General features: G+C 42.1%; 1 protein-coding gene across 1 annotated transcript; it reads left to right on the top strand.

Annotated features, from left to right (window-relative positions):
• Positions 1-32,843: 32,843 nt before the first annotated feature.
• On the top strand, positions 32,844-63,024 carry TNFAIP2 (TNF alpha induced protein 2). The gene is made up of 13 exons (XM_043981579.1): positions 32,844-32,899; positions 40,208-40,556; positions 42,916-43,567; positions 49,563-49,677; positions 51,846-51,968; positions 53,052-53,152; positions 53,381-53,479; positions 55,132-55,258; positions 56,579-56,701; positions 57,502-57,657; positions 57,834-57,955; positions 61,424-61,556; positions 62,429-63,024. The coding sequence occupies exons 2-13, from the start codon at positions 40,223-40,225 to the stop codon at positions 62,540-62,542; spliced, it is 2,199 nt and encodes a 732-aa protein (XP_043837514.1). The 5' UTR covers positions 32,844-32,899; positions 40,208-40,222; the 3' UTR covers positions 62,543-63,024.
• Positions 63,025-72,089: the final 9,065 nt, after the last annotated feature.

The raw sequence follows: 72,089 nt of genomic DNA, 5'->3' as shown, positions 1-72,089 counted from the left end.
ACTGGTTCCCCAATTCTCTGCATGCCAAAGTGGCAGGGGTTTCTGAATCATCATTGATTCTTCTAATGCTGTCATAATGACTGTTATGGTAGAAAATATGGAGTTCTTTAGCGTTGGCTTTTTCTGTGTGTAACGATTGGAATGACGCCACCTACTGGAGACTTGCTGTGGAGAGCTCCACCATGAGGAAAATGCCTCAGAGGCATTGTGGCTTTTCCTTGGCGTCAGGAAATGACGTTTGCTCATGGGTGCTGTCTATCAAGTCTACCAGCCAATCAACTGGAGGAGCCTCCTATGGTCTGGGAGGAGACAGGAAGGAGGAAAGGGAGCCTGCGCAGAGAGCGCTGGCCTTTTGGCTTCCAGACTTGATGGTGGTGGCGGCAGAGGACTTCACAGGAAATTTGAGGAAAGATAGGAATGCCAGGCTGTTAGAATTCTGTTCTCAATCTTTTTCTTTCTATTTTCCAATAAACCCTTAAAAACCTAAACTCGTTTTATCAGTGATTTTTAGTCAGTTTCCCCCAAACTGGGGGAACAGATTAGAATCCACATTTAGAATCTTAAATTACACATGTGCCACAAATTTGCCATAGAGGTTCATTGACTGGTGAATGATTACATTCAGTTGGTTATGTTTGGCAAAGGTTACAATGGTGTCATTCCCAGCACAAGTACCAGCTTTTTTCAAATCAGCAACATATTCTTCAAAGGGAATATCTGTTTCTATAAAAGACCCAAAGTCTTCTTTATGACTGAGCATATAATTAGCAGTTTCTTGTCTGTGTTTGAGATTGTTTCTCAAATGACCTAACTGGTCTCCGAGGGCTCTGAAAAGACAATTTCCATCTCCTGATACCTTATGGAGTTTGAGTCCCAGGGTTTGCACTTGAGTGATAATGCTTGCAAATTGGAACTGTCTATTACCCCTGGGCTCCATTCAGTTTTTTTTCTCTTTAGCAGCTGGTTGAGTTTTATCTGAAATTACTTTACCCACAAATGGTGCAGGCTTTATGTGGGAACAATGAATCCAAGATTCTTTTTCTCCAATTTTAATAGCAGTAGGAGTTGTCAATAATACCTGAAAAGGTCCCTCCCAAGTCGGCTGGGTCCCACCGATCCGCTGAAAATTCTTAATATATACATTGTCTCCAGGACTTAAATCATGCAAGGAGAAATCTAAAGGACCGGCTTGTACAGCAACTCCTGCTTCATGGAGTTCACATAGCCTAGTTTGTAGTTCATGTACATAGGTAACAACAGAAGTATCACCTCCCACCAGTGATGTATAAACTGGGGAAAAAGTTTTAGCTTGGATAGGAGGGTGACCAAAAAGCATCTCATAAAGAGATATGTGGAATTCACCTCTTGGTCTACTGCACAGATAGAATAATGCCAAGAGTAGAACATCAGGCCATTTCAAATGGGTTTCAATACATAATTTCCCAATAATGCTCTTAAGCTCTTTATTCATACGTTCAACTGGGCCTGAGCTTTGAGGGTGGTAAGGAATATGAAATCTAGGAGTTACTCCCAAGAAAGAATAAATCTGGGAGAGAATTGAATCTGTAAAATGTGTACCTCTATCAGAGTCAATGTATGCTGGTGGTCCAAAGCAAGGGTCACACAGCTAGTAAGTGTCAAGTGTCTGAGGTTGGATTTGAACTCAGGTACTCCTGAATGCAAGACTGGTGCTTTATCCACTGCATCACCTAGCTTCCCCTAGGAACAATCTCTTTAAGGAGAGCTTTGGCCACAAAGCCAGCAGTTGCTCGTGGGGCAGGAAAAGCCTCCACCCATCGAGTGAGCTGGTCAACAATAACAAGGCAAAATTTATATTGTCCTGCTTTGGGCATAGAAATAAAGTCAATTTGCAGATGTTCAAAAGGTGTATATGCCAAAGGGCGCCCTCCATATGCTTTAGTAAGATTGACATGTGGAGCAGCCTGAGCAGATTCGAGATGCTATGTTAGTTATACCTGGTGCTAACCAGGTCCTTCTAACTGAGTTCATAATGCCTTGTGTGCCAAAATGGCTTTTCTTGTGAATAGAGAGGCATACCTGGTGATAGAATTTCCGGAGGAGAAGTGGTTTTCCCTCTGAAGACATCCAGACTCCATTGATCTGTTTAGCCTTGAATCTCTTTTTCCACCTTTCTACTTCAGAATCATCATAAGTTAGGTGGAGAGAAACATCCTCAGAAGGTGAGAGGTTAAATACATGTTCAGGGACTTCTAAAGCAGCGAGCTTAGCTGCTGAATCAGCTCATGCATTCCCCTTTGAAACAGGATCACTATTCCCTGTGTGGGCAGGGCAATGTACAATTGCTAGAGCAGAGGGAAGTTTCAGGGCAGATAGGAGGTCCTTGATAAGGTCTCCATTAGCAATAGCTTTGCCAGAGGATGTTAGAAAGCCCCTCTGTAGCCAAAGCATGCCTACAGCATGGCATACACCGAAGGCATATCTGGAGTCACTATAAATGGTAGCGCTCTTCCCTTTGGCTATGTCACAGGCTTGTGTAAAAGCCACAAGTTCAGCAGCTTGTGCACTAAAATGTGAAGGCAGAGAAGCTGCCCAGATAATATCATAATCAGAAACTACAGCAGCCCCAGTAAAATGGGTGCCATCTTTCATAAACGAAGAACCATCCATATAGAGGACAATATCAGGGTCTCTAAAGGTGTATCCAAAAGGTCATCACAGAGTTTCTCAGCCATATCAACTAAAGAGGACAGTCATGCAATGGCTCCCCCAAGAGTGGTAAGTTAGGGAGCAGTGTTGCTGGGTTAAGGACTGTACAGTGTTTTAAAGTGATATTTTCATGACCTAGCAGGGTTACTTCATACTTAGCCTCTGATCTGAAAAGGCTTGTGTTCTATGGCATAGTAAGAGGGCCTCTACTTCGTGGGGACATTGTATTGTAAGAGGATTACCTAGGACCAAATCAGAGGCTTTTTCTACCAAAAGGGCTGTAGCCTCCACTGCCCTGAGGCAGGGTGGCACCCCAGAGGCCACAGAATCTAGTTAGATGGAATAATTGGCTATTGGATGCTGGACAGATCCTAATGATTGAGTCAGTGCCCCAGAAGCCACTCCCTTCTGTTCATGCACAAAAAGAGTAAAAGGCTTACTGTAATCTGGGAGTCCTAGTGCAGGTGCTGATAACAATGCCCACTTCAATTCTGTTATAGCTGAGAGATGCAACTGTAAAGGTTCTGGGACAGAATTTTTGGGTTAGAGCTATAAGAGGCTTAGTAATTTCACCAAAAGAGGGTATCCATTGTCTACAATACCCAGCTGCTCCGAGAATGGCCCTTAACTGCTTCTTAGTAGAGGGAGCAGCGAGTTATTGAATAGCCTGGACTCACTTAGGAGAGATAGAGCGAGTTCCAACAGCCAGAATGAAGCCCAAATATTCTACCTGAGGTAAGCACCATTGCACCTTTGACTTAGAGACCTTGTGGCCTCTCTTGTATAGTTCTAATAATAAATGGAGGCTGTCTTCCTGACAGGTGTCAGCATCAGGGGAGGCTAAAAGTAAATCAACATACTGCACTACAGTGGAAGCTTTAAAAGTAATAGAGGCCAGATCCTGTTGTAAATTTTGAGAAAATAATGTAGGACTGTCCACAAATCCCTGTGGGAGTCTAGTCCAGGTCCACTGTGTATTTTTCCAGGTAAAGACAAATAAATACTGGAAGTCTTCATGCACTGGTATAGAGAAAAAGGCAGAGCAAGGGTCTACCACTGTGAAGCATGTAGCCTCACATGGGATTGAAGAAAGTATGGTGGAAGGAATAGGGACTATAACATGTCTAGGAATAACATAATTGTTAATAGCTCTAAGATCTTGTACAAAATGATAAACAGGTTTGCCATCTGGGCCAGGCTTAGGTTTTTTAACTGGCAAAATGGAAGTATTACATGGAGAATGATGCCATGGGACAATAATACTCTGACTTTTCAGAGCCTCAATTATAGGGGTGATCCATTCTATAGCTTCTTTAGACAATGGATACTGTGGAATGGATGGAGGTGGTCCCCCTTTAACTTTAATAGTAACAGGCATAGCATATTTAAGGAGCCCCACTTCAGTAGAAGATGAGGCCCACAGGGACTCAGGAATGTCAGAGGGGATTTTGGATGTATCCCCTACTGCTTCTTGAGCGTCTGCAATCAAAATTGGTGATAAATGAACAGTATCCTCTGGCAACTGCAGAGAGACAGCCCCATCTGGAGCACAAGATATGGTTGCTCTAAGTTTACAAAGGAGATCATGACCTAATAAATTTACAGCAGCATTGGGCATAAGTAAAAATGAATGTTCTACAGTTAAAGGCCCTATAGATACCATGCAAGGGGTTAATTCTGCCACTCTTTGGGCCTTCCTGAGACTCCTACCACATTTAAAGATCCAATAGCATTGGATCCAGGGTCTGGTTTACACACTGACTGATTTAGAGGCTCCTGTATCTAACAGACAATCATAATATGTGTCCCCAACTTTGAGAGTCACATGGGGTTTGTTACTCTGGGGAGGTGAATGGATTGGTACAAGATGGTTCAAAAATTCAGGGTCTGGAAAAGTAAAGCTTTCTGTATTTATTTTCCACTCCTCCCCTGGACACTGGGAGTCCTGTGTCTCCCTCTGAGGGATTCTAGAGTTACCCCACTTCTGATTCTGTCCTTCTGTACCTCCCTGATAAGGTCTACGATTATACTGATTCTGGTTGTAATAAGGTCTGTAATTATCTTGGTTGTTTCCTTTCTGGTAAAAATTTCCATAATTATTCTGGTTTCTCCAGAAAAAATATTCCAGACCCTCAGTTACTGCCCACCTGAGTTCTTGCTTTCTAATTCTACATTCTCTCAATGAGTGTCCTTGTTTTTCACCATACCGACACACCTTAGGGGTTTTGTCCTGACCTTCAAATGCCTGACCTGAAAGTGCTGGTGCCAGAATGCTTTGCTTAGCCATATTGTCTTCATTCACCTCAAAGATATAGGTGGCAATTTCTTTAAGCCTGTCTACAGCCATATCTTTTCAGTCTGGACACTGTGTCATAAAAAATTTACGGATTTCTGGCAATGATTGATATACAAATGTATTACATACAATATAGGAGTCTTTTGAGTCTAGTGGGTCCAGTCTTGTAAATTGCCTAGCAGCTTCACAAAGTCTATCATAAAATCTATTAGGGTGTTCATTAGGTTCCTGAGTGAGTTTAAAAAAATTTTGCCAGTTGTCAGATTTCTTAGAACAGGATTCCATTCCTTTCAGTAGCGTTTCCCTAGCATTTTTTAATTCTTGGAATTGCCGTGGATCATTATAATCCCAGTTTGGCTCCTGGAGAGGCCACTCTGTTAATGCTTCCCCAGAGGCCACCAAAGAATTTCCTGCTGTGACAATATCTGCAATTTCACTTGGGGACAGTATAATTTCCATAAGACAAGTGACATCAGCCCAAGTGGGTTGATATGTATTAAATATAGACCTTAACTGCAAAATTACTGACTTCAGATTCTGATCAAACCTAGGTATAAGTTTCTTCCATGCACTCAGATCCTTTGGACTGAATGGGCTATATATTTTACGCTGTGCTCCTCTGCGGGCTGTAACATTCTATAGCTGGAGCAGTTTCTGTTGATCTGATTCTAAAGACTGGTCTAAATCTGTTTCTGAACTCAGGTCATCTTCAATAGAGGGACCCGTTCTGGTTTCCCTCTGAACACATGGTCTACTATGGTCATATTCCTTCCTCTCTTTATAGCTTTTTTGGAAAAAATATCACATTGCAATAATGACAATAATGTGAATAAAATGTATAACCATTTGAGCTATAATGATAGTAGTATAGTAAAGTTCGAATTTAGTTGTGATGTTTCCAGTAATATTGTATATGTGCTCAGTGGGAAAGATAAACTCTCCCATACCATTGTTCCAAAGATTTTTTACTGTGTTTGTGAGGAGGAAACCAGCAATGCCATGAATAAGTTTAGAGCAGGCTAATAGTTTAAATCAGGACAATTTGCTGTCCCAAAATATGTCAATTAGAATATACAAGGGGGGAGCCAAATATTCAATCATGGTGCAGTTCAAAATGAACCGGCCTTTCTCTGACCAGCAAGATAAACACTAAAATTTTTTAAGAGCAAGGGAGAATGGGGGCAGCTAGGTGGCACAGTGGATAAAGCACCGGCCCTGGATTCAGGAGTACCTGAGTTCAAATCTGGCCTCAGATACTTGACACTTACTAGCTGTGTGACCCTGGGCAAGTCACTTAATCCCCATTGCCCTGCAAAAAAAACAACAACAACAACAACAACAAGAGCAAGGGAGATTGCCTAAGGCGGCAGTGGGGGAGGGACAAGAAGGTCCCCCAGGTTAGTTGGCTCATGGCCAAATAAGGGGGAGGTGGGGTGAGTTAAAGAAATTCACTGGGTTAATCAACTCCTGGTTAACTCACCAAAAACTGTAGGGACCAATTTTTAATTGGGGAGTGCTAGCTAAGCAGCTCGCCACAATATTGGGGCAAGGAAGGAGACCGGCAGCCTCCCTCAAAACAGAACAGGATTTATTTTAACAAGAATGAATTTTTAAAAAACCACACAAACAGGATCAGTAGGATCAAGGGAAAGGAAATACAATGGGGAAAGGGAAATTATACAACCTGAAAAATACCACCACCCAGGAATCAGCGGAGAATACACAGCAGAGCTCCTGTTGCTTTCCAGCTTCCAGCTAGAATGGCGAATTCTTCCCATTCCCAGAAACCCCACACAGCCCCCCACTAATTGTCTGGCTGCTCTGACAGTCACATGACTGCCCTCACTAGGCTTCCAATCATTATAATTTGGCCAGGCCCATGTAGGTGCTGGCGAGTGGTGATGACGTGAGGTGCCAGTGCCATGGCAATGGCTACAACCAGTGGGTGGAGCACTGTGAGGTTTGCGGAGCCCCGAGGCATAAAAACCTGAAATAACAATTAATTCTTTACAATTGTTTCTTATGGAGCAGTAACATTCCACTACACTCATGTGCTACAATTTACTTAATTTCTAGTTCTTTGTTACCATAAAAAAAAGTGCCACTATATTTTGGTGTGTAAGGGAACTTTTCTTCTTTCTTTGGTCTCTTTGAGGTACTTGCCTAGTGGTGGTGTCTTGGGTTATTTTAGTTACTTTCTTTTTTTTAGTTATACACGAGTAGTCATGCAAAACATCTCCACATTAGCCAGGTTGTGAAAGAAAACAGACAAAAAGAAAACTTCAGATTAAGGAGCTATAAAAAAAAATTAAGCTTCAATCTGTTTTCAGATACCATCAGTTCTTTCTCTGTAGATGGATTGCAACTTTCATTAGTCCTTCAGAGTGATATTGGATCATTGCACTGCTGAAAATAACCAAGTCCTTCACAGCAGATCATTTTACATTATTGCTGTTATTTTATATACATTACATTTTACTCTGCTTCAGTTCCTATAGGTCTTTCCAGGCTTTTCTGATAACATCCTTTTCTTCATATTTTTTGTTTGTTTCCTATAAAGTAACTAACAAAAAAGAATTATGTTGATGAGCAGGAGGAATTCAGAGAAACCTGGAGGGTCTTGCGTGAGCTGATGATGAGTGAGATGAGCAGAACCAGAACATTGTACACAGTATCATCAACATTGAGTGTTGATCTACTGTGATGGACTATATTCTTCTCACCAATGCAATGGTACAGAAGAGTTCCAGGGAACTCATGATAGAAGAGGATCTCCAAATCCAAGAAAAAAAAAAAAAAAGAACTGCGGAGTATAGATGCTGAATAAACCATACTATTTCTTTTGGTTTTGGTGCTGTTGTTTTTCTCTATTTTGAGGTTTTTCATCATTTCTCTGATTTTTTCTCTTATAATATGACTAATGCAGAAATAGGATTAATGTTATTATGTGTATATATATGTATATATGTGTATATGTGTGTGTGTGTATATATATATATATATATATATATATATATAACCTATATCAGATTACCTGCTGTCTAGGGGAGGGGGGAGGGAAGGGAGGGAGGGAGAAAAATCTGAAATTGTAAAGCTTGTATAAACTAAAGTTGAGAACTATCTTTACATGTAATGGAAAAAAATACTTTATTAATTTTTTTAAAATCAATTCAGTCCAAAAAAAAAAGAATTATGTTTCAATATGTATTCAAATACCATCAATCCTTTCTCTGTAGATGGACTGCATTTTTCATAAATCCTTCAGAGTTGTCTTGGATCATTGCGTTGCTAAAAATAACCGAGTCGTTCACAGCAGATCATCTCACAATAATACTGTTCTTTTGTATACAGTAGATTTCACTTTGCATCATCTCATGCAGATCCCTCCACGTATTTTTGATAGTATCCTGCTCATCATTTTTTTATAGTAAACTACAATTATATAGTACTTTAAAGAGAGATTTCCTTACAATGAACCCATGAGGTTGATTATTGAAACAACAGTAACAGATGACTTTTATATAGTACCTTAAACTTGACAAAGAATTTTCTTCACAATAGGCCAGCAAAATAAGTACCATACATTTTGCCATTATCATCAATCAATCATTAATCAATTATCATAACTGTTTCCCTCCAGCCTATTCCCTTCCCATATTTACTCTACTTTCTATCTTCCTTTACTCTATTCCTCCTCAAAAGTGTTTTGCTTCTGACTTCCCCCTCCCCCACTCTGCCCTCCTTTCTTTTACTGTTTTCTCCTTATCCCCTTCCCCTCCTACTTTCCTACAGGGTTAGGTCGCTTACTCCACCCAATTGGATGTGTATGTTATTCCCTCCTTGAGCCAACTCTGATGATATTAAGGTCTTTGAGCTAATTCTGATGTGTGTAAGGCTCTTTTACTTCCCCACTCTTCCCCCTCTCAATCCCCGCACTCCATATGCCCTTTCCTGTTTCTTTCATGTGAGATCTCACCCCATTTTACCACTCCCCTGTCCCCTCCCCCAGTGCTCCCTCAAGTTTACCCCAAAGATGCCATCATGGGGCAGCTAGGTGACACAGTGGACAAAGCACCCACCTTGGACCCAGGAGGACCCAAACCCAAATAAGGCCTCAGATGCAAGACACTCATCAAGCCCAAGCACCCCCCCCACCAAAAAAAGGGAAACAAAAAAATGCTTTATAGGTATCATCCCATCATAATCAATTCACATCTGTGCCCTCTGTCTAAATTTATTCCTATCATCTGCCCTAATACTCAGAAGACTTTTATGATTTAGACATAAAATCTTCCCATGTAGGAATGTAAACACTTTAATCTTTTAAAAATCTCTTATGATTTCTTTTTCCTGTTTATCTTTTTATGCTTCTCTAGGGTCTTGCATTTGAAAGTCAAATTTTCTATTTAGTTCAGGTCTTTTCATCACAAATGCCTGAAAGTCTTCTTTTTCATTGAAGTTGTATTTTTTCCCTGAAAGATCATACTCAGTTTTGCTGGGTAGGTGATTCTTGGTTGTAAACCCAATTCCTTTGCCCTCCAGAATATCATATTTCATGCCCTCTGATCCTTTAATGTAGAAGCTGCTAGATCCTGTGCTATCCTTACCATGGCTCCACAGTATTTGAATTGCTTTTTTCTGGCTGCTTGCAATATTTTCTCCTTGACCTGGGAGCTCTGGAATTTGCCTATAATATCCCTGGAAGTTTTCCTTTTGGGATCCCTTTCAGGGGGTGACTGGTGGATTCTTTCAATTTCTATTTTACCTTCTGCTTCTAGAATATCAGGGAAATTTTCCCTGACAGTCTCTTGGAAGATGATGTCTAAGCTCTTATTTTGATCATGGTTTTCAGGTAGACCAATAATTTTCAAATTATCTCTCCTGGATCTATTTCCAGGTCAGTAGTTTTTCCAAGAAGATATTTCACATTGACCTCTATTTTTTTTTATTCATTTGGATTTGCTTTATTGTGTCTTGATTTCTCATAAGGTCACAAGATTCCATTTGTTCAATATTAATTCTTAGGCAATTATTTTCATCAGAGAGCTTTTGTATCTCCTTTCCCATTTGGTTTTTCAAGCTGTTGACTTTTTTCTCATGACTTTCCTGCATCACCCTCATTTCTCCTTCCATTTTTTCCTCTACCTCTCTAACTTTATCTTCAAAGTCCTTTTGAGTACCTCTATAGCCTAAGACCAATTCATACTTTTCTTGGAAGCTTTAGATGTAGGGGCCCTGATGTTGCTATCCTCTTCTGAGGATGCACCTTGATCTTCTTTGTCATTAAAGAAGCTTTCTATGGTTCACAACTTTCTCTGCCTGCTCTTCTTTCCCATCTTTTACTTGACTTTTAACTCCTTCTTAGTGTGGGGCCCTGCTTCCAGGTTATACTGTCCCAAGTTTCAGGGGGTTCCAGGTGTTATGATTTAATGAGGGGCAGTTTCTTCACTTGCCTGGCCTTTTCTCTGGTCCATATATAACCCCAGGCCGACTTGCTAATTAACCAAGCAGCAAAACTTTGTTTGCTATTGGTTGTTAGCTCCAATGAGCCTGCACCTCTCCCTGACCTGGGCAGCCACCACTCAAGTTTTCTTCCTGATTCCCTGCTGGGGTAGGACATCCAAATCCCTCCTTAGCTCCTACATATACCCCCACAGACCCCCCCCCCCCCCGCCCCAGCCAGGCATTCAGCCCTCTCACCAGACTGTGAGCTTAGTTCTAGAAGATGCTGGCACTGCAGCTGATTCAGAGGCTGGAGGTAAGTTTCTCTGGTGCAGCCTGCCTGGGGTTAGATCTGTATTGGTGCTATCATGGGACTGGACTCCACTACCAGCCTAGCTTCCCCTCCTGCCAAATTTCCAAGCTGTCTTTGGCTGGAAAATAATCTCAGTCATCTTTTTATGGGTTCTGCTGCTCCAGGAGTTGTTTTATGGCTGTTTGGAGGGTTGGAGTTTTTTTGGAGTAATTTTGTCAGGAAGTCTGAGCATTTACTGCCTTTCTTCCTCCATCTTGGCTCCACCCCCCAGCATGAAAATCTTTAGTCACTTTCTTAGCATAATTCCAAACTGCTTTCCAGAATGGTTGGACCAATTCACAGCTCTACCAACAGTGTATGTGTTCCTGTATTTTTCCATGGCCCCTCCACACTTGGCCTATTTTCTGGGTATGAGGTAAACTTCCCCCTTTTGACTTATTTCTCTTAATATTAGTGATTTGGTGCAATCTTTTATATGGTTTTAAATAGTTTGCAATTTTTCTGTAAGAACTGTTTGTATATATCCTTTGATCACATAATTATTAGGGACTAAATCTTGGTCTTATATATTGTTAATTCCATATATCTTGGATATCTGACACTTATAATAAGTAAGTGAATTAGACTATCTCTAACAGCTCTTCCTATATATCTATGACCATCTAACTCTGCATAAGACAAGCAGCCTTCTCTCTAATGACCTAGAAGACGTATATGTACAGGTTGTTCTTCTCCTTCTCCTTCTCCTTCTCCTTCTCCTTCTCCTTCTCCTTCTCCTCCTCCCCCTCCTCCTTCTTCTTCTTCCAGGGCAATAAAGGTTAAGTGACTTTCCCAGGACTCAGGTCCTTCTGAATCCAGGGCCAGTGCTTTATCCACTTCACCACCTAGCTGCCCCTAGAACTGCATCTTCTAAGAAGTCTTCCCACCTTGAGTCTGAGATGGGTTGTATCTGTCCCTCTTCCCACTCTGTTTAAACACCCAAATCCCAGAACTTTCTCCTATTCTTGCCCTTCCTACTTCTCTGTACTAAGTCCATAATTTAATTTAATTAACTAAATTTAACATTTATTAAGCTTCTAATAGCAGGCACTGTGCTAGGTATTAGGATTACAGTAACAAAAACAAAATAGCTGCTACCCTCAAGGGACTTATACCCTGTTGCAAAGGTTGCAAGATATGTTACAATAAATAAAGTCAGTATAATTTGAGGGCAGCAAGAACATTAATATCTTGAAGGGATGGAAGGAGAGTTATGAGGGAAAGTTACATGGGTGAGATGGCACCTGGTCTGTGTAACAATTGGAATGACACCACCTGCTGGAGACTTACTGTAGAAAAGCTCCGCCACGAGGTGAAGGTCTTTGAGGGCAAGATCATGCATCTTTTCTTTGGCATCAGGAAGTGACATTTGCTGGTGGGAGGAAGAAGGGGGAGCCTGGCGCTCTGATTCTCTCTCTTTCCTGTGGACTCTGGTGGAGAATGGAGTGAGAAATGCTCTCTCCCTTTAATAGACAGATGAATCTAGGCCTTTCTTTTTCTCTTCACCAAATTCTTATTCTCCTTAATAAATGCTTAAAAGTCTAACTCTTGCTAAAGCTTTTAATTTATTGGTGACTACTCATTAGATATTTTAGACAGACTAGCTAGAATTTTAGCCTTTACATCTGTATCCTGAAGGAAAATAGGAACTCGGCTCTAAAGGATCAAGTTGAAGGGGGATTGCCTTCCAGGCATAGAGAAATAAATGTTTGATTCAATGAATGCAGGTAGACCAAATGGTTTGGTTGGAGTGGAATGTAGAAGCCATGAAGGGAAATAATATGATATAAGTTAAGTTGGAGTCAGAGGAGTCATTGATGGTTTGGCAGTGAGAGAGTAATATATTTCAGAATGGTGCCTTAGGAATATTGTTTGGGCAGCTGGACAGAGAATTGGTTGAAAAGAGGTAATTCTAATAGCCCAGGACAACTGATGATGATCTGAATTTGGGTGTTGATTGTGTGAATGGAGAGAAGGGTCAAAGACAAGAAAGATGGAGAGTAGTTAGGGCTCAGAAATAGATATAGGGATGAGGGAAAGGTGAGAGCAAGGGAAGAGTCTAAGATGATGCTAAGTTTATTGATTTCGGAGATGTCCAACAGGAAATGATCTTACTCTTCTATAGGCAAGGATGGTGAAGGGGAAAGAACCCTGGGTTAGGAGTAAAATTACCTAGGTTCTACCACTAACCAGATGTGGGCCCTTGCATAAATCACTTCCTGTCTCTGAAGCTGTTTTTCTCTCCATTAGATGATGAGGTTAATGACCCTGGCCCTACATCACAGGATTATCATGAGGACTAAATCTGTTCTTGGATTGGGAAACCCTTGGAGAGATGTAAAGCCCAAAATAAACAAAAGCCTGATGATACCATACTTCCTCAACTTGGCATAGTAGGAAGTAAATATTTGTCCTCTCCAGGGAGATTATCCTTCACTCTGTGTCTCTAATAATTGTTTCCTTTCTCTTGGTGTCTGCTGGGGTCCTGGGTCTGCCTTCAAACAAAGACAGGGCCCCATGTACTCCTTCTTTGTCTGCCTCAGATTGTAGCCTCCCCAAGGACAAGGCAGGGCAATCTTTGTCTTCCACAAAATCTTTGGTTCAGGAGGCTATGATTAGGTGGTTGTAACAATGACACAGAGCTCTAAAGACAATAGGCATCTAACAAATATTAATCACACTGAATGACCTACGGTCAACCAAGTAATAACAGGGCCAATTTTTTTTCCCTACTCTGTTAACTGCATTTTGGGAATATTTGGGAGTAGGTTGGGAAGCTATATGGGGGAAGTTTGGGAAGGGCAGAAATTGCTTCAGTGCTTCAAGATGCCAAAACTGAAAGTTAGAAGATTTCGGTTATATTTCATAATAAGGGTTCACACTTTCGTACCTTAAGTCCCAAAGGAGAGAGTCCCATACCAATGAGCTTTGGAACTAAGGTTGCATTTATTTATTTTTTAAATTTTCATCTATTTATTAATTTTTTTTGAATTAACACAAAAGACATTCAAACATTTATATAGAAAAAAAATAGTAATTAGAAAATCTGAAAAGGGGGCAGCTAGGTGGATAGAACATCACCCTGGAGTCAGGAGAACCTGAGTTCAAATATGGCCTCAGTCACCTACTAGCTGTGTGACCCTGGGCAAGTCACCCAACCGTGATTGCTTTTCCCCCAAAATCTGTAGAAAATAAATATTTAGTTGGGGGGGTTCATTATTTAGGAAATATACTTCAGTGGGGGGGGGCAGCTAGGTGTCCCAGTGGATAGAGCACTGGCCCTGGAGTCAGGAGGACCTGAGTTCAAATCCGGCCTCAGACACTTAACGCTTACTAGCTGTGTGACCCTGGGCAAGTCACTTAACCCCAATTGCCTCACTAAAAGAAAAAAAAAAAAGAAAAAAGAAATATATTTCGTTAGAAAAATCGATTGGTATGGGGCAGCTAGGTGGCACAGTGGATAGAGCACCAGCCCTGAATTCAGGAGCACCTGAGTTCAAATCTGGCCTCAGACACTTGACAATTACTAGCTGTGTGACCCTGGGCAAGTCACTTAACCCCAATTGCCTCACCAAAAAAAAAAAAAAAAAAAGAATCCCTATTCCTTTTACACACACACACACACACACACACATACATTGATTGGTAATATGATGGGGAAAATACTCAAATTTACACTTATATATAGCTGAATATGTCATCTCTCCCTACTCAATAAACTCCAACAGCCCCCATCACCTCCTGGATCAAGTACAAAACCTTCTATTTGGCATTCAAAGCGCTTCATATAAAGTTACATTTAGAAAGCCCTTCACAATTTACCAAGTACTTTTCTTAAAACAATCCTATGAGGTACATAGTACAAGAATTATTCCCACTTTACAGATGAGGAAACTGAGGCCCAGAGAAGATAAATCACAAAATCTGTCAGTCAATAAGCATTTATTAAGCACCTATTGTGTGCCAGACACACTCTGAGGCTACAAAGAAAATTATTAAATACTAGAGTCAGGGTTCAAACTTAGGACTCTCCTGACTCAGAAGCCAGTGCTTTTTTTTAAAAAAAATTTTTGGAAATAAATATTTTAACAGTACTCTTTTAAAAATATCATTGTCGGGGCAGCTAGGTGGCACAGTGGATAGAGCACCAGCCCTGGAGTCAGGAGTACCTGAGTTCAAATCCGGCCTCAGACACTTAACACTTACTAGCTGTGTGACCCTGGGCAAGTCACCACCCCAATTGCCTCACTTAAAACAAACAAACAAATAAATAAATAAATAATATCATTGTCACTTTGTTATGACTCCTCACTTCCCCTACCACCAAAAAAATTCCTTCCTTTAAGCAAAACAAATCAACTGGGGAGGCACTAGGTGGCATAGTGGATGAGTTCAAATCTGGCCTCAGACACTTGATATTTACTAGCTGTGTGACCTTCATTGTCTCACCCTGGGCAAGTCACTTAACCCTCATTGCCCCCGGGGGGGGGGGGGAATCAACAATGCATGCTATTGATAATGAATACCTCATTCTGCCCCTGCAGTCCACCACCTCTGTAGAGAGGAATGCATCCTGCATTATCAGTCTTCTGTCATAATTAGTCACTGACTCAAGTAGAACTCTGAGATCTTTTTCAAATTGTTTTTTAGTCTGACAAACTAAAAAAAAAAAAAGACATTTTACATCCATAGAAGATTGTTCTTAAACCTCCAAATCTCTATTATGGAGAGCTTGTTTTTCTTTTAAAAACATAAATTTCAGACCTGTCCTGCTTGTCTGTGATTCTTTCTGTTCTCTTCATTTAAAAATATATATTTTGATAGCCCTCTTTTCTTTTTCTTACTTTTGTTGGGGGGCAACTTTATTCCAATCTTCTATTTTAATCTCCCCAAAGAAAGAATTCAAAAAAGAAAAGCTAAACCCTTGTAACAAATCTTCATAATCAAACAAAACAAATTCCCACATTGGCCATGTCCAAAAACATATGCCTCATGCTATATATTACTCTGGAATTAGGGTTGATCATTGTATTGATCAGAGTTCTTATGTCTTTTTTTTTTTGTAACTGATGTTTATAACTTTGTGTTCCAAATTCTCTTCCTCCCTACCTATCCCCCTTAAGAACTCAAGCAATTCAACATAAGCTATACACGTACAGTTGTGCAAAACATATCAGACAAAAAAACTTTAGAAATAGGAATTAACAACAACAACAAAATATACTTCCTTCTGTATTCAGATACCATCAGTTCTTTCACTGTAAGATGAATTGCATTTTTTTCATAAGTCCTTCAAAGTTGTCTTGGATCATTGCATTGCTGTAAATAACTAAGTCATTTGTAGCAGATCATCCTATAATATTGTGGTTATTTTGTATACATTACATTTCACTTTGCTTCAGCTCATTTAAATCTTTCCAGGTTTTTCTGAAAGCATCCTGCTTTCCCATCCCAGGAGGACCCAAGCCTTTTTTTTTTTAATAGTAAACTACATTTATATAGTACTTTAAAGGGAGATTTCCTTACAAAACACCCATGAGGTTGATTACTGCAACAACAATAATAGCCAATATCTATATAGCACCTTATATCTGACAAAGAATTTTCTTCACAATAGCCCAGCAAAGTAAGTACCATCATCATCCTCATCATCCTCATCTTACATTGTTCTTACCTCTGCTTCAAATTTTTCCCAATTACTATTTCTAACTGTGTTTCTCTCCATCCTATTTGCTCCCCATAATATTCACTCCATTTTCTATCTTCTTTTACCCTATCCCTCTTTAAATGTGTTTTGCTTCCAATTGCCCCTCCCCCAATCTACCCTCCCTTCTGCCCTGCCCCCCTCATCCCCTTCCTGTCCCACTTTCATGCAGGGCAAGATACATTACTATACCCATTTGAGTGTCTATGTTATTCCCTCTTTGAGACAATTCTGATGAGTGTGAGGCTCATTCACTCCCATACTCCTTCCCCAACTTTCCCTCCACTCCATAAGCTTGTTCTTGCTACTTTTATGTAAGCTATTTTACCCCATTTCACCTCTCTCTTTCCCTTCCTCCCTGTGCAATCCTCTCACCCCTTAATTTAATTTATTTTATTTTATTTTAAAGATGTCATCATGGGGCAGCTAGGTGACACAGTGGACAAAGCAACCACCCTGGACCCAGGAGGACCCAAGCCTAAATCTGACCTCAGACATGTGTAATTTAAGATTCTAAATGTGGATTCTAATGTGTTTCCCCCAATTTGGGGGAAACTGACTAAAAATCACTGATAAAACGAGTTTAGGTTTTTAAGGGTTTATTGGAAAATAGAAAAAAAGATTGAGAACAGAATTCTAACAGCCTGGCATTCCTATCTTTCCTCAAATTTCCTGTGAAGTCCTCTGCCGCCACCACCATCAAGTCCGGAAGCCATAAAAGGCCCGCGCTCTCTGCGCAGGCTCCCTTTCCTCCTTCCTGTCTCCTCCCAGACCATAGGAGGCTCCTCCAGTTGATTGGCTGGTAGACTTGATAGACAGCACCCATGAGCAAACGTCATTTCCTGACGCCAAGGAAAAGCCACAATGCCTCTGAGGCATTTTCCTCATGGTGGAGCTCTCCACAGCAAGTCCCCAGTAGGTGGCGTCATTCCAATCATTACAGTCCCCCCTGTTGTTCCTCAAGAAACAAAATGTTTCCTTGACGGAACAGTAAAAAGAATATAATAACTATTGCTAACTAATAATATGTGAACAATAATATAGAAAAGGAAGAGAGGAAAGTTTTGTCCAGAGGGGCGATTTTTTTTTTTTTGTCCTCATGAATCGACGCTTTGACATTAGTCTTGCAAAGGGAGGGCCTCTGCAGAGGGTACATGTTACAGATGATGTATATTATAACAGAAAGGAGATAGTAAAAACTAACAAAGCAAAACAGTTCATATAAAGTCTCTGAGTTCTCTTGTCTTCTTGAAGTGGTAAGATGTCATCAGGAGGAAACTGGATTCTGGTCTGGAAAACTGGATTCTGGACTCTGGTCTGGAAAGCTGGATTCTCTTCTTTAACTGTTTGAATTGCTGTATTTTTACTAAACCTTAGCATAGCATTGTCAATGATCAAATTAATAAATTCCATTACATTCCTTCCTTTATATGGTTAGACTTGTAATAGAGGGTTGAGGTAGTTATGCAATGTGTAACACTTTTTACCACCATGTGTCTGGATCAAAGCCAAATTTAGTATGTGTTCATAACACCTGAAAATGTTATGGAAAGGTTATCATACCATATCTCATGGTTCCGAGACAGCCAGTGATTGTGCTAGGCCACAGGTGAGTTCAACTGAGTGAGAGAAAAAGATAATTAAGTTCAGTTAAATTAGGTTAAATTAGGAGGGAGAGAGGATTAAATTAGGTTAAATTAGGAGGGAGAGAGGATTAATACTGGACTGTGCCTAGTAATTGTGCTCTACATAGTCACCATCATAAGCAAACCATGGACTTACGTATACCTGTCTCTCCTTTTGTTGCACATATATTCTCTCCAGGGCCTGCATCAGAGTTCACAGCAAGTTAGTCTCTGAAATGATAAGTTTCCATATTTCTGAAATCTCATTAATTTCACCAAAGACAGTATGATGGTAAAAATGCGTGCTATGCTGCATAACTGAGAATATATTAGTGATATATACAATAATTCCAAACCATACCCAGAGTATAATGACATATAAATAATAAACGAATGTAAATAGCTGATTATATTAGGCATTATTACATAATCTTCTTTTAGCAAGTAAACCACATCATCTTATACATGAATTCTCTAGTATAACAGTAGCAGATACTTAAAGTGGTGATTAATTTTTCAAAAAGAAATAAGATTTCAATATTCAATGTTTTCAGTGAGGTATCAAGCAATAGGGTTCAATAACCCTTTCTGGTCTTTTTTAGTTGAACAGAACAACATAAAAGAGAAAGGAGAAAAAATAAATAAATAAAACAAAACTCATTAGAACTCATGGTTCTCTCAAAAAAAAAAAGTAAAAAAAAAGAATTCTGGTAGCTTCTGAGGCCCGATGGCCTCACCAACAGCATATACTTAAAATGTCTCTGAATAATCACTTAGTTTACAAAATTTAGTTTTAAAGAAAAGCAAAAGAAACAAAAGTCAAAAAAAAAAAACCAAAGCAAAACCAAAAACCAAAAATAAAAAGCAAAAGATTTGCTAAGCACCCTTTTGTGCTTGTAAAGAACTTAAAGGTGTGGTGAATTCCAGGTTTTTTAGTGCCTTTCAAAAGTCAAAACAAAACAAAAACAAAACCAAAAAGGATTTTAAAAAATAGTTGAGGTGGGCCAGAAAACTAGGCCATGTGCTTCAGTGCTTTTGCCTGTAGAAGGAAATGCTTGTTAAATTATAAGGTATTTAAGCTGCTAGAGTTTGGGGTATGCCACATTGTTTTAACTGGTTCCCCAATTCTCTGCAAGCCAAAGTGGCAGGGGTTTCTGAATTGTCATTGATCTTTCTAATGCTGTCATAATGTTCTTTATGGTAGAAAATGTGGAGTTCTCTAGCATCAGTTTTGTCTGTGCCACTGATTTTCAATAAAGGCTGATTTAATTGATGAACCACAACATTCAGCTGATGCTGCTTAGCAAATGCTACAATTGTATCATTTCCTCCCCACTTTCCAAATTTCTTTAATTCATCAACATAGTCTTCAAAAGGGGAGTCATTTACTATAAAAGACTCAAACTCTTGTCTATGGTTAATCATATAAGAAGCAGCTTCTTGTCTGTGTCTGAGATGATTTCTACAGTGACCTTCTAGCTGGTCTGCTAAAGCCCTAAAAAGGCAATTTCCGTCTCCTGATACTTTACGAAGACTGAGTCCCAAAGCATTTAACTGATCAGTGGGATTATCAAATGGGAACTGCCTATTTCCTCTAAACTCTCTTTGCTCTTTAACAGTTGCTATCGTTAGGGTTTTTAGCTTTTTAGCATCTACCTCAGGTCTATCTGAAATCTCTTCACCTATGAATGGTGCAGGCTTTACATGAGAGCAATGAATCCATGAGTCTTTTTCACCAATTTTAATGGCAGTAGGAGTTGTCAATAATACCTGAAAAGGTCCTTCCCAGGCAGGTTGGGTTCCACTAGTTCTCTGAAAATTCTTTACATATATTTTATCTCCTGGGTTGAAGTTATGCAATGAAAAGTCTAATGGGCCTGCCTGGACCACAGCTCCTGCCTCATGGAGTTCACGTAGCCTGGTCTGTAATTCCTGTATATAGGAGGCAACAGAAGTATCACCTCCCACCAGTGATGTATAAACTGGGGAAAAAGTTTTAGCTTGGATAAGAGGGTGACCAAAAAGCATTTCATAAGGAGATATATGAAGTTCTCCCCTTGGTCTACTTCGTAGATAGAATAATGCCAATGGTAGAACATCAGGCCATTTCAAATGGGTTTCAGTACATAATTTGCCAATCATGCTCTTAAGCTCTTTTTTCATACGTTCAACTTGGCCTGAACTTTGTGGATGGTAGGGTGTGTGGAATTTTGGAGTCACTCCCAAGAAAGAGTAGATTTGGGATAAAATCGAATCAGTGAAATGTGTGCCTTTGTCAGAATCGATGCAGGCGGGTGGGCCAAAACGAGGTACTATCTCTTTAAGAAGAATTTTGGCAACAAAGGCAGCTGTGGCTCGGGGGCTGGGAAAGGCCTCCACCCACCTGGCGTCATTCCAATCATTACAGACACAAGACACTCACCAGCTGCGTGACCCTGGGCATACTGACTGCCCCACCAAAAAAAAAAAAAAGATAAACAAAAAATAAATGGTTTACAGATATATCCCTTCATAATCAATTCCCACCTGTAGCCTCTGTCTAAATGTATTCCTATCATCTGCCTTAATACTGAGAGAGTTCTTATGAGTTAGACTTATCTTCCCATGTATGAATGTAAACAGTTTAACCTTTTAACATCCCTCATGATTTATTTTTCCTGTTTACCTTTTTATGCTTCTCTAGGGTCCTGCATTTGAAAGTCAAATTTTCTCTTCAGTTCAGATCTTTTCATCACAAATGCCTGAAAGTCCTCTTTTTCATTGAAGTTGCATTTTTCCCCTGGAAGATTATACTCAGTTTTGCTGGGTAGGTGATTCTTTGTTGTCGACCCAATTCCTTTGTCCTCCAGAATATGATATTCCATGCCCTCTGATACTTTAATGTAAAAGTTGCTAGATCCTGTGCTATCCTTACCATGGCTCCACAGTACTTGAATTGTTTCTTTCTGGCTGTTTGCAATATTTTTTCCTTGACCTGGGAGCTCTGGAATTTGCCTATAATATTCCTGGAAGTTTTCATTTTGGGATCTCTTTCAGGAGGTGACTGGTGGATTCTTTCAATTTCTATTTTACCTTCTGCTTCTAGAATATCAGGGAAATTTTCCCTGACAGTCTCTTGGAAGATGATGTCTAAGCTCTTATTTTGATCATGGTTTTCAGGTAGTCAAATAATTTTCAAATTATCTCTCCTGGATCTATTTCCAGGTCAGTAGTTTTTCCAAGAAGATATTTCACATTGCCCTCTATTTTTTCATTCATTTTGGATTTGCTTTATTGTGTCTTGGTTTCTCATAAAGTCATTATCTTCCATTTGTTCAATCCTAATTTTTAGGCAATTATTTTCTTCAGAGAGCTTTTCCATTTGGCTTTTCAAGCTGTTGACTTTTTTCTCATGACATTCCTGCATCACTCTCATTTCTCTTTCCATTTTTTCCTCTACCTCTCTTACTTTATACTCAAAGTCCTTTTAGAGTGCTTCTATGGCCTGAGACTAATTCATATTTTTCTTGGAAGCTTTGGATATAGGAGCCCTGATGTTGCTATCCTCTTCTGAGGGTGTACCTCAATCTTTCCTGTCACCAAAGAAACTTTCTATGGTCTGCACCTTTTTCTGCCGGCTCATCTTGCCAGCCTATTTCTTGACTTTTGACTCCTTCTTAAAGTGGGGCACTGCCTCCAGGATTCATACTATCCCAAGCTTCAGGAGGTTCCAGGTGGTAAGATTTAAGGAGAGGTATGTTCTCAGTTCATATGGCCTGTACTCTAGTCTGTAAGTAACCACAGGCTGGTTGCTCTTTAGCCAGGACACAAATCTGGTTCACTTTGGTTGCAATTTCAGGCATGCCTGTGCCCCTCCCCCACCTGGAACCACCACCCAAGACTGTGTCCTGTATACAAGCCTGAGCAAAACGTCAGAGTTCCACCTCAGTGTCAGCAGAGACCCCTGTAATCTTGCCCTGGCCAACCACTCGATCCTCTCACCAGACTGTGAGCTGATTTAGCTGCAGCTGCAGCTGATTTAGAGGCTCTAGAAGTCTCCTTCTCTGGAGTGGCCTGGGACTGGATCTGTGTCAGCATGGCCACAGGGCTGGGCACACAGTATACAGTACAACAGACCTTCCCTGCTGCCCTTCTAAGCCATCCTTGACTGGAAAATGATCTCATTCCATTCCTTTGTGGGTTCTGCTACTCTAGGAATTGTCTCATAGCATTATCTGGAGGTTTTGGTGTGATTGTGTTGGGAACCCCAAGAGCTTACTGCCTTTCCTCTGCCATCTTGGCTCCACTGCTGTTCTTATGTCTTTCAAAGTTGTTTTTCTTTACAATGTTCTGGTCATTGTATAAATTGTTTTCCTGGATCTTCTCCCTTCACTCACTATCATTTCACATAAGTCTTTCCAGGTTTCTCTAAAACTTTTTCCTTTCATCATTTTTCATGGCATTAAATAATGTTTTATTACATTTGTATTCCATAATTTGGTCAGTCATTCCCAAGATGATAGGCGTCTCCTTAGTTTTCTGTTCTTTGCAGAAGCTGCTATAAATATTCTTATACCAATAAGCCCTCTTTCTTTGATGCCTTTGGAGTAATAGGCCTAGTGGTAGCTTTGCTAAGTCAAAGGATATACACCATATATTTGGGGTCATAGTTCCCATGCTTTTTGGAATAATTAGATCAATTTACAGTTCTATCAATACATTAATGTGCCTGCTTTCCTATAACCCATCCAATAATCATCATTTCCATTTTTGTCATCTTTGCCAATTTGATGGGTGTGTGATGGAATCTCAGAGTCACTTTAATTTGTAATTTGGAGCTTTTTATATTATGATGACTTGGATTTCTTCTTTTGAAAACTGCCTGTTTATATCCTTTGACCATTTATCTATTGGGGAATAACTTTTGTTCTTATAAATTTCTAACAGTTCTGTATATATCTTGCATGTAAGATTTTTCTGAGATAATCCAAAGATATGTTTCCAGTACTCTTTTCCCTTCTAATTTTAACTGCATTAGCTTTGTTCGTGTAAAACCTTCTAAATTTTTTTTTTTTAGTGAGGCAATTGGGGTTAAGTGACTTGCCCAGGGTCACACAGCTAGTAAGTGTTAAGTGTCTGAGACTGGACTTGAACTCAGGTACTCCTGAATCCAGGGCCGGTGCTCTATCCACTGCGCCACCTAGCTGCCCCAAAACCTTCTAAATTTTATTTAATCAAAACTTTTTTTTCTTCTGTGACTTCCTAACTTATTGGTCATGAGCTCTTCCCCCTCTTTAATTGTGAAAGTTATTTCCTTCTTTGTTCCTTTAATTTGTTTTTTATGTGAACTTTTAATCTCTTTGTTATGTATCCATTTGGAATTTACCTTAGTATCTGGTGTGAAATGTTACTGCCAGGCTGTTTTCCAGTTTTCCAAGAAGTTTTTGTTAAAGTCCTTATCCCAGTTACTAAGAGCTTTGGGTTTATCAAAAACTATACTTCTCCATTTGCTTGCTTCTGGATGGTGTGTACCTATCCTATTCTACTGATTAACCTCTCTGTCTCTGATGTTTTCCAATGTTGTTTTTCTTTGTGCTGTTGTTTCTAGTGTTCTCTCTGTTACACCATGCAGACTGAAAGAAGACACCAAACTCTGGCTTTCAAGCTGCAAAGAGTTCAAACAAGGGAAGACTGAGATGTTGAAAGGTCTAGAAACCATGCCACCTGAGCATTAGTTGCAGGAACCAGGTTGGCCAGGAGAAGAAATGTGGCTGGGGATGGTGGAGAGTGACTGCTGTCTTTAGGTATCCGTGAACTTGTTACACTTGGCCCAAAGAGAGAACTAAGAACAAAGGAGAAAAATTCCAAAGAGGCAGATTTCAGTTCAATGAAAGGAAGAACCATTTAATGTTGAGTTGTCTCACAATGAGGGGGGTTGTTTTATAAGATAATGACCACCCCATCAAAGGAGATGTCCAAATGGAGTCTGGATGACTCCCAGTCAGGGAGGCTATAGAAGGAATTCCAACAATGGGAAGAAAATTGAATTTGAGAAGTGGGAGTTTACTCACAACTAGAAAATCTGGGTTGTTATAATACTAGGACATGCTATTCATTGTCCCTGATGGGGCAAGAAGATTATTTCCTAGGAAGTTCAGAAGAAGGAGCAAGAGAAACACACAGAGCATCAGAATTCAATTCAGTCCTCTTCAACAAGAGGCAATTTAGTATAATGGATAGAGAGCTGGCTTTGGAGACAGAAAGACCTGTGTTCAAGTTCTGCTTTGACTTATATTGACTATGTGACCTTGGACAAGTCACTGAATTTCTCCACGATTCAGGCAACTCTCTAAGACTATAAATCGGAAAGCGGGATGGGGGGAGAGGGGGAGGTAACAATCTGTATTAGTAGAGGAATTTCCCTACCTAGGATCTCCTTACCAATGAAATTATAGGTCTAATCCCTATGCCTATATGCAAAATTCTGTGCTGGGTACTGAGGATGCAAAGATAAATGCTACAAAGGCCCTGATGCAAAAGAGCTCACATTCTAATAGGAAGGGAGTAGACAAATAACTAGTGCATAACATATATAGGGAAATGAGGTGAAAGCAAAGGAGAGAGACTGATTTCATCTGAGGGGGTGGGACAAGAGTCAAAGAGGGCTTCATGGACCAGGTGCCTCCTGAACTGAGCCTTGAAGGAAGGAGGCCACTCCTTCAGATTAACATTAATTAATTAATTGACAATTATTAATTAATTGATTAGTGAGATCCAAATGTTTAATATTAATATCATCACCGAGATGCAGTGCAGAATAGAAAACAGATGTCTGGCCTTGGAGTCAAAGAGATGTGGGTTCAAATCTTGCAGCTAACACATACTTGGACTAATCCCTTAATATCTCAGTGACCTAGAGGAGTTTTTCTCAGTTCTCAGTTTCAAAGAAGCTACCAATCTGACCTAAGCTGGGAGAGAAAGTTTCTTCATCTAGAGCTCCCTATGATTAAGTCAAAGGTCTAGGCACACAAACACACACACATACCCCATTACCACCACCACCTCCTATATATAGATATGTAAGCATATACATACATATAAAAACATGTTCTATGTATACTATAGGTAATACATGTATAATATAGGTACATTGACATGTGTGCACTACTACTGATAATAAGCCAAGAGAAGAAATGTGGTTAGAATGAACATGGAAGAAATAAAAGCTTTATAAAAATCATTTTAGAAGAATCATTTTAGAAAAATAGTGTTGGCAGGTGCAAGTAGGTGGTGCAGTAGATAAAGCACTGGCCCTGGATTCAAGAGGACCTGAGTTCAAATCCAGCCTCAGACATTTGACACTTACTAGCTGTGTGATCCTGGGCAAGTCACTTAACCCTCATTGCCCCACCAAAAAAAAAAAAAAAGATAGAAAGAAAAAAGAAAAAAATAGTGCTGGCATTATTGCTCCCATTTTGCTGATGAGGAAAGTGAGGTGAAGTGATTTAAGACTGTGGGATTCAGGGTCAGCTAGGTGGAGCAGTGGATAAAGCACTGGCCCTGCATTCAGGAGGACCTGAGTTCAAATCCAGCCTCAGACACTTGACACTTACTAGCTGTGTGACCCTGGGCAAGTCACTTAACCCCCATTGCCCTGAAGAAAAAAAAAAGACTGTGGGATTCAGACAAGATTTAGAAATCATTTAGTGCAACCCATTATTTCCTAGATAATAAAACTGAGGCTAAGAGAAATAGTAACTTCTCTAAGGTCTCAAAGCTAGTAAGTGAAAGGTTTTACCCATGTCCTCTTGATTCAAAATCCACAGTGCTGTGGATTACAGCATAGAATTTAGATCAAAACAAAAGAAAGAAGGGAAGTTGATGGGATAGGGGGCAGGGAAGAAAAAGAAATGCAAGTCATTTCTCAGGGGGAACTGCCCTAGGCTTCTGAGCCCAGTGCAGTAGAAGGCTAGGCATAAACCCAATCTACTTAGTAAAAGAGCACTGGGGCTCTCTCTCTTCATATCCAAGAGAAAAGATTTGGAAGCAGCCTTATCTGCTCATCCTCCTGCATCCCTGACTGAAGTCTGAGTAGTGACTTGGCATTCAAGAATCCTCCCCGGGTAGCCAAGCCTACCTTCTGCCATCCAGGGATCTGTGCCATCCCAGGTGTCTTCTTCGCTGCCCACTCCCAAACTAAGCCGAATTTGGAAAGAGCCCAAAGCTGAGAGTGTGGAGACCTGAGGTCTAGTCATGGGATCCTAGATCTTAGATCTCCTTCCTCAGACCAAAAGTGCTGAGAATGGAGAGGATTTGGGGTCAGAGAACTTATACTCCAACCCCAGCTATGACACCAACTTGCTTCTCTTTCCTAAGCCTGAGTTTCCCCATCTGTAAATTAGGATACGGCACATCAAAATTAGGTAATGACAAATAGGCCAGTTTGGCTGGAAAGTAGACGATGTAAAATAATAGAGAGATTCATGAAGCCAGATTGTGGAGGGTTTTAAATAGTGTCCTGAGGAACAGGCATTTTATCCTCCAGGCAATGGGGAGCCAAAGAAGATTTTAGAGTAGGGGAGTGACATAGACCTATGCCTTAGGGAGATATTTTCAACAGTTGTGTGAGCCTCTCAGCTCACATAATGATCACTGTCTTAAGTCTGTGCAGCACAATTTTTACTTAATGCTCGTTAATTCTTTAATTGTTCTGTGGTTGAGTCCTTTCTTTCCAGACTGATGAGTTCTCTAACAGAAATGATTGAGCACCAACCTAGACATAGAGGAATTATCTAATAAATTCTTATTGATTCTAATTGACTTGAGTTGAATAGAGTCAGCTTAGGGAGCCAAGAGTCCAAGTTTGAGGTGGTGAAAAGAAGAGAAGTAATTACTAAATTTCATTTCCTTTAGTGATGGGATTACCAAACTAGTAGATGAGGGGGATGCTGTGGATATAGTTTACACATATATTAACAAAGTGTTTGTTTGATAAGGTATTTTATGCTATTCTTGCTATGAAGGTGGTAAGATGAGGACTATGTGATATTACGATCAGATCAATTGAGAACTGGTTGGATGACTGCACTCAAAGATTAGTTAAAAATGGTTTAATGTTGGGGCAGCTAGGTAGCGCAGTGGATAAAGCACCGGCCCTGGATTCAGGAAGACCTGAGCTCAAATCCAGCCTCAGACGCTTGACACTTACTAGCTGTGTGATCCTGGGCAAGTCACTTAACCCCCATTGCCCTGTAAAAAACAAAAAAACTAAAAAAACCTAAAAAATGGTTTAATGTCAAGATGACAGGAGGTCTCCAGTGGAGAGACCCAGGGAAATTTGCAGAGGACACAACACTGGGAGGAATAGCTTTTTGTTGTTGAGTCATTTCAGTTGTGTCTGACTTTTCATGGCCCCATTTGGGGTTTTCTTGGCAGATACTGCCATTTCCTTTTCTAACTCATTTTACAGATAAGGAAACTGAGGCAAACTGGGTTAAGTGACTTGCCCAGGGTCACACAGCTAGTAATTGCCTGAGACTGAATTTGAACTGAGGTCCTCCTGACTCTAGGGCCAGTGCTTTATATACTGTGCCATCTAGGTGCCCCCAAGGAATAGCTACCACACTAGATGAAATAGTCAAGATCCAAGAGGATCTTGATAGGTTAAAATAAATAAAATAAATAGGTTAAAATAAATAAAAGCTGAACTTAATGAGATGAAATTCAATTTAAAAAAAAGAAATTCAATAGGGATAAATGTAAAGTCTTACACTTAGGCACAAAAAATCAACTTCACAGCTATAAGCTGAAGGAGGTATCATTAGATAGCAATTGTTCTAGAAAAGATCTAGAGGTTTTCATGGACTGCAAGACCAATATGAATCAGCAGAAGGATATGTTGATCAATAAAACTAATGTTATCTTTGGCTGAAGTAGGAGGGGCCTGACTTCTAAGAACAGAGCAGTGATAGTCTCATTGTACTCTGTCTTTATCAGACCTCACCTGGAGTTATTGTGTTCAGCTCTGGGCACCAGGGTTTAAGGAAACAGATAAGCTGGAGATTGTCTAGAAGACAGCAACCAGAATGATGAAAAGTCTTGAACCCATGTCATATAAAGATTGGTTGAAGTAACTGGTCATATTTAGCCAGACTCAGAGAAGACACAGAGGGGAAATGATAGCTGTCTGAAAGTATCTGAAAGTATCTGAAAGGCCATCATATGGAGGAGGGACTAGTCTCATTCAGTTTGAAGCAATGAGTAGAATTTGCAAAGAGACAAATTTCGGCTTGATGTCAGAAAGAACTTCCCAACTATTAGAGGCATCCTAAGGTGGAATGGATGCTTCAGGAAGTGATGGTTTTCCTTCCTTGGAGGCCTTCAAGTATATAGAGTCCTGGTCTTGGAGGCAGTAAGACCTGAATTCAAATCCAGCTTCAGACACTCACCAGCTATATGACTCTGGACAAGTCAGTCACTCAGTCAAACATTTATTAAGTATCTGCTAGATAACAGGTTCTGTGATAAGTAATGGGCATACAAAGAAAGGCAAAAGACAGTCCCTACTCTAACATCTTTGTACCTCCATTTCCTTGTCTATAAAATAAGGATAATTAAAGTACCCACCTCCCAGGATTATTGTGAGGATAAAATTTTTGAAGCACTTTACAAATCTTAAAGAGCTATATAAATGCTAGCAATTATTATAATTATTTTATTATAGTGGTAATTCTTTTCATGCATGGGCTGATGAGGTCCCTTCCAAATTTCAAATTCTATGACTCTATGAAGGTACTGGGAGCAACCCCAGTCCACACATTCCAGGGTAAGAGTCATAGGCCTTAGAGCTTCAGACATTAAGAATCTAGTTCAACCTTCCCATTTTACTTTGGAGGTTTGCCAGTTCTTAAAATCCAAGAGTTAGATGAAATTCCAGAGACCGCTTAGTCTAACCGTTATTGGGACAAGATCATGCTCTCAACAACATCCCCAATAAGTAAATGGTCCTTTTTTCGTTTGCAAACATCTCCCTTCTGAGGCAGCCCATTCCACTTTGGTGACCTCTAAGGGGTAGGAAAATGTTGTTTATATCAAGCCATCTTCCCCCACACCCACCCCACCCCACCCCTACTGGCAATGTTCTCAGTTCCTCTAAGGCTAAATGGAACAAATCTAATACTTCTGCCATCTGATAGCTGCCTAGATGCTTATGTGCCCCAACAGAGTTTTCCCCTCTTCCAGGCTAAACATCCTCACTTCCTTCCAACTAATCTTTACTATTCTGGTTGCACTTCTTTGTATTCTCTGTAACTTATCAATACCACTACCACCACCATCATCACTAGTATTTATATGGCACTTTAAGGTTTTCAAAGTGATTTACAAATATTAACTCATTTGATTGTAAACTCTCTTCTCTTCCATTTTTTAAAATTAGGGTATATAGTACTGAGAATTTCTTTCTTCCTTCCTTCTTTTTTTGGGGGCGGGGAGGGGAATGAGGGTTAAGTGACTTGCCCAGGGTCACACAGCTAGTAAGTGTCAAGTTTCTGAGGCTGGATTTGAACTCAGGTCCTCCTGAATCCAGGGCCTGTGCTTTACCCACTGCACCACCTAGCTGCCCCCTTCCTTTCTTTTTTCTTTCTTTTTAAACACCTCCATTGAAGGGGACTCCACCATTTCCTAAGCAATCAGTCCATTCCACTTTCAAAGAGTTCTAATAACCCTTAGGAGGAAGTTTATTCATTAATTCATTCTTTCAGGCCACTTTTTTATCTTTGGTTTCTTTTATTATTATTTCTACATTAGAGATAGTATAGATTCATTATTTAAATATGTGTTAGGGTTAGCAGAGAACTCGTGATAAGCTCAATATTAGTCCTAATATTAGGGAATGATCTTAGCTAAAAGACTGAGAATTGATCTCTTCTTTTTTTTTTTTTTTTTTGGCGGGGCAATGGGGGTTAAGTGACTTGCCCAGGGTCACACAGCTAGTAAGTGTCAAGTGTCTGAGGCCAGATTTGAACCCTGGTCCTCCTGAATCCAGGGCCAGTGCTTTATCTACTGTGCCACCTAGCCACCCCCGAGAATTGATCTCAACCAACATTTATGCCTAGTGTGTATGGAGAGCAATGTGTCACATTGGAGGACATATGAAGTTTATCTAGGACATGATGCTATTTTCATAGAACTTATGGCAAAGCAAAGAGTTAAGACAAGCAAATATCATAAGATCTATATTTGGAAGGGAGTTGAGAAAATTTTCTTTTCATTACAAATGAGGAAACTGAGGTCTAGAGAGGGAAAGTGACTTGACCACACCACAGTTATAGTATCAGAGTGGAGTAACCATGGTTGAAAATATTATACATGTATTAGTTATTATAATTATTTGTTTATTGTATTTCCCCGGGCAGACTATAAATTTCCTGACTACCAGGGCAGTCATTTTTTAATCTTTATATACTGAAATACCAATCACAGAGTTCTGGAGACAGTAGGTACTTAACAGATTTTTGTTTAGTTTAATTGAATTATAGATATACATAAATAAAGAGCTGTGTGAGGTCTAGAGGGAAGAGCATTACCAATCAGGAGAATCAGGGAAGACTTTCTGGAATGGGTGGCATTTGCACTGGCTTTTAAAAAGTGGGTAGGAATTTAGCAAGTCAAAACATTCCAGACATGGGAAACATTGTGAGCAAAGATTTAGAGGCAAGGACTTGTGTTCAAAGAGGAGACTAGTTTGTGGCCAGGTCAGCTTGGGATAAGGGGGAACAGGAGAGTCAGCTGTGTGACCTTGGGGAAATCCATTCCCTCCTATTGGTCCTTCAAGTTCCGGTCTCCACCTCTACCAGAAGACCTCCCTGAGCATCCCAGCTTATAGCTATCTCCTCCTTCTCTGACATTTTATGTTTTATTTGAGTGCTGGCTGGTACCAACCAAGCATACACATCTCTGCTTTGAGGATTATGCACTTGTAGGTTAGCTGCTAAATTGTCCTTACTATAGAGCCCCTAGAACTGACAAGGTGCCCACAAGACTCCTGTTAACTGGCAAACAAAGCAATGCTGCTGCCCATCTCTTTCTTTTAAATTTTTTTTTTTTTTAGTGAGGCAATTGGGGTTAAGTGACTTGCCCAGGGTCACACAGCTAGTAAGTGTTAAGTGTCTGAGATCGGATTTGAACTCAGGTACTCCTGACTCCAGGGCTGGTGCTCTATCCACTGCGCCACCTAGCTGCCCCCTGCCCATCTCTTTCAAATCATGGGGCCTTTGGCCTCTGCCTTTCACTTCTGCCTTGACTTCTGCTTCTTGGGGTTCTGCTTCTGCCTCTGCCCTGGGATCTCAGCATTTTCTTCATGCTCTTTGGGGAAAGCCAAATACTAGCTCAGTCGCCCTTGCTTCTTCCGGAAGGTAGCCTTCATTTACAACACAGTGCAAGTACAGCGATAGTTTGCTGTCACGTGGATATTTAGAAGAGAGTTGAGGAGGAGGCAATACTCCCCACTACACACCCTACCCCTGTAGACCTAACTACCTATCTACTTGGCACAAACACATGGCTTGGGTATTCTTCCCTTTTCCTGTGGATGAATCATGTATGCATAAATTCAGACCCAGATGGCTAAAGCTGAAAGGGACCTCAAGGAGCACCAAATCCAACCCCTTTATTCTACAAGAGGGGAAGGATCTCATTGAGAGCAGGATCAACACTAGAAGAACCCAGATCTTCTTGATTTCTGCTCTTCCCCTTAGACTAACCTCTCTTCTGTACACCCCAGCTCTGCTCACCTTGCTCCACCCCTGCCCCAAATTGAGGGAGATCTTTTCCTGTAGTACCTTCCACTTGTCTCCCCCATAACAGAGCCTGACACAGCGACCCTCCCCCTACCCCCTCCAATGAATAAAGAAGAGAATGAGCAAGTAGGAGTGCTGGGTTTGGAGACCAAGGAGGAGGACTTCCTGTCAAATCCCAGCACCACTTATTGCTTCTATGAACTTGTTCACCTCTTTAGGTCTCAATTTCACATAGGATTGATTGTTCCAACTTTCCCTCTATCTCCACCTCCCCTTTTTTCTCTCCCTCCGACACAAGCCATTTTCTTTTTACTGACGAGGGAACTGAGACCCAGAGAGCAGAAAGGGCTTTGCCCAAGGTCACACAGTTAAGTAACAGAGCAAGGATCTGAACGTGGGTCTTGTGAGTCTTCTGACCCCAGATCCAAGTGTTTTTTCCCACTGTGGTTTCCTCATTTGTGAAATGAGGGGGTTGGACCACATGGCTCTTCCATCTCTAAATCTTGGGCTCTGACTTAAAGGCTTCCGTATTGCTAGACTCTGGGAAAGCCTGATTGGATCCCCTGAGGATTTTTTTTTCCGGGATTGGGGGGGAAAAAAGAAAAAGAAAGAAAGAAACACCAAAAGGAACAAAAAGAGAACTGAGCCCCAGGATTTCAGGGCAGCCTCCAATGAAGTCACCGTCCTTGACAATGGGAGGTGGCTGACCAATGACTTGGGGTCTCTGGGAGTGTGAGGGTCATTGTTTGTGTTCACAGATCGCAACGTGGGGGAGGTAGTTCTTTAGCGGGAAGCTAGCCTTAGTGACACTAAGTGACACTACGGTCAGGCCAGGCGGGTTTTCCGCGGTTGCAGCCAAGGGGCGGGGCAGGGGGCGGGAGCCCCAAGGCGTGTGCCCAGCTCGCTCCCTATAAGTGGGACCTCGGGGAGCTGACCCGGTCACATACGGCTGGAGCTGAGGCAGAGAACCTCTCACCTCCTGTTCTCCAGACCAGGACGAGACACGCAGACACAGTGAGTGCCCCTTCCCCGTAAGCGCGCAGCTGGTTTCCCACCTTCCTCCCATGTAGCTGAGACCAGACGTAATCTGAATTCTGCTTCCAGTCCAAGGAAATTTCCCTGTGTACCTCTTTCCAAATCCCCACTCCCTTCGGGACAGGGAGAAGGGTCCTAGTTAAATCCCATTTCTGCTTCGATTTATGTAAGGTTCTAAGTCAGTATCCTCCGGTCTTCACTTCTGCCTTGACTTCACTTTGGTTCTTGCACTACCCAAAGAGGGGGATGGGTTCCTGCTCTGGGGTGACTAGGTAGAGGGGTGAGGCGGCGCAAGCGGGAGAGGTCTGAAAGTTCGTGGGGGGCACTTAGGCAATGCCCCCTTTACATTTCCTTTTTAGTTTCCCCATTTGGACACGGAGGGGGATGAAACTCTGAGGTTCCTTCTGGCCCCGAATAATCTCCCCTACTCTGTCCCCTGCCCGACAGGGTAGGGTAGCAATATGATACTGTTTGCAAAACCCTTTAAGCTTCCTCTGGAAGAGGGCACACTTTGACTCAGCAGAAAATGGTATGGGGTGAGGGAACCCGGAGCTGGAAGAACCTGCTGCCCCTGTCATCCAGTCTTTTAGGATCTCGGAGCTTCTTGCCTAATTTAAGAAAGAGGGCTTGAGGGTGCGGGGTACGTTACGTCCATGTACCTCCAGAGCCACCCTCAGTTTGAAAGGATTCAGTCTAAACCCCTTCAATTTACAGAGGAGGAAACTGCAGCACAGAGCGGCTAAATGACTTGTACCAGGTCACACAGTTAATAAACACCACCGACAAAATTTGAACCCAGGTCCCCTGGTTTTAAATTAGCCCGATCTCCAAGGCTGTAGCAACTAGTGCAGGGAACCTTTTCTTTCTTCCACAGCAGCATTAGAAAACAAAGACTACAAGGCGAGGTGAGCAGAGAGCCGCGGTGCAGAGCAGCAGAGCAGCAGAGCAGCGAGCGGGAAAATCCTATGCGAGAGGGAGAGACATTGATTCAACAGTGAAAGAATTAATAATCAAAGCCGCCCCGCAGTGGATCTAGTTGTTTCCTACGATAGAGAGTCCCCCATTAGTGGAGGTGTTCAAGGGAGAGAGGGTAGGGGACAGGGGCTAGATGGCCCAGCTTCTGAGTCTTCTATGCTCAGGGAATCTATAGAGGAAATTCTTGGACTGGGAGGGCAGAGGAGGAAAGGATTTGAGGTTACCAAGGTCTCTCCTAAAATACTAATGTTTAACAAAAAAAAAAAAAAAACCAATGTTTTGACAAGCACTTGAGAAGGGAGGTATGGCTATGGATTGATCAGGGAAGGCTTCAGGGAGAGAAGGAAAGGCATGATCTATTCCTTGAAAGCTGAACAAGATTTGAGGCAGGCAGAGGAAGTAAATAGGCCCCCGGGTATTTGTCTCAAGAGCCCTGGCAGTGTGGTATAGTGGGGGAAAGCCCAGGATTTGGAGTCTGAGGGACACGGGTTTGAATTTTCTAGATCTGTCAGTGTGACCTTGAGCAAGTTGCTTAACTTCTCTGGGTCTCAGTTTCCTTGTCTGTAAAAAAAAAAAAAAAGGCACTGGCCCTGGAGTCAGGAGTACCTGAGTTCAAACCGGGCCTCAGACACTTAACACTTACTAGCTGTGTGACCCTGGGCAAGTCACTTAACCCCAATTGCCTCACAAAAAAAAAAAGGCATTGGGCTAAGTGGTCTCTAAGGTCCCTTTCCAGTTTTAAATCTATTATCCTAAACAATTCACTGTTCTGAACACTAAGGGAGATATAAAGTTTAGATAAGATTAAGTTCCTCTCCTGATGGAGCTAGTGTAGTGGGGGATAAGACGCCAACACAGGTAACCATCAAAACACACACTATTACATTTTATATATATATATATATCTTTCTGTTGGAAGATGGTTCCTTGGAGGAAGAGGCATTTAAGTAGGCTTGGGCAGCTAGGTGGTGCAGTGGATAGAGTGCTCTACCTGAAATAAGGAAGACTCATCTTCCTGAGTTCGAGTCCAGCCTCAGGCATTTACTAGCTGTGCGATCCTGGGCAAGTCACTTAACCCCTATTTGCCTCAGTTCCTCATCTGTAAAATGGGGACACACTATAGAAGGAAATGGCAAACTACTCCAGTATCTTTGCTCACAGAGTTGGACACGACTGAACAACAAAAAATCCAACAAGCAAAAATAAAGAAATAGGATATTCCTGGAATAGGGCACTGTAAGAGCTTTACAGACAACACTACAGAGTGGCATATTCAGGGGACAGAGAGTCTTCTAATATGGCTGAAACACGGAGGGGAGGGGACATAAAGTGGCCAAGTTTTTAACGTGGTATCAGATTATGGAGGACCTTAGATTCCAGGCAGAGGAATTGGAGGAGCCACTGAAGATCCTGGAGCAGATGTGACCAGATCTAGGTACTAAGAAAGATGTCTCTTTATCGTGTGAAGGATGTATTTGAGGTTGGAAAGAGTGGAGACAGAGATAAAGAACATTTAGCAAGGTACTGAGTTTCTCCATAGGCAGTTGCTCTAAAGGGATTTCCTACTCAGGTCCTTAGGATTGGGCTATATGAACTCTGAGGTCCCTTCCAACTCTTAAAGATTACTCAGGCAATATTTGAGGGCAGTGATGCATTATAGAGAATTAGGAAGTTTTTGCATCTATTCCATTTGGAGGACTTAAAGGACCAGGCAGGGATCCCCATGATTTTGGGCAGTGGGGAGCCTTTCTCAGAGAGACAAAAGCTCTGGACTGTACAAGCAATATTAGACATGGCCTTCCCAGGATGTAGGGAATAGGTCTTGTTTGGCAAACACCATATTTTCAAACCAGCTCCAGCCTTAGGAGGGGCTGGCTGATGGATATCAGAAAAGGATATATCCTGGCAAATACTCCACACAGAAATCAGATTTGTTAAGAACTTGAACTACAGGTGAGGTAGGAAATAATAGTTTCAGCACCTATGGCCTACCTTATATGTCTTCCAACTTCCACCCTGAATAGTCTTGGGCTGAGTAGAATAAACCTTTGATCTTTTAAGTACTTTTAAAGGAGGGGGGGGGGCAGGTCATGAGGGCTAAGTGACTTCCCCAGGTCACACAGCTAGTAAGTGTCTGAGGTGAGATTTGAACTCAGGTTCTCTGGACTCCAGGGCCAGTGCTTTATCCACTGTGCCACCTAGCTGCCCCCTTAAGTACTTTTTATAAAGGAAAGAAGATAGGACCAAAAACTCAGTCCCCCCGGGGGCCATGTTCTGAGATTGCCCAGGTATGTGGTCTCAAGCAAGCCCCTTGCCCTCTCTGGGTCTCAAGTGGGCTTGTAAAGTTAAGTTCTAAAATCCTGAGGTCTCTAAAATCTTCAAGATTTCCATCTGCAAAACGAGTGCTAATCTTCCATTTCCTACCCTTAAAAGAGGTAGAATAGCCCTTGTACAAAGACCTGCTTCCCAGGGCTTTTGTTATGAAACTGCTCACATGAGCTTCAGGGGCAACTAGGTGGCACAGTGGATAAAGCCCGGGCCCTGGATTCAGGAGGACCTGAGTTCAAATATGGCCTCAGACACTTAACACTTACTAGCTGTGTGACCCTGGGCAAGTCACTTAACCTTCATTGCTCCACAAAAAAAACAAAAACAAACCAAATATGAACTTCATTTTCTCTCCCTTCATCATTATTGCATGATGATTCCCTTGCTTCTAGATGCCTTAGAGAATGGCTTCCTTGGTTGTTCTAGGTATGTTTGGGCCTCTATATGGAACTTTAAGGTTCACAAAGCAATTTACAAATATTTTCTCATTTGTGCCTCCTAACAATCCCAGGAGTGCTACTGTTATTCTCATTTTATAGATGGAGAAACTGAGACAGAAGTTGTGACACAGTTATTAAGTATCTAAGGACAGATCTAAACCAGGATCTTGTTGACCCTAGGTCAGTTGCTCTATAGGTGAATCTGTGGGAGGAACAAAGCTAAGGATGGAGGAGATAGGAGGGTTAGCAACAGCAAAGGCAATGCCATAGCTGGTATGTGGTTAGATGGGGGACTGGGGGTGTGTTTTCCATAGGGAGTGACGAACCCCTCCAGTCTCTTTGCCAAGAAAACCCCAAATGGGGTCACTGAAAATGATTGAAGGGCAGCTAGGTGGCGCAGTGGATAGAGCACTGGCTCTGGAGTCAGGAGGACCTGAGTTCAAATCTGGCCTCAGACACTTAACACTTACTAGCTGTGTGACCCTGGGCAATTGCCTCACCAAAAAAAAAAAAAAGAAAGAGGAAAAAAAAAGAAAATGATTGAACAACAACTTCAGGTCTGGCCTTTCAATCAATTCCAAAGCCATATCATTATACATTCATTGAACCCACATTTCTTCATCTTTCTATAAAAATAGCACCAGAGACTTTGTCCAGTGCTTTAGGTAAACAGAAAGGACAAAACATATGGCTTCATTCATATGGGGAAATCTCCTCTACCAATGCAGGGCAGCACTTCCTCTGCAAACTTACAGTCTTAGAAAGTTGCTTAGAGCAGTGGTGTAAAACTCAAATAGAAACAAGGGCCACTAAACCTGAGTAAGGGGCAAGTATTGACTTAGAGAACCACATATTAATGTTATCTGTGCTCTACTGTATTTTTATTTATTTTGTTAACTATTTCCCAATTACTTTTTTTTTATTATTAAGTAAGGCAATTGGGGTTAAGTGACTTGCCCAGGGTCACACAGCTAGTAAGTGTTAAGTGTCTGAGGCCAGATTTGAACTCAGGTACTCCTGAATCCAGGGCCGGTGCTCTATCCACTGCGCCATCTAGCTGCCCCCCCCCCAATTACTTTTTGATCTGGTTCAAGCAGCACTGGCGGTGTTGCCAGTGGCATTACAAATCTTGGGCCCCTTGTTTGACACCTCTGACCTAGAGCACTGAAAGGGTTAAATGATTTATCCAGTGTCACATAGCCATTATGTGTCAGAGACAGGACTTGAACCCAGGTCTTCATAGCTTCAAGCCTCGGCTCTCTATGTCACATGCATACACTCTCTCTGGGTAATCTATACCTTCAGCATTCCCTGATCTACCTGTCTAGTAACCCTGACATAAAGAAAATGAAGTTAATCTACTTGATGAAATCATGTTGGCCCTACTTCCTCTTCCAACCAACCCTTTTTAATTAATTTGTTTGTTCAATCATTTTAGTCATGTCCTACTCTTCATGACCCCATTTGGGGTTTTCGTAGCAAAGATACTTAGAGTAGTTTGCCATTTCTCTCTCCAGTTCATTTTTACAGATGAGATGCTGAGGCAAACAGGGTTTGCCCAGGGTCACACGGCTAGTAAATGTCTGAAGCTGGATTTGAATTCAGATCTTCCTGACTTGGTGCCCAGCACTCTTTCCACTGTGCCACCTAGCTGCCCTCCTTTAATTAATATCTGTTAGAATTTTGCCAGGAATTGAAATCAAGGCCAGAACTTTCAGGCTCTTCCCTTTTTTTTTTTTTTTTGAAAAATCAGGAAAACAGCTGCCTTTTTGTAATTCTTCACGCACTCTCTCTTTCTCTCAGATCTTGTTAAATTCTCTGATCAGTGTCAGTCCCAAAACCAAAGACTCCCCTCAAGATTTCCCTTTTCTGTCACAATTCGGTTCTCCCTTTACCCCTCAAAGAAGTAATGGAAATGCCATGCTTTCTTCAACCTCTCAAATCCAGACAGTATGCTCAGAATCTCTTCCCCTAGTTTAGAGCTAGAGTCTCCCTTTATACAGATTGCTTAGGTCATGACCCATTCTCTCACAAGATAGCTATGCTATTTTGTTTTGTTTTGGTTTTTTTGATAGCTATGCTATTGATTCAGGAAGGTGTACAAGCCCTTTTCACACTCAGATCTGATTGTTTCATTAAATCAGTAAGTGTTCTCACCCAGTCAAGGCACAAGAACTAAGTGGAATGGTTTCCAACCCACCCTTTCTTATAGCTGAGTTCCCAATGCCACAGCACTGGATTTGGAGTCAAAACTCGGCTCGGTTATCTATCTATTCCATGTTTGTCCTTGAGACAGTTTTCCCCTGTTAATAAATAAGGGGTTTAGGGGGCGGCTAGGTGGCGCAGTGGATAAAAGCAGCGGCCCTGGATTCAGGAGTACCTGAGTTCAAATCTGGCCTCAGACACTTGACACTTACTAGCTATGTGACCTTGGGCAAGTCACTTAACCCCCATTGCCCCACCAAAAAATAAATAAATAAATAAATAAATAAGGGGTTTAGAAAAGCCCTTAGCGATCTAGTCCAACTCTCAATCCGCTGACTCTGGGTAAAGAAAAGATGTGCTATAGGAGTTCAGAGAAAGGAGAGAGGAGGGGGAAGAGATGTAAGAGCATTCAAGAAAGAGGTGGGGGTTTACAATTCCAAAGAACTCATGATGGAAAAAGCTATCCACCTCCAGAGAGAGCACTCTGCATGAACTCAGAATGAAGGTTAAAGCATATTTTTTCACTTTCTTAATTTTTCTTGCAACATGGCTTGTTTGGAAATACGCTTTGCATGACTTCACCTATATCATATTGCTTGCCTTCTCAATGGGTGAGTGAGAGGCTGGAGGGAGGGAGAGAATTTGGAACTTAAAATTTTTTTCCATAAAAGTATTTAATTAGTTTCCAGTTACATGTAGAGATAGCTTGCAACATTTGTTTTTATAAGATTTCTAGTCTCAATTTTTTCTCCCTCCCTCCCCTCCCTCCCCCCTCCCCAAGACAGCAAGCAATCCAATATAGGTTATATATGTACAATCACATTAAACATATTTCTGCATTAGTCATGCTGTGCAAGAAGAATCAGAGCAAAAAGGAAGAACCTCAAAAAAGAAAAAAAAATAGAGATAGTATGGTTCAATCTGCATCTAGATTCCATAGTTCTTTTTTTCTGGATTTGGAGAGCATTTGGAACTTAAAATTTAAACACGAATGTTAAAATATAAACTGGAAAGAAAAAGAGAAAGAAGCAAAGAAAGAGTGGGATTTGAAAAGCCAAGCCAGGTAATTTCAAAAGACAGAGAGGTAGGAATGATTAGAGGACCCATAGTGCTTTCTGGAGACAATGACTTACCCAAGGTCATGCAGCAAATCCAAGAGAAGGGCCTTTATAAGCCTTTTTCTAAGTCCTTTGGTACAGATATTCTGAGACCCACCTACTCACCTTTCTCATTCTCAAGTGTCAAAGAAAATAGAGTCAGTCAGGGAGGTAAGCTCTTGGCTCAAGCCTAGTAGGACAGGGCTCTGCATGGGATAGTCACTTTCCTCCTGTCTCCACAGGGCTGTGCTGAAACAATGAAGATGATGACTTTCTTTCAGACAACCTTAAGTGACCGGCTAAACTCTTCTATGCCACCCCAACATAAGTCTGAGTCCAGCCCTCCTGGCAGAAAGCCATCTGCAATGTCAGAGACAGAATCTGACACGACTTCACTGACCTCCTCCGAGGATTTCTCTCCCCATAAGGAGGGGGGCTCAACCCCATACAATGAAGAGGAGAAGAAGAAAAAGAAAGGAATGAGAAAGATGCTTGATGTGTTTACCAAAGGGATAAGAAGGAAGAGTCATCCAAGCTCCGCTGCTGAAGTGCCAGAGATGGAGGTTAAGCCCGACGCCCCACCCCCTACAGGTAGGTTGTAGAAAAGAGGAATCCATCAAGGTGTGGTAGGGAAGGTTCCACTCAGTGCCCAGGGACAGAAGATCTTTTAAATTAATTTCACTTGGGTTTCTGAAGAACTAAAGGAATTGAACTCGGCCTTGGAGAGACGCACAAGTAGGGGGTAGGTGGAAGACCCACTGTTCTCTCCAGAGCCACTGACAACATAAGATAAGAGAAGGGAAATAACTTGACCAAGGTCACACAGCAAGACCAAGAAAAGTATCTTTCTGGGCCTTTTCCTAAATTCTTTGTGACCAATGTTCTCAGACTCACCCATCCCTTTTTCTCCTTGACTGTCAGAGAAAGTAGGAGTTATTGAGGACAGAGCAACTGTGAGATTGACCTGGATTTGCCACTAAAACCTATGTTGCTGTGTTACTTTGGGCAAGTCATTTAAACTTCATGGAACTTGGTTTCCTTGTCTGTAAATGGGAATAATAACCCTGTCCTACCTCCTTCCCAGGCATATGGTAGACCTAAAGTCAGGGAGACTTGAGTTCAAATTCCACTTCAGTCATATAAGAGCTGTGTGACCTTAAACAAGTCACTTAACTTCTGTCTACCCCAGTTTCCTCACTAATCATAGCACCTACCTCATAAGGTTCTTGTGATCATCAAATGCCAGTTTGGGAGGTCTTTTTTTTTCGTGCTTTACTAAACTAAAGCCTATTTTAGAACCCAGGCTTCCTGGCCTTCCTTGGTTCAGGGATCTGTCATTCCTAAGCCCCCATCACCTCCTCTTTATCCTGACTCTGCCTCAGTTCTGGGCTGGGCCTGTTTCCTTCTTCCCCAACCTAATCTCTGCCCAGTTGTGTTTATTTATGAAGTCACTGAGAATATACAAATGTATATATTCAGAAGTAACACTGAATTGCAAATCGTTAGATATACATAAGCCAGGACAGCTAGGTGGTACAGTGGATAGAGCACTGGCCCTGGATTCAGGAGGACCTGAGTTCAAATCCGGCCTCAGACACTTAACAATTACTAGCTGTGTGACCCTAGGTAAGTCACTTAAAACCCCAAATGCCTCACACACACACACAAATATGCATAAGCCTCTCTAGCCTCAAACCCAGGATCCATTAAGCTTTCTAAGGTTTGCCTCAACCAAGGTTCCACTCAGGTAATCCTGGCCCAGAAGCATCACAGTGAGGTGTCTATTCCCCTTGACCCTAGAAAAGAGTGGCATTCATCTTCCCTACAAAAAATCTCTGGGCTCACCAGATCAGATTAACTGCTCTATTTCCCACATAACAGGCTCACTGTTGGCCCATCAGGAAGCCTCCTGAAGGTCTGGCGGGCTTGATGTATCTTCCATTTTGGGGGTGGCAAGAAGGAGCCCAGATCTGTAATTTGACTGACATAGGAAACTCTCAGTGAGGAAATTCTCTTTATCAATGTGGCCAGGGCACCTGGTCGGTGATTCCTACCTAGTCTTAGAGAACTGCACAGGTCCCTGAGAGCTTAAGTCACTGGTCCTGGGTCTTACAACCCGCAAGTGTCAGAAGCAAGACCTGAACCTGGGTTTTCAACACCCCAAGGTCAGCAGCTCTTTATCCACTAAACCACAAGCTACCTCTCCTTGTCCTCTTTGTATGCAGCTCCCTCCCTAATGCTTCGAAATCTTTAGCTCATAATGATATAATAATAGTAGTTCATTTTTAAAAAACAGTTTAATTTTATAAAGTACCTACCTCACAACAACCCTATAGTGCAAGTAATGGTATTTCCATTTTTTACAGTTAGAAGCCAATGCTCCCCAAAAGGCCAATGACTTATTAAAGGTTACATAACCAGGGATTGTCATAATTAGCACTCAACCCTAGGCCCTCTGACTAGAGCCAACATTCATCATGCTGCCACCTTCCCTTCTATTCAAACCAGACAGGCAGGGAGGCAAAGTAGGAGGAATGCTAGATTTGAAGCCAAGAGGCTTGGATTTCCATTGCAGCTTTGCTACTTATTGGCTAAGCGATTTTAGACAAAGCACTCCCCATCTCTAGCCCTCACTTTCCTCTTCCCAAGGGCTCCAACAGTGTTCACTCCTATGATCCCCTTTAGTGAATGTTCCCCCACCCAGGATGTAAGAACTGCCTCTTTTGGGGGCATCTAGGTGATGCAGTGGATAAAGCACCGGCCCTGGAGTCAGGAGAACCTGAGTTCAAATGCGGTCTCAGACACTTGACACTTACTAGCTGTGTGACCCTGGGCAAGTCACTTAACCCCCATTGCCCCGCCAAAACAAACAAACAAAAAACTACCTCTTTTATCAGGACCCATAAGGGATCCCAGGCTTAACTAACTCTCTCTTTTCCCCCGGGGCCAGTGGAAGAGCTCTACTCAGCACTAAAACAGGGGCGGCTGGAGATGGCGCATCACCTCCTGCCACTGGAACGGGCACTGGGACAGGACACAACTGGCATGAATGAGGAGGATCTAATCTGTCAGCAAAGCAAGGTGGAAGCTCTCTATACCCTGCTACGGGAAGCTGTGCTGCATGTGGTTCGCCGGCCTCTGGAGAACGAGCCGGGGCTGCTGCTCCAGGCCCTGAACATCATCCTGGAGCAGGAGCAAGAGGACCAAAGAGTAGCGGCCGAGGTAAGGGAACCCCCAGTCCTGGCAAACACCCGGCCCCGGTGTTGGCTCAAGCTATGGCAAGAGAGTGTGAAAGACTCTGTGGAGGAGCGGATGACTCGCCCCAGCTCCACAACCCTGGATGGAGCCAGGCCCGAAGGCATGGAGGCCGGCTCGGAGGCTGCCCAGAGCTTCCTGCACATGGGCAAGACAATGAAGGAAGACCTGCTGGCCGTAGCCCAGCACCTCCAGCCCCTCTACCCAGCCCAGTTCAATGTGTTCCGGACCTATGCCAAGTGCTATCATAACTACTTCTCAGCCCAACTCAACTCCATGGTTCAGTTTGAGCTTAATGAGCAAGACACCTCTCTCCTGCTTCTCTGGGTGCAGAACCTCTACCCAAAGTAAGTGAAGACCACAGAATGTGCATATGTGTATCTGTCTGTCTGTTGTCATGGGAAGAGCTCTGGACTTAGGGCCACAGGACCTAAAAAGCAGGGTTGAGATTTGAACCCAGGGTATCATCTAAGACTATAGCCTGACCCAAGGTTTGTCCTTCCCCCTCTGGACCAAGTACATCAGTCTAATCCACTCCAGAAGGTATTTATTAATCACATACTGTGGACAGATATCCTGAGACCCATTTATCCCTCTATTAGGCCAATGATATCAGACTCAATAGAGAGGACCCCTCTGGGCAGCATGTTAATTTAGAAAACCTCAAATTAATGGTATTTATGCTGAAGTGTATTTTTATTTATTTCATTAAACATTCCCCAATTACATTTTTTTTTTTTAGTGAGGCAATTGGAGTTAAGTGACTTGCCCAGGGTCACACAGCTAGTAAGTGTTAGGTGTCTGCGGCCGGATTTGAACTCAGGTACTCCTGACTCCAGGGCCGGTGCTCCATCCACTGCGCCACCTAGCTGCCCCCCAATTACATTTTAATCTATTTCTAGCCATTTTCAGGGAGTTTGAGTTTGCGAGATATTAGATAATTAATGTTCTTTATGAAAGTCCAACCTGGCTAAGTCCAGTACAGTGGAATTTTTTTCCTCAGTAACTCCCATAGAGTTACTAAGAAAATAGAGAAAAGAGCGTGATCTACTTTAGTGGAAGGACTCCTCTAGCACTCAAGTTACCAATCCATGATGTATGTACAAAGGTTTTGGCTTTACATCCATGCTAGCAATGTAAAGATAATACATGGGACTTGCCCACCAGAAACGTGCTTAACCTGGTAGGGGAGAAGATAGCTAGAGGTGGTGTAGTGGGATGGTCCCCTCACCTGCAAAATGGGGAGACTGGATAAGTTCCCCAAAACTTTGAATCCTAGGACTAGTGGGGCGTTTTGTGTTGCAGCCCTGCCCCTTCTTCTCCCTCCCAGTTCAGGTCAGCTGTGTTGGAATCACAGCCCCATAGAAGGGAGAACTATGAAAAGCTTAGAACTTGGAATTCCAAGACTAGAGGACATAGAATTCTAGGGTATAGCATCAGAGACAGTGCTTAGGCCATAGAATTGTTACTTAGGGGGCAGCTAGGTGGCACAGTGGATAAAGCACCAGCCCTGGATTCAGGAGGACCTGAGTTCAAATCTGACCTCAGACACTTGACACTTACTAGATGTGTGACTCTGGGCAAGTCACTTAACCCTCATTGCCCTGGAAAAAAAAGAATTGTTACTTAGAGCAGAGTACTAAAGAAAATATCAAAGCTGGAAGACCATCTCACTCAACTCTCATTCTCTCCCTCTCTCCCCCCCATATAGGTGTATATATATATATATATATATATATATATATATATATATATATATATATATATACACACACACACACATATCTAATGTATAGTAATGTATATAACATAAATGTACTATATACATATATGACAGATATTATATATGTTATATATTATATATACATGTATGTATATGTATTATATATAATATATAATGTATATACATACATTATATATTATATATATACGTACATTATATATTATATATATACATGTATTATATATAATAATGTACATCACAGAGAATTGGTAACATTGTTCAAACTAGAACCCAGGTCCACTAGTTTCTGTTTCATCCCATTGGAAAGAAAGGTATGGCTAGTAGGTTCATTCCTTCTGGGAACCAGAGACCTGGCTTTAGGCTGGGCTACAGAAACTCTGGTTTTCCTCAGTGATAGGAACCTCCTACCCTGGAACAGTGATATCTGTTGATCTTTAATTTATATAGTCTGCTTCTCTCCCATAATTCCACCCTATTCAACATGTATCTTCTTCCCTCTCATCCTTCCCTCCTCCTTGAGCAAGAATTAGGAATGATGAACACACTTTTAGGGGACCCTGCAGGTTTACAGGTAGGATGAGAGATTAGTCTCCCCACTCCTGTTCAGGGTTGGTGGTCAGCATGGAGGAAGAGGGGGTGGCTTGAACTCATCTTTCTGAGTTCAAATCTGGTTTCAACAAACATTTGTTTTATTTTTTCCTGTTACATGTAAAGGTAGTTTTCAACATTCATTTTCATAAGATTTAGAGTTCCGAATTTTTCTGCCTCCCTCCCTTTCCTCCCCTTCGACAAGACCACAACCACATTATATATGTACAATCCACAAGTGTTTTTTTTTTAATCAGTTCTTTCTATAGGGGTGCATAGTAAGCTTCCTCATTAGTTTTTATCAGTTCTTTCTATGGGGATGGATAGTAAGCTTCGTCACTAATCCCTTGAGATTGTCTTGGATCATTGCATTGCTGAGAGTAGTTAAGTCTCAAATCTGGTTTCACATTATATGTGTGACCCTGGACAAGTCACTTAACCCTGTTTGCCTCAGTTTCCTCATCTGTAAAATGAGCTGGAGAAGGAAATGGAGAACTCCTCCAGTATCTTTGCCAAGAAAACCCCAAATGGGGTCACAAAGAGTTGGACATGACTGAAAACAACTGAACAACAACAAAATGGAGGGAAAGGTTCATGGAGTAAGGTAGTGGGAGGTGAAGGACCATTCTGGAAGTCTATGCCTGGGAGAAAGCCTAGGCCCTGTTTTATAGTCTTTTAGAGCCTAGAACCCAACCCTCTTCTCTTTTCCTGCCTCTTTATTTCTTTTCCCTCCTATAGCCTGGCTCTGGAGTAAAACAGCCCCCCTCAATTTGCCCTGCCAATTTCAAGTAATACCACATGTTTCTGAGCACCTATCCTGTGTAAAATCCTGTGCCTCGTCACTGAGGAAAGTATAAGATTTCATTGAGATTTTCCCTCTGCCTTCATGGAGCTTACAGTACCTTCACATCTGTAATAGAACTTCCTATTTCCCCAAACTGTTTTCTCATTGTCTTAGCCTCAGAACAGCGCTGAAGTGGTAAAAAGGTGGAGAGGGGAGCAAGGAGGTTGGCCAGGCAGATGGTCTCAGAGAATGTCACAACCAGGAGGGACCTTGGAAATCTTTCAGTCCAAACCCTTCATAAGGCAACTGAGGTGAGGAGAGGGTAGGAGATTTACCTGATGTTACCCAGCAAATGAGAATCAGAACCAGGTCTCCTAACTCCAAGAATCCCAAAGAGAGCCTTGTTGTAGTGCTGAGATTCTAAGATGGTTGCCTGCCTGCACAGTGTGGGAGAGGTCAGGGAGACATATTGGGTGGTCCGGGGAAGTGGGAGGATGGGGGAGGGGACAGTATCTGTGTATTCCTTCTATCTTCTTTGAATAAGATCACGTCTTTGGGCTTGGAGTTGAAAGACCTGACTTGAAATCCCAGTTGTTCTATTTCCTTGCTATGTGACCTCAGACAAGTCCCTTCCCCAAATCTGATCCTCAGCTTCCTCCTCCATGAAATAAAGCCATTGGATTAGATGGTCCCCTCCAACTGAAAAATACTAAGTGGAAACCCTGGCCCTTTATCACTGGACCTTTAAGAGGTTTGGGACTAGAGGCTTCCCAGGCAAGGAAGAATAACTGTGGAGGTCACCTACTTTGTATAGAAATTAGAACCTGAGGCTGAAATAGGGAGGAGAATGGAATGTATTCCTCACAGCTGTGTTTACTCTAAGAGAACTCTCTAATGCCTCTTGGGAGGGTAACCAACTCCCCCACTCATAGAGTTCTGATAAACATTATCTCCCACTTTCTGATAAATGCTTATTATCAGCCCTGGGCTTGGAGCCAGTGATCCTCACACCAACACCGGTAGGGAGGTGCAGGGCTGGGCCGATGTTTTCCCCTTTGGGACAAAAGAGGAAGCAAAGATTCAGAGGGGAAGTGATTTACTCAGGGTCACACAACAAGACAGAAGCAGAGCCAGGATGAGAATTCAGGTCTCCTGACTGCAGCAGACAGTGGCTGTTCACTTCCTCTTCAAGGTTGTGCCTTGGCCGTGAGCCACAAAACCTCCTGGCATCATGAGGAGAGTTAGGAGCTCTGGATAAGCCAGCAACTTGTCCTGGATAAGATCACAGATTACAAGCTGCAAAGGGATGGTTTTTTTTTGTTGTTCAACTGTTTTTCAGTCATGTCCGACTCTTTGTGACCTCTTTTTGGGTTTGTTTGGGGTTTTTTTTGGTTTTTGGTTTTTTGGCAAAGACACAATGGTTTGCCATTTCCTTCTCCAGCTCATTTTACAGATGAGGAAACTGAGGCAAACAAAGGTAAGTGACTTGCCCAGGGTCACACAGCTAGTAAGTATCTGAGGCCAGATTTGAACTCACATAGATGAGCCTTCCTGACTCCAGTCCCAGTACTCTGTCACTGTGCCACTAGGGATCTTAGAGACCCTCTAGTTTAATCCCCTCACTTCATGAGGAAACAGATGCCCAGAGAAATTAAGCCACTTGCCCAACGTCACATAATTAGTGAGTGGAAAAGAAGGGATTTGAACCCAGGACCTCTGCTTCCAAGTCCAGCATTCCTTCTACTACACATCCCACCCAACCATCTACCACCACCACCCTATAAGGTGGATGGGAGGAGCCCAGAACCTGAGTGTTAGCTGCTGGTCTCCTAGTCCTTGATTATACTGTGTCTCATCTTGTTCTCTAACCTGTCAATTTATAGGCCCTCTCCTAAGCCAAACTGTAGACTCTCTGAGGGCAGGACCTAGGCCTATTCCTCTTAGAAAAAGCTAGATGGCAGGATGGGCCTGTGGTCAGGAAGACTGGAGTTCAAATTTGACCTCAGACACTTACTGGCTGTGAGACTTTTGGCAAGTAATTTATTTAAACCTCTGTCTCAATTTACTCATATATAAAATGGGATTAATAATACTTCCCAGTGTTGTTACGAGGATCAAATGCAATAGCTATAAAGCATTTAGCAGTTCCTGGCACATGGTAGGCCCTTAATAAATGCTTGCTTCCTCCCTACGCCCACCTTTCTCTTGGATCTGCTCTTCTCCCACCCTTCCATATTCAGCCTTAGCCATTTAATACTTTATTTTTTCCCAATTAGATGTAAAAACAATTTTGACATTCTTTTTTTTTCAAATTTTGAGTTCCAAATTCTCTCCCTCCCCCACTCATTGAGAAGGCAAGCAATCTGACATAGATTACACATGTGTGTAGTCATGCAAAACACATATTCTGCCTTAGTCCAACCTCATCTGGACTATTGTGTTTAGTTCTGGGGACCACATTTTCGGAAGGACACTGGTAATCTGGAAATTATCCAAGGAGGGGTCCCCATTATGATAAAGGGCTTCAAGTCCATGCCATAATGGTACTTTGTGGGATGAAACTAAGATATTTATCTTGGAGAAAGATGCTGGGGAATATGGTAACTGGCCTGAAGTAAAAGGTTGTCTTCAGGAAGGCTTTGGAGGACAGAATCAGGAGCAATGGATAGAAGTTTAAAAGACACAAATTAAGGCTTTGCTATCAGGAAACTTGCAAACAGTCAGAGCTGTCTCAAAGTGGAATGGCTGCCTTGATGCCTTCTCGCCTCAAACAAAAACTCATTCTCACTTGTCTCATGTATTGTTGTTGGGTGTGTGTGTGTGGGTGGCAATTGGGGTTAAGTGACTTGCCCAGGGTCACACAGCTAGTAAGTGTCAAAGGTCTGAGGCCAGATTTGAACTCAGGACCTCCTGAATCCAGGGCTGGTGCTCTATCCACTGCGCCACCTAGCTGCCCATTGTCTCATGTATTGTAATGGGAATCCTTTTTGGGGTATGGATTGAACAAGATGCCTCTCAAGATCCCTTCTAATTCTGAGGGTCTGTGATTCTCTGATCTCCCCAAGGACAGCATCTGGATCTTTTCCTTTACTTTTGACACCATCTGCACACCTCGCCCCATGATCAGTTCTGTATTGAGGGGGTGGGAGGGAGGTGCCCCAGCCTTGGGAGCCTCCTTTCCTCACAGGCCCTTCATTTCTGGATTTCCCCTTGTTTTTGCTATCAGTGAAATTATCAACAATCCCAAGCTATCAGGAGAGCTTCAAAGAGCTGACTTGGGAAGTCTCCTTCCACCCAAAGAGATCTGCAAGCTGGAAGTCAATTTCCTATCTAATGAGGCGGTAAGAGTGGTGCTATCTGATGCAGTCTAGTCCCTTTCTCCCTAACCTTTCACAGTGATCTCTCCTCTCTCCACCTCCTATCCCGGCCTTGTTTAGGACAGGAATTGAAGAGGCTAGGACCCAACCTCCTAATCTTAGCCCACTGGGAAATGGGGAACAAGTAGCTGACTTTAATTGACAAAGAGATGCTCCCAGACTATTTCCTCCAGTCCCAAATGGAAAAGAACTAGGAGGGGAGAGAGTAGAGGCAGGGAAAAAATTGGAGGGAGGTAGGGAGTGATAAATGGGAAGACAGAAGGAAAGAGAAAGCAGATGTTGAGAGAGATGGTAGAGGAGACAAAAGAGAACTGAGTGAGGAGAGGAAAGATGGAAATCAGGAAAAATTAAGATAAAGAAGCTCAAGTTACATTTCTCGGAGTTCTTTGACTCTCTCCTTTGCCCCGTTCACATTTTGTCTTGTGCCATACTTATTGGTGTGTGTGCCTCCCAACACATATTGGCTTTGTGATACTTGGCAAATCAACTAACCTCTCAGTGACCAAGGCTATTTTCACATACTAAAAAAGATGGTGACCAAGGGGGGAAGAAGGGAGGGATCGAGGGAGAAAGTAAAGGAGGGAGCGAAGGAGGGAAGAGGGAGGAAGGAAGGAAGGAAGGAAGGAAGGAAGGAAGGAAGGAAGGAAGGAAGGAAGGAAGGAAGGAAGGAAGGAAGGAAGGAAGGAAGGAAGGAAGGAAGGAAGGAAGGAAGGAAGGAAGGAAGGAAGAGAAAAGACAGACCTGGATGCACAGATAGAGAGTTCCTTTGACTACAAGTCATCAAGTGTCAGTGTGAGTTCCAGTCCTGGCTTTCTGAAATGTAGATCTGGAGGTCTTAGTGTGATTCCAACCTAGAAAGCATTAAGGAGACTGGAGGTCTGAAAGGAGGATAGGGGGAAGAGCCCAATCTGAGAATCTGGGTAGGGACAGTAAAGGTGGGGAATGGAAGGTCATGGGCTAAAAGATCAATTCAATGGGAGAAGAATCATTGAGAGCCTCCCCCCACCCCAGACTGAGAGTCAAGAGCCCTGGCTTAGAGTCCTTCTTAGGCCACTAATTTGCTGTATGATCTTGGGCACATCCCTTCCCCTTCCTGAGCACGAAATAAAAATAATGATCCCTGCACTTGGTTGGGGTAGAAGTTGGGAATGGGAATGTAGATAATAGTCAAAATACTAAAAAGTGCTTACAAAGTTTTGATGACTCACAAATGTGTGGAGACATTTTTATTTTCATCATGATGGTTGTGATGTCAGTCATGTGAACCAAGTTTTCCTGTCTATAGACACAGACAGGCTTCCTTCTCACGAAGGCACCAGCCGATTCCCAGGGGAGAGAGTTCTCCCAGCAGAACATAAGCCAAAGGAGTCAGTGCCAAGAGAGAGACACCTCCTACCGTACCCTGTGGGTCTCCCCTAAAAAAGTGGGCCTCTAACTGTATATATAGCTAGAAGAGAATTTAGAGACTATCTAATTTAATCCCCTCATTTTATTGATGAGGAAAAGAGAAGTAACTTGCTTAAGATCACACACAGTTAATAAGTAGTAGTTAGTAGTTGCTAAGTATCAGAACTGGGAATTGAGTCTTAAAGCTCTGACTCCAATTCCAACCTTTTTCTTCTTTCACCATGATGACTCAGGGCGGCCATGAGTGGAAAATGATCATGAAAACAATAACTCATTCAAAGATAGTGCTGTGTCTCCAAACACCTTCCTTGCAAAAGCCCTGGAAGGGAGGTAATTTAGCTGCTAATATTTGACAAAGGATGCCACTGAGGCTCAGAGAAAGTCATCGAGTTAGAGAATGTTAGAGTCAGAAAGAGCTTCAGAGATCATTTAGCCCAACCCCCTTATTGTACAGATGGGAAACCAAGGCCCAGAAAGGGCAAGGGAACTTCCTCAAGGTCAGACTGGAAGCTGATGGTGGAGCCCAGACAAAGGCTCAAGTCTTCTGACTCCCAAGTTGTCCAGTAAACTTCCCTCTGTCTTTTCCCCCAATATTCCCTATTCTCCTGGACTCTCAGGGCCAACACAGGATGGGACTGGGAATAGCCAACATCCCCTTGTCCTCAGGCCAGACCTATCACCAGGAAGTTCCCATGATCACCTGGGTTCCTTCCCCTGTTACCTAGGCAAATGTCCAGGAATTGATGCTGCGGGGGCTGCAGCTAGAAGTGAAGAGATGGTCAAAGGACAAGGAGCCCATGAATCTAGAAGGGCACTTCCACAGCGAGCTCCCAATTGACATCATCCAGGTACTGGAAGAACCTTTCTGTCCCCTTCCCCACAACACAGAGGCATCGCACACATGTATATGGAATGGAAATCCAGGCACATCCAGGCATCATGGCTTTGGCCCCCAAACACACAGATATATTTCACATTTGGGTATCCATCCATATGCATGCTCGGTACATACCTGGAGACACAGTCCTGGCAAGTTGTGTGTGAGAACATGCACATTAGCAGGTCTAGATGTATTGTGGCCCTTCTCTAACATACCTGGAGGTACCTGTGCATATGTATGCATGTCACATGGCACACTGGGCTGCTCACTACTATTAACACTCCTCACATATTCATTCTCACATCCCATCTTCATCCATGTACACATACACAGTAAACAGTGTCTTTACTCCTAGTTCTCATTCCCTGTCCCTTACCCCCTCCACAACCTCCCCCCAAAAAAACCCCCAAACATGCAGCCAAACTTGTAGTGACCAGAGAGCTAGATCTGTAATAAAAAATTGTCTCTGCTATTTGGTAACTGTGACTTTGAACAACTATATCCTTCTCTTCTCTGGGATTCATTATTCTTCCTCTGTAAAAAAAAAGGGGGGGCCAATAAAAAAAGGGGGAGGGCAAACTCGAAAGCTCTCTAAGGTCCCTCCTAACTCTAAATTCATTGATTTTAGAAAATATATGTACACATATTCTCCTTCCCCTCCCCCTTCATATTCATCAATTAGTAAACATGGGTTAATTGTTGACACCCTCTGTGCATACATATATTTGCACACACCCTCTTGCGTATCCATACATTTGCACATACAGTCATATATTCGTGTTCCTTCCCTGATGGGAAGAAGTGGAGCCTTGGGGTTGAGCTTTCCTAGGGCCATCAGACCCCCTTTCCCCATCTACCCCAGGCAGCCTTTGCTGTCATCTTATAGTTCCAGCAGCCTTCCCTCTCCCCAAGGGGGAAGGTCAGGATGCATTCTTATAACCCTCTATCCCTGCATGCCACAGTCCCAGAAACAAAGCCCTTTCTCTAGATCTGCTCAACCCTGGGCCTGTACTCCCAGCCCCCTATCCTCCTAATCATCTTTTTCTCACAGATTATTGCTGGGGCACAAGTCAAGGCTGAGAACATCTCAATGGCCCTGGGCAAACAGATAAAACCGCTGTTGCTGGCTAAGCTCTCCTCCTTCCTGAAAAGGTATGCCCCTTCAGGGACAGGGCACTGGGAGTCATAGGCCTGGGCTCACCCCTTCTCTGCCCAATCTTGGGGGGCACAGGGGAAGGAAGAAAGACTTGGGGTATAGATCCCTACAATCCTGAAATTCTAGCCTTTGTCACTCATTCACTTTGTAATTTGGGGACCAGTTTCTTTCCCTCTCTGGGCTCCAGCTTCCCCATCTCTAAGATTATGGAATTGAACCCACAGCTACCATCGAGCCTTTGCAGACTTTGTGGAGAAAAACAAACAACAGACACATTATAGAGCCACCATCATGGCCAACATCAACAACTGCCTGACTTTCAGGTAAGCCCAAGGAATGAGAGCATGGACCCCTTCAGAGGAACTAGCAGTTCCCCTGTCACAGAAGCAGTCTTTCCTAAGCTTTCTCCTGCTTCCTCACCCCATGTCCTTGGCCCTGTGCTTGGTTCAGATGTTGAGAAGATAAGAGGTGGGGAAGATTAGGACCTTGACCTCAGGGAGCTCCCTGTTTTGTTGGAAAAGTGCAAAAAATATAGAACAAAGAATTTCAGCACTGGACAGGATCTCAGATACCATCTAGTTCAACTGTCTCATTTTACAGAAGAGAAAACTGAGGCTCAGGGAGAAGATATGACTTTCCTAAAGTCACATAGTGGCAGAGTGAATACCAAAAGCCCATGTAGGGCTGAGGCAATCAATTAAAATACATTTATTAAGTCCCTACTATGTGCCAGGCACCATGCTAAGAGCTTGGGATACAGAGAGACAAAAATCAATCCCTGCCCTCAAGGAATTTACAATTTAATGGGATGTAGAAAGTCCTAAAGTTACTAAATATGGTGTGGAAGAGAATTTAGAGAACAGTGAAGTATCTATCTGAACATCATAAAATCCACAAAGGGAAGAAGCCAATGGCAAGCAAGTTTTAATATGTATCATAAAATCCACCAAGAAGTGATTATAGTAAGGCAAAGGATTCAACCTCATCTCATCTCACTAGCCATCAGGAATATCCACTATGTCTTTTCCTGATAGGGAATGACATGGTTCAGTACAGACTGAAGCAGTCAGAGAAGGTTCCCTGGAAGAAGAAGGGACTGGCCCTTGAAAAATGAGAATGGACATTCGGAGAGGGAGAAATTGGAGGAAGGCCAGTGTAAATAAAAGTATTCAGGACATTCGCTGGTGAGCTTAGACTGATCAGAGAGTTTCCATAAAGAGAGCATAGTGGGGGGGGGGCAGCTAGGTGGCACAGTGAATAAAGCACCAGCCCTGGATTCAGGAGGACCTGAGTTCAAATCCGGCCTCAGACACTTGACACTTACTAGATGTGTGACCCTGGGCAAGTCACTTAACCCTCATTGCCCTGCCCAAAAAAAAAAAAAAAACAACATAGGAAACCGAATCTGGAAACACAGGCTAGGGTGACATCACGGACAGATAGCAAGATAAGGTTCTTGGACTTCAGTCCCCAGGGGGGTAGTTCCCCAGGGAAGCTTGTTCTCAGCTTCTCTGAAGAGCCTCTCTTGTGGGTTTGCAAGGATCACAGTGCAGGAGAATAAACACAGAACTTGACCAGAGACCAGTGCTTGAGTGCTGACTGCCACTGATTTAGACAAATCTCTTTCTTTCTCTGAGTCTCCTTTTCCTCCTTTATAAAAGAAGAAATATAATGGTCCGAGACCTTTGGTCTTTTAGAGTAACTTTATATACATATATATTTATGTATGTATATATAAATATGGAAGAGCAAGTTATATGTAATAGATTTGTAGTTTCATGTGCAATCATCTTTTTTATTATACTCTGTTATAGAAATGTTTGTTTTATTCCATAAATTAAAAATTAAATAATTTTTTAAAAGATTAGCATCAGAATAAAATAAAATCAGAGGGTCATTTTCATCACAGGCTTCAGTGTGGGTCTGTTCTGGGTTTGGGCCAGTAGCTAGAGTGGACTCTCCCTCCTCCTTTCAGGACCCACATTGACAAGGATTCAAAGGCTCTAGAGAAGGAACCCTGCGGCTACATCTTTCACCCGCTGTGTGAAATTGAGCAAAGCAGTTTCAATATTCTGCTCCAGGACCTGTTTGTGGAACTAAAGGTGAGAGAAGAGACACTTCTGGCTTGGAGGAAGAGGGTGTGTGGGGGGAGAATTAGGGGTGGGGCGATGTCAGGTACCCTGAGGTGTGCTTGTCCTTCTCTAAGAAGGCACAAACGAAGACCATACAGAGCCACAAGGCTGGGAAAATCTTGGCTGACTTGAAGTTGTTTCCACCTCATCCTTCTCTTTTCCAGCCCCCTGACTTCTCCCACATTGCCGCATTTCCAGAGTCTTTATTTCCTGGACTCTGCCCTGTAGTGCCTGGCCCCTTACCTGCTTCCAGTGCTAGTATGCCTGGATGCAGATACATCCTATATATCTTTGTTTCTGGGAAATGCTGAAAATTCTCCCCTATATGATTGGTTTTAAAATTTGCCCTGGAGCAGGCAAAAGCCTATATTGGGTAATGAACACTTAGTTCAGAGCAACAGTTTTCATATTTTTTGGTATTAGGACTCCTTTTATACACTTAAAAATTATTGAAGGCATCTCCCCACCAAAAGAACTTTTGTTTACATGAGTTGTAACTATCGATATTTTGTTCAGTCATTTTTCACTCCTCTCTGACTCTCTGTGACCCCTTTTGGGGGATTTTCTTGGCAAAGATCCTGGACTGGTTTGCTATTTCCTTCTCCAGCTCATTTTATAGATGAGGAAACTGAGGCAAACAGAGTTAAGTGACTTGCCCAGGATCACACAGCTAGTAAATGTTCAGGCCAAATTTGAACTCAGGTCTTCCTAACTCCAGACCTGGCACTCTATCTACTGTGCCACCTAACTGCCCTTCTATCAATATTTACCATCTTAGATATTATAATATCTTAGTATTATTCTGAAAATGGTTTTGATCTTGATGATGCATGAAAGGTTCTCAGGGACCACCAGGGTCCCTTGGATCATACTTTGAGAAACACTAGTTTCAAAATGTAACTCTCTTGCATTTCTGGTGAGGCTGAACACCTAAGTCTTGGCACCTTCACCCTCCTAGAGAAGATGTCTCCCCAGTCTCTACCACCCAAAACATAAGAGTTTCTTTCCCCGTACTTGAATTTTCTTGAGTTGGGAAGGAGGGACAGGCATGGGGGTGGGGGAAGGTAAAGAGGGAAGGACTGAAAATCTAGTTCCACCAGATTGTGATCAGCATGTGAGCCTGGAAATGGAGGTCATATACTAAGTGATTGACAGGCCCCAACCCCACCCCTCAGCAGTCATATCTGTGGGCTGTGTGTGTGTCTGTGTGTGTGTGTCTGTGTGTACTCAGTATGGGGGGCAGCCAGGGGCTGTGCATCTTTGACCTAAACAAAACCATTCCTTCTCTAGCCTCTGTTCAAGAGACTGACACAGACTCGCTGGGCCGCTCATGAGGAAACGGTGGCAGAAATCATTAAGATCACCAGGAACTGTCTGCCAGAATTCAAGGCTCTAAGAAAACGGTACCAAGAGGTGAGGAGGATGTAGCTGCGCCAGGAAGTGTCACTTCAGGCCTTAGTAACAGGAAGCCTGCCTGACAGTCTGACCCCTGCTCCACCCCTTCCCCACCTTCACTCTGTCCATATGGCCTGTGAGAACAGCCCATGTCCCTTGGGAGGTGGAAGGCATGGACTCCAGGACTCCTTCATGATCTCCCACCCTAGGAATCTCTCTTAGAACCCTTCCTCCCCAGGACACACCTGTCTCATCTCACAGGGGATGTTACAGGAAAGTAGATTTTATTTTTTTTTTTAGTTCAACCTAATAATAATAGCTAACATTTAGATAGCTTTATGGTTTTCAAAGAGCTTTAAATTTTTTATCTTATTTTGTCCTCACACCCCTATCAGAGATGAAGAAACTGAGGCAGCAGAGGTTAGGTGATTTGCCCAGGGTCCTACAGCTAATAACACTCCAATGCCATATTTGAACTCAGGTTTCCTCACTCCAGGGCACTATTCTATCCACTGCTCTCCCTTGTTGCCTCTGACCTAAGGGAAAACCTACCCCAGAGCAGAATGAATAACTTTCTGCCCTTGAACGTGTCCAAAGGGTTGCATTAGATACTATAGAATCACAGAATCTCAGGGCATCTAGTCCAACCAGTATCTTAGCATTATCCCAGGTAAGTTAGGATGCAGACTTCCCCCTTTCTCCCTTTCTGGGCTCCTCAGCACTCCCGCCTCCTCAGTGCCACATATCTGTACACATTCCTAGTCCCTAGATCTGCTGCCCTTGTGCTAACCCAGCTGTTCTGTCCCCACTGATTTCAGGACATCATGGAAGCTATCCACCTATTCCTGGTGAAGGAATACATCATCCGGCTCAGCAAGAAGCGGCTAGTGCTGAGGACCGCTGACCTTCAGCTAAACCTGGCCCAGCAGATCATGATGGATGCCAAGAATATCCAGTGCTTCTGTGCCCAGAATGTGAGAGGACAACCTTTTGTAAAATGAAGGCAGACTTGGAGGAGTTTCTGAGGGGAAAAGAGCAGGATTAAGTCACTTTCTGTAGGTCCCGAATGATCTAGTTTAGGGATTCAGTCTAGGGCTAATGTGGTGTGGAAGACTTGGGGCCTAACTGACCAGCTCTTTTTCTCCTTCAGGAATCTCCTGCAACTTGGCTAGAACCAGCCCTCCCTACCCTGGCAGAAATCATTCGTCTCCAGGATACGAGTGCCATCAAGATTGAGGTGGCAACGTTTGCCAGTCATTTCCCAGACTTCAGGTGAGTGGAAGAGAGGAAGGAAGTTAAAACTTGTCCCTGGTCATTATACAGATGAGGAAATTGAGGATCACAGATTTGAAGCTGGGAAAGATCTTAGAAATCGTTCAATTCAACCCTTTCATCTTACTGATAAAGAAACCTGGGCCCAGTGACTCACAAAAGGTCACAGAGATAATGTCAGAAGTCAAATCTGAACTCAGGTCACCATTCTTATCTCAAACATGCCATCTACCTCCAAAGAGCCACCTTATCTTCCTAACTGCCTTTCTAAAACAAACGCCAAGAAAAAAAGGTTTAGGAGGAAAGAGGTGAAAATGGCATTTTTGACTTCCCTTTTTTCCACTGTTGAAAATGCTTTTCATTGCTACCAATGCCTGGGATGTTAGCTCTGTTCCATCCACCAATCCTTCCCACTAGAAATGTGATTTTCAAGGTCACACAGTCAATCAGTGGCATTGAGTAGGATCAGGAAAAGGCTCCTTGCAAAAGAGTTAGGATTTTAGCTGGGACTTGAAGCCAGGGAATTCATGAAATGGAGATAAGAAAAAAATATTCCAGGCATTGGGACAGCCAACAGAAATAGGAGTCTGGAGATGGAGTGATTCATTTGAGGAATAGTCGGGGGCGGGGGGGGGGGGGCGGAAGTTGACACAGCTAGGTAGCACAGTGGATAGAGCACTCACTCGCCCTGAAGTCAGGAGGACCTGAGTTCAAATGTGACCTCAGACACTTAGTAACTGTGTGACTCTGGACAAGTCACTTCACCTCGATTACCTCCAAAAGAAAAAAGGGAACAATCTCTGATGTGAAGAGCTCTTTCTTGGGGGAGGGACTCTATGTCTTTGTTCCTGAGAGCCAACATTCAGGTACTGGGGTGGAGGCCAGGGAATAAGGAGGCTCTCTGTCCTTGGGAATATCAGTATTGAAGAAGAAGACTAAGAAGGAGTAGCACTTGGATAATAATCCTAGCTTTACTGACATTCATGTGTCATTTTATACTTCTCAGAGGGACTTTTACTCCCATAATTCCATGTCCTCCCAAAAGCACTGAGAAGTTGTAGGGTGGAGATCTATTGATTCTCCCTTCTGAGTCATTTCCTGGCATTGCAGGCTCCTGATCCCACTTCAACCTAAGCCTGTCCAGGCTTCTTTCCCACAGTTCCACATTTCTTCCTGCCATATCATCCCTCCCTGTGACTCATGTCAAGCCGTTCCCCAGTATGGGAGGCAGGTCTTCCATCATTGCTTCTTGCAACCCTTTTCTTCCTTCAAGGCATCACTTTCTCCATGAAGTCTATCCCCTCTTCCATACCCAACCCCTCCAGCCAAATGTGACCTTTGCCACTCTCCAATTTCTCATTGAACTTTACCCAGACTGCTCTGTTGTACTCACATCACCATCTTCAGTGTCACCGTTACTTATGCATGTATTCTTTCTCACTGTGAGTAGCAGTCCCTCCAGGGCAGAGAGTGTGTTGTATCTTGGTATCTTCACTGCTGAGCACCGGGCTTCCTAGAAAGCTTAAAGTAGGGGCAGCTAGGTGGCGCAGTGGATAAAGCACCGGCCCTGGAGTCAGGAGGACCTGAGTTCAAATCTGGTCTCAAACACTTGACACTTACTAGCTGTGTGACCCTGGGCAAGTCACTTAATCTTCATTGCCCTGCCCCCCCCCAAAAAAAAAGAAAAGAAAGCTTAAAGTCAATATTTGTGGGATTGAATTAAATCTATAAAATGAAGGGGTTGAGCTGATGGTCTCTTCCAGCTCCAACAGTTTGTATTCTAAGCTTTCTAAGGCTCCTTCCAGTCCCAGATTTCTGTGGTTCCCTCATTCCATCTTTCTTTAAAATGGGGGGTGGGGGGAGAATGCACTCCAGGATGCCTCTTGGATACACATACACACACACAGCCTCTGAGGCAGAAATGAGCTCTCCCTCTATGGGGAAAGGAGAAATTCAACAATGGAGGAAAGAACTGGAAGCAACACAGTTCCTACCCTCCAGGAGCTAGTGGGAGGTCGGAGGTGCAGCAAGGGGGGAGATCATAGAATTATCAATTTAGAGCTAGGTATCAGAGTCCAACCTTTCTCATGTTACCCATAAGGGGATATTGAGCAACTTGTCCATAGTCATACAACTAGTATTTGAGGGAGGATTTGAACTCAGGTCTTCATGACTATATCACAATGCCTTTAAAGTGAGAGAGTGCATGATATATGCTATCCTATTTATCCAACAACTATAACAATTTCATGCTATATAGTTAATAGCTATTAACTATAGCATAGTGGTAATGCTATAGTTACAGTAAAATAATGTAACAAGCTCATAAGGCAAGAGAGAATCCAAAACCAGGAGCCAGACAGCATGAATCCTAGACTCAGCTGCGTCACTGACTCAATGTGACCTTGGGTACAACACTAGCAATCTATAGTTCTCTTTAAGTACTAATTCAATAGACAATCATTGAGCATTTACTGTATGCAGAGTGATGCTAAGGAAAGCACAAGATTAAGATGAATCAATCAGGGCAGCTAGGTGATGCAGTGGATAAAGCACCAGCCCTGGATTCAGGAGGACCTGAGTTCAAATCCGGCCTCAGACACTTGACACTTACTAGCTGTGTGACCCTGGGCAAGTCACTTAACCCCAATTGCCTCACCAAAAAAAAAAAAAAAAAGATGAACCAATCAACAAGCATTTATTGAGCATCTACCATGTGCCAAGCACTGTGCTGGTCACTGGGGATACAAATCCAATGAATGAATGAATCCCTTACCTATCTTTTGGGAGAGGCAGCCTGTCTTTACAATAGCACATACAGAATGGAGATTCAAAGTAAACATATAGCAACTTCAGCAGCAAGGAAGTAGCATCTGGGGGGATCAGGGAAGGCTTCATCATGGAGGAGGCCATGCTTAGGTTTTGGAGGAAGTTAGGGCTTCTTGCATATAGAGGTGGGGAAACAGGTCTGATCAGAGGGGCAAGGTCTGACAGAGACTTGCCTCAAGTGGGTAATGAAGGAATAGCAATTGGTTTAGTAGAAATAAAAATTCTTGGGGCAGCTAGGTGGCACAGTGGATAGAGCACTGGCCCTGGAGTCAGGAGTACCTGAGTTCAAATCCGGCCTCAGACGATTGACACTTACTAGCTGTGTGACCCTGGGCAAGTCACTTAACCCTAATTAACTGCCTCACCAAAAAAAAAAAAAAAAAAAAAAAAAAAAAAACTTCCTGTCTTTGAATCCCAGCTATTTCACCTAATAGTTATGTCCCCTGGAGCTAGTCCCCTTCTCTCTATATAATAATGACGTTGGTTGGACTAAACAACCTCTCAAATCCCTCCTAGCTCTGACATTCTTTGATTGTAGGCTGGCAAGGTGGGGTTGAGGGACAGAAGGGAGAAGGGCCCAAGGAGGGCCTTGAATGCCAAACAGCATCCCCCTCATCTTGGTTTTGTCTTTTCCTACAGCAAAGGACATTTGGGAGCCATCCTGACTATCAAGGGCAACCTGAGCAACAGTGAGATCAAAGGCATCAAAAGCATCTTGGACGTTAGCACTTCGTTGACAGATTCCTCCAAGTCCTTATTTTCACTTATAAAGGTTGGTTAGCTTTTCACCACGGCCAGGCCTGGCCTGACCTCCTTGTTGCACCTGTGGCCCCAACAACTCTTCCCAGCCTCTTGCATGCTCATCGTCCCCTTCTCCCACCCCTGCCTTGTGGTACAACAGACTCTCGAGCAGGAGCCTGCTGGTGGCCCAGAAGACACTCATGTACCTGAAAGTTATGGAGACTGAGGCTCCCTGGGGTCTCTCCCCCCCCAGCCCTTCCAAGGGAAAAACACAAGGCCTGCTATCCAAAAACCTGGAGGAGCGCTATTCAGACACTGCCCTTTGAATCAAGGCTGGCATGACAGGACAGGAGCCTTGGGATGGGAGTCAGGAGCCCAGGAGAGACTAGCATTCACTTCATCTCTCTACTTCTATTAAATGAGGAGGTCAGACTAGATGATCTCTAAGGTACCTTTCAGCCCTGCTATTTTCTGGCTCTAAGTCACTTTTTGTGTGTGGTCCTCTATTGAAATGTGGTCCAGGTCTGATAGCCTGTGTTCTCTGACTCCAAGACTCATCCCAGCTCTGACTATCACTGTGCTGTGACTCTCAGATCTCTTCCTGCTCTGTCCTTCTCTGAATAGTGACTGTAAACACCCGCTGGCTCTGACAGTCTATGTTCTGTTACATCTCTGGCATTCCTTCAGTTCCATGAGGCTAAGATCAAGAGAGGAGAGATGGCTCCCTGAAAATTCCTGAGCGGAGCCTAGAATCTGGGTCTCTTGCCTTCCAGCCTTGGGCTTTCTCCCTTGCTCTATGCAGTCCTAGGAGAAAGCTGCCCTTCTTCTATCCCTGGCTGCCACCCTTCCTGCCAGCCCCATCTTGGCTAAGGGCTCTCTCTGCTCCCTTGCTCCTCTCTCCAGGATCCTCCTCGTTCCCATGAGATGGTCCACAGCAGGCGTGGTGTGAACCAGGGCTGGACCAAGACCCTCTTGAGCCTGACTCTGATACCCTCCCGCCTGGGAGCAGCCTGCTGAGCGGGGCCAAAGAGCAGGATTGGAAATGGAATCCCTCAAAGTCCTATGCTGGGGGACCTAGGCTCTCTGCTCTTAGCAGAGAGGTCCAGCCTCTTCCCTCTGGACCTCCACTTGAACCTCTTGGAGATCACATATTTGCTCTCACTCACTCCCCACTAGAGCTGTGCCCACTGGTACCTTTCCAGACACAAATGTGCACACATCTGGGCTGTACTTCTCCTTTCTCTATCCCTCCAGGAAGCCAAAAGAGCTGGCTCTGAGAGGGGTCTCTGGGCCACAGCTCTCGGAACTCTCTCCCTTCCATCCCTTAGTGACCAGTACTGCCATGTCTGGGGCAAGGGCCCAGGGTTGCTCTGTCTCCCTTTTGGGTCCGGGGCCCCAGCCTGATGTAAATTGTGTAAATTGTAGAAAACATTTTGTCTATATGTCTTTGTATCTGAGATTTGTACTTGAGTTTTTATAGTTTGATATTAAAAGTTTTGCTGAACACTCTCAGGTGGAATGTCTCCATTCTGTATCTCAGCTTCACTTCTGCACCAGAGTAATAATAATTATTCCTATACCTAGGGTAACAAATAACTATCTGACTAAATCATTTTAAGAGTTTATTATTGGGAGCAGCTAGGTGGTGCTGTGGATAAAGCACTAGCCCTGGAGTCTGGAGGACCTGAGTTCAAATCTGACCTCAGACACTTGACACTTACTAGCTGTGTGACCCTGGGCAAGTTATTTAACCCTCATGGCCCTGCCAAAAAAAAAAAAAAAGAGTTTATTATTTACAAAGGATTCAACCAGGCTCTATTTATAGATGAGGAGGAACCACTCAGGTGAGTGACCTTGTTCAAGGTCGCACAGCTAAGTGGGAGAGCTCAGTTTCAAACCCAGATAATCTGACTCCAAGACCTGGACACTCCTCAACTATACCACAGAAATGGAGAGCAGGGAAGGTGCTTAGATATCCAATCCACTCATTTTACAAATTATGTTGATTTCACATTTATAATTAATGTCATATTGCTTACCTTCTCTTGCTTGATATGATATTGCTTGCCTCGGGGGCAGGGCCTGGAGGGAGAGAATTTGGCTCTCAAAATTTTTTTAAAAAGGGGCAGCTAGGTGGCACAGTGGATAGAGCACCGGCTCTTGAGTGAGGAGGACCTGAGTTCAATTCCGGCCTCAGACACTTAGCAATTACTAGCTGTGTGACCCTAAGCAAGTCACTTAACCCCAATTGCCTCACCAATAAATAAATAAATAATAAATTTTGAAAAATAAACTACAAATGAGGAAACACAGTCAGAGAGGGGAAGTGACTTAGGGTCATAGGATTTAGAAGTGAAAAAGAAGATCAGGCAGTCAGATGCCTTACTTTTCCGAATCCCAAAGAGGGAAATGGAACTTTCCAAGACCACAAAGAGAGATAGTTGATAGACTCAACCTCCTGACTCCCTGCATGGGGTTCTCACCATGACTCCCACACCACCTTGCCTGTTTTCATATACAGCATGCTCAACTCTGACCACAGACCTCTCTTCATATGCCTCCCTGGGCATAAGAAACTTCCCAGGCCTGATGCATAGGCAAGCTTGTGCCCAGACAGTTGTACAAAAACATAAGCAGTATCATAAAGCTGTCTCTAAGCTTGCAAAGCTAAACAAAGCCCTGTTTTGTCCTCAGAGATTTAGATAAACAGCACTACCACTCACGCCCTGTCCCGGCCAGCGGTCTCTCAGAGTTCCCCAGAATTTTCATGTTCTCCCTTCCTGAATGAAGAATTGGAGTCATAAAGCAGTGCCAGACTTTGGGAATGAGTCATGAAATACACATACTCTCCCTAAGGTTCCCTTGTGAATAGGATGTATATGTCGGTGAAAAAGTGGGTTCAGGGTCAGTCTAAAGTTGAGTCAAGATTCAAGCTGTTAATACAGTCATGGCTCAGTCTGGTGCCAAGACAGGGGCTTGATCTGGGAGTCAGGCCTGATCTTAGTCTGGAGTCTAGGTCAGGATTCTGCTGATGACTGAGCTCAGGTATTGGTCTCAATCCATGATCAGGGCCCAACTGGGGCTCAGTCTAGAACTAAGGTCAGGCTTCAAACAATGAAGGAAATCAGGATTTAGAGTTCAAACTGCAGTCAAGACTGGGTCATAGTCTAGTCCTAGGCTTAATTTTTGGGCTCTGCCTATGCCTAGAGTCAAGAGTATATCTACATCAGCTACTGGGGTAAAGGCTAACTATTCAACAAAAAACTGCTTAGAAAACTGGAAAGCAAAAAAATAAAAAATAAAAAATAAACTAGAAAGAAGTCTGGCAGAAGTTAGGTTTAGACAAATAGACAAATATCTCCTACCATCCACCAAAATAAACTTCATATATATAAATAATTTAGATATTAAAAAGTCACATCATAAACAAATTAAATTAGTAAGTAAGCAAGAAGAAATTTCCTATCAGATCTATGAAGAGAGGGAAGATTTCAAGACCAAGTAAATGATAAGAGAGAATTACAGAAGATAAACAATTACAATCACAATCATAAAATTAAATTTTTACACAAACAGAATGAATACAGCTAAAATTTGAAGCGAAACAGAAGAGAAAAGTTATAATAATTTTCTCTGATAAAGGCCTCATTTCAAAGACATATAAAGAACTGATTCAAATTTAAAAAAATAACATCCATTCCCTAATTTCTCAGCTTATAAGTCATCAAAAGATATGAACAGGTAGTTTTTAAAGAATGAAATACAGGGGGCAGCTAGGTGGCACAGTGGATAAAGCACTGGCCCTGGATTCAGGAGGACCTGAGTTCAAATCCAGCCTCAGACACTTGACACTTACGAGCTATGTGACCCTGGGCAAGTCATTTAACCCTGATTGCCCTGCCCCCCCCCAAAAAAAAGAGAATGAAATACAAACTATCAATATCCTTATGGAAAAAAAATGCTCCAAATCACAAATAAAAATATTGGAGGGGCTGTGAGAAAATAAGTATATTAATGCATTGTTGATATAACTGTGAATTGATCTAGTTCTTTTGGAAAGCAGTTTGGAAGTATGTTCCAAAAGCCACCAAATTGTGCATACCCTTTTTGAAAAAAAAAAAAAAGCAACAGCTCTCTAAGTGTGGTCTTTGAGCCCCCTGGAGAGCCCCAGAAACTTTTTGAGAGGCTTGCAAGGCAAAACTATTTTCATAGTAATACTAAAACACTGTCCCTCTATTAAAATGCTCCTCCCTTTTCCAACTAAATAACTATGTGAGGCCAGATTTTTTCATCTTCTTCAAACTAAACAACATTGCAACAGACAGAATACAGAAGTGTCTGTGAGGATCCAGATGTCTTATTAATCTAAACATTAAAGAGATTTTTTTTAATTTATAAAACAATATCACTCACTAAGCTTTGAAGAAAAATATAGCTATTTTTATGAAAATATTTTATTTATGTTAATGTGATGGACTTATTGTTATTTTAAATGAATTAATATTTTTTAAAATTCATCAGTTTTAATTTCAAACAATAAATATAAATTGATAACCCCTATAAACAAATAATAATTATCAACTGATAACCCACATAATCAAAATCTCTTTGGAGTCCTCAATAATTTTAAGAGTGTCATGGATTCCTGAGACCAAAAAGTTTGAGAACTACTAACCTAGAGATAACACTTGTGCAGCCATACACTAAAGAGAGCAGAGGAAAGAGGAAAAGGACCCATATATACAAAAATATTTATAGCAGGTCTTTTTGTAGTTACAAAGAACTGGAAAATAAGGGGGTACCTTATTATTATTGGCTAAACAAATTATTGTATGCTAATATAATAGATTATTGTGACATAAGAAATGATAAGAGGATCTGTTTCAGAGAAACCTAGGAAGATTGTACCAACTGATGCTGAGTGAAGTGAGCAGAACCAGGGGAATAATTTACACAATAACAATAACACTGTAAAGACAAACAGCTTTGAATTCCAATCAATGCAATGACCAGCCATGATTCTAGAGAACAGATGAGGAAACATGCTCCCCTCCTTCTGACAGAGATGTGATAGACTCAAGATACAGAATGAGACATACCTTATTAGTCATGGCCAACATGGAAATTTATTTTGCTTGACTATCCATATTTTATGGAAAGGTTTTGTTTCTCTTCCTTTAAAAAAAAATATGGAGGCATATAAAGGAGATAAGCATTTGTTATTTGTGAAAAAAAGATAAAATAAAATGTTCCATATATATAAAAAGGGAGTCATATATGTGTATATATACATATATAATACACTTGTGTGTGTGTGTGTGTGTGTGTGTGTGTGTGTGTGTGTATGGGTAAGGGCTCAGTCTGGGGCTTCAATCAGAGCCTGGGGTCAGGACTCAGTCAATTGTCAGGATGAAGTCCCAGTCTAGAGCTGCATTCAAGGCTCCTTCTTTGTCAGTGGTCAGTTTAAGGCTAGTTTTTGGTGTACTCCCTCAGGCCTGTGACCATAGGCTCCTCTGTGACAGATCAGTTACATGTTACCCGGTCAGTCTAAGTCAGGGTTGGGGCTCAGCCAGGGACTTGAATTAGAGGAAGGAACAAGCATTTATTAAGCAACCATTATGTGCCAAGCACTCTGCTAAGTGTTTTACAAATATTATTTTATTTGATCTTCACAATAACCCTAAGAGGTAGTATTGTTATTATCCTCATTTTACAGGTGAAGAAACCAAGGCAGACAGAGGTTAAGTGACTTGCCTACGGTCACACAGATAATTCTTGTGGCCAGATTTAAACTCAGGTCTTCCTGACTCTAGGACCAGAACTCTATCCACTGCCCCAACCAGCTGCCCCAAGATATCTCAGATTAGGGTCAGAGTTCAGTTTGGGCTCAGTGAGCGAATGCAGCTTTAATGTCTATCCTAGGCCTAGTCTACCTAGGTCAGGGCAGTCATGTCTTGGTTCAAGGCTCAGTCTAGAACTGAGATTAGGGCAAGGCCCAAGGTTCAAACTAGGGCCCATGCTGATGTTTAACTCTAATCACATATCGAATTTGAGGTCAATGCCCAGGATCAGAGCTCCCCTATGACTGTGATCAGTGATCAGTCTTTGATCAGAGTTCACTTGGGGATCATTTTGGAGGCTCTATCTAGAATCAGGATGGGGTTTTATCTGGAGCTGAGGTCTAGCCTCCATGTGAGGTTTAAGTCATGGCTCTTCTGTGAGGTGTGGAATATGGTAGCAGTTAATGACATAGGCCCCTTCTGCCAGAGAAAGACCTTGCCAGATCAATTTCCTAGAAGGGTCAAGGACAGCCTTATTCAGAGAGCCCTGGACACCACAACAAAGGGAGCCCCCCAGGAATGAAAGAGAGAAGGAATGAACAAGCTTCTAAGAAAAAGTCTTAGAACTTGTAGGTTGTCATCCATCTTGGACTCGGGTGGCATTTCCAGGCTTCTTAACCACTCCAACCTGTAGAATTATAACTGTCTGATATGACTCCCATCCCATCCCTCTCTGGGCAACCTAGAGTGATTGTCAGATTTGGACAGCAGCTGTGAGATCACCAAGCCCACTCTGATGATTTTTGTTTTGTTGTGTTTTGTTAATTTTGGTGAGGCAATTGGGGTTAAGTAACTTGCCCAGGGTCACACAGTTAGTAAGTATTAAGTGTCTGAGTCCAGATTTGAACTCAGGTACTCCTGACTCCAGGGCTGGTGCTCTATCCTCTATGCCAACCTAGCTGCTCCCTGATGATTTTTACAAAGGACAAAATGAAGGGTCCGAGAAAGGAAAGACTTGCCTAAGCTCACATAGTGGCCCATATCTCCTCATCCCCAGGCCTGGGCTTTTTCTACTGCACTGTGACGACTCTCATGCCATTCTGTTTCATTATACTCTGCCCCCATTCACTCTGTTGTCTGGACCCTACCACTGATCTGCTGTGTAAACTGGGACGAGTTACCTGCTCACACTGTCTCCATCTGTGACACAAGAGGGTTGGAAAAGATAGTTTAAAAAGTCCCTTTCAACTCTTAATATCCAATGGACAGCTCCACCTGCCTATCACCTATATCCAGGTGTTTGCTGGAGTAGACTGTAACTGCCTTGAGAGCCAATTGTTAAATTTTTCAATGTGAACTTTTATTTTTTATTTTAATAATAAGTATTTTTATTTACATTTTGGGGTTCTAATTTTTATCCCTCTTTCCCTCCCTCACCTCCCCCTTCCCTGAGGCAAACAATCAGATATAGATTATACATGTATGATTATGTAAAACATTGCCATATTTGTCATTTTGTACAAGAAAATATGATTAAAAGGAAAAAAAATGAAAGTGAAAAATAGCATGCTTCAGTCTGTGTTCAATCAATATCAATTCTTTCCCTTGAGATATGTTTCATCAATAGTCCTTTGGGATTGTCTTGTATCATTGTATTGTTGAAAATAGCTATTATTCACAGTTCTTCATCAAACAATATTGCTGACCCTCTGTACAGCGCTCTCTTGGTTCTGCTCACTTCACAATACATCAGTTCATACATGTCTTTCCAGGCCTTTCTGAAGTCATCCTGCTTGTCATTTCTTATAGCACAATAATATTCCATTACCATCATATACCACAGTTTGTTTAGCCATTCCCCAATTGATGGGCATTCCTTTGATTTCCAATTCTTAGCCACCACAAAAAGAGCTGCTATAAATATTTTTGTGCAAGTAGGTCTTATTCTCTTTTGGGGAATGTCTTTGGGATATAAACCTAGCAATGGTATTGCTGGATCAAAGAGTATGCACAGTTCTATAGCCCTTTGGGCATGGTTCCAAATTGCTCTCCAGAATGATTGGATCTTTTCACAATTCTACCAACAGTGGATTAGCATCCCGGCTTTCCCATATCCCCTCCAATATACAATATTTTCTGGTTTTGTTATATTTGCCACTCTCATAGGTACAAGGTGATACATCAGAGTTGTTTTAATTTGCATTTCTCTGATCAATAGTGATCTAGAGCATTTTTTCATATGGCTATAGATATCTTTGATTTCTTGGTCTGAAAACTGCCTGTTCATATCCTTTGACCATTTATCAATTGGAGAATAGCTTGTATTTTTATAAATTTGACTCAGTTCTCTATACATTTGAGAAATGAAGCCTTTATCAGAGATATTTGTTTCAAAAATTCTTTCCCAGTTTTCTACTTCCCTTGTAATCTTGGTTACATTAGTTTTGTTTGTGCAAAAGCTTTTTAATTTTATATAATCAAAATTATCTATTTTATATTCGATTTTATTCTCTATATCTTCTTTGGTCATAATTTCTTTCCCTGCCCATAAATATGACAGATAAATTATTCCATACTCCCTGAATTTGCTTATGGTATCATCCTTTATGTGTAAATCATGTACTCATTTTGACCTTATTTTAGTATGTGATGTGACATGTTGGTCTATACCTAGTTTCTGCCATACTCTTTTCCAGTTTTCCCAGCAGTTTTTGTCAAATAATGAGTTTTTGTTCCAAAAGCTTGGGTCTTTGGGTTTATCATATACTAGATTACTATAGTCATCTACTATACTGTAATTTCTATCTATTCTATTCCACTGATCTACCTCTCTATTTCTTAGCCAGTACCAGATTGTTTTGATAATTACTGCTTTATAATACAGTTTGAGATCTGGTACTGCTAGACCACCTTCTTTTGTATTTTTTTTCATTGATTCCCATGATATTCTTGAACTTTTGTTTTTCCAGATGAACTTTGTTATTATTTTTTCTAGCTATATAAAATATTTTTGATAGGTTGATTGGTATAGCACTAAATAAGTAAATTAACTTAGGTAGGATTGTCATTTTTATTATATTGGCTCTGTCTACCCATGACCAATTAGTATTTTTCCAATTGTTTAGATCTGACTTTATTTCTGTGAAAAGTGTTTTGTAGTTCTTGTCATCTAGTTGCTGGGTTTGTCTTGGGAGGTAGACTCCCAAGTATTTTATATTGGTCACAGTTATTTTTAATTTTAAATTTAAATATTTCTATCTGTTGTTGCTGGATTTTATTAGTCATATATAAAAATGCTGATAATTTATGTGGGTTTATTTTGTATCCTGCAACTTTGCTAAAGTTGTAAGTAATTTCAAGTAGCTTTTTAGTTGATTCTCTAGGATTTTCCAAGTATAACATCATATTGTCTGCAAAGAGTGATAGTTTTGTTTCCTCATTACCTATTCTAAGTCCTTTAATTTCTTTTTCTTCTCTTGTTAAAGCTAACATTTCTTGGTTGGGGGGGGGGGGCTTGGTTTATTTGTTTTGGATGGGCATTGAGGGTTAAGTGACTTACCCAAGGTCACACAGCTAGTAAGTGTCAAGTGTCTGAGGTAAGATTTGAACTCAGGTCCTCCTGAATCCAGGGCCAGTGCTTTATCCACTGCACCACCTAGCAGCCCCTAAAGCTAACATTTCTAATACAATATTAAGTAATAGAGGTGATAATGGACATCCTTGCTTCACCCCTGATTGTATTGGGTGTGATGAAATAATGAGATTTAGCAGATACTCAAAGACCCACCTGGAGATTAATCTAGACTGATTGGATCAAGTGAGAGTGATTAACTGCTGATTAGCCTACTTCAAGTTAACTGGATTGTAATCACACCTTGAGAACACCTTCAGAACCAATGGATTTGGATGATGCCAACCAATCAGCTTGAAGCAGTGTGTAAGGACCACCTCTGTTCCAGACCTATAAAAGCTTCCCCAATCAGTTTGCTGAAGAGAGTTCCTGATTAAAGCAGGCTTGTGGAGGAGGACCTGAGGAAGAACCCAACCAGACTGGAACTCTAGACTAGATAGACCTTTTCTTAACTTTCTGAACTCCATGTTAATACCTGTATGCTTTAATAAATGTTTAATGCCCAAAGACTGATGCTGAAGCTTCTAATTTAAGGTGACCCCAATTTAGATTTTAGACATCACATGGGAAGGCTTTTAGATTATCCATATTACAGATAATGCTTGCTGATGGTTTTAGATAAATAGTACTTATCATTTTAAGGTAAGTTCCTTTTATTCCTATGCTCTCCAGTTTTTTTTAATAGGAATGGGTGCTGCATTTTGTCAAAGGTCTTTTCTATATCTATTGAGATAATCATGTGATTTCTGTTGCTTTTGTTATTGATGTAGTTAATTATGCTAATAGTTTTCCTAATATTGAACCATCCCTGCATGCCTGGTATAAGTCCCACCTGGTCATAGTGCATGAGCCTTGTAATATATTTCTGTAATCTTTTTGCTAGTATTTTATTTAAATTCTTTGCATCAATATTCATTAGTGAGATTGGTTTATAATTTTCTTTCTCTGTTTTGGCTCTTCCTGGTTTGGGTATCAGCATCACATTTGTCTCATAAAAGGAATTTGGTAGGACTCCACTTATTTTTTCAAATGATTTATATAGTATTGGGATTAATTGTTCTTTAAATGTTTGGTAGAATTCACTTGTGAATCCATCTGATCCTGGGGACTTTTTCTTAGGAATTTCATTGATGGCTCCTTAAACTTCTTTTCA

This window comes from Dromiciops gliroides, chromosome 2 (assembly GCF_019393635.1).
Source record: "Dromiciops gliroides isolate mDroGli1 chromosome 2, mDroGli1.pri, whole genome shotgun sequence".
In the NCBI taxonomy this organism is placed as follows: domain Eukaryota; kingdom Metazoa; phylum Chordata; class Mammalia; order Microbiotheria; family Microbiotheriidae; genus Dromiciops; species Dromiciops gliroides.
The sequence above is the reverse complement of the archived record's forward strand: the minus strand, read 5'-3'. Positions and strand labels throughout refer to the sequence as shown.

Bases quoted from the DNA above. Each gene is read 5' to 3' on its own strand.
- TNFAIP2 (XM_043981579.1), top strand. From the start codon at position 40,223: ATGAAGATGATGACTTTCTTTCAGACAACCTTAAGTGACCGGCTAAAC. The intron at 49,678-51,845 runs GTAAGAGTGGTG...CCTGTTACCTAG, and splicing joins ATTTCCTATCTAATGAGGCG to GCAAATGTCCAGGAATTGAT. The intron at 53,480-55,131 runs GTAAGCCCAAGG...TCCTCCTTTCAG, and splicing joins AACAACTGCCTGACTTTCAG to GACCCACATTGACAAGGATT.